The sequence below is a fragment of the Aquarana catesbeiana genome, linkage group LG11, assembly GCF_042186555.1.
Source record: "Aquarana catesbeiana isolate 2022-GZ linkage group LG11, ASM4218655v1, whole genome shotgun sequence".
Classification (NCBI taxonomy): Eukaryota; Metazoa; Chordata; class Amphibia; order Anura; family Ranidae; genus Aquarana; species Aquarana catesbeiana.
In genome coordinates, this window is record NC_133334.1 from 152,138,232 (window position 1) to 152,210,320 (window position 72,089).

The window sequence follows — 72,089 nt, forward strand, 5'->3', positions numbered from 1 at the left end:
CCACAGATCAGTCAGCCCATAAGTCTCTGCCCAAATGGACAGATCCGATGTGGACTCCCCCAGTGCGTTAAAACTATCCAACCCAGGGTTCGGTGTCATATTGAAATCCCCCATAAGCAACAAATTGTCCGTACCATAATTAGCAATAAGAGGACTCAGTTTGTGAAGTAACTTAGTCGAGGCAGGAGGAGGTATATAAACACCCACCAACAGCAGCTCCAAGCATTCCACCATTGCATGTATTATTATGTACCATCTATCGGGGTCAAGCACCAGCCCCAGAAGTCTAAATGGCAAGGACTTGCGCACTAGGATACTAATCCCCCTGGCAAAATTTGAGTAAGTTGAGTGATATAAATGACCAACCCAAGGCTTTTTCAAGCCAAGGGTCTTCCTTCCAACCAGATGGGTCTCCTGGAGAACACATACGTAGAGGATTATATGTTTTTAGGAACTGGAACACCAGTGACCACTTCACAGAGGAGTTAAGGCCCCTGGTGTTCCATGAGACAATTGTCAAAGATGCCATTCGATCGTCCAATGCATAAATTTAGGAAATTTTTCAGAGGACAAGCCCAACCCAGATGGAGCGGAGACAAACATCCCTGTTACCTCAAGAGAGTAGCCCTCAAGGGGCGGTAAAATTGTATGTCCACATGTCTGTGTCAGGTATGCATACACATAATAATCAGTAAAACAGGAACATAAACAATAATAACAGAAACAAAACATTCCCCATCCCCCCTCCCTGCCAGCCCCCCCAGAACAGTGGGTGGCATTGCTTCCCAAAAACCGCTCGGCAAACCGCCAAGCCATGGAGGTAACGTGTGCAAGAGGCTTACTGTACATATGCTTGCTGACCCATAACAACTAGGGTCGTCCAGATGATAAGTGAGATGCCGGTCTACCAGCAAGCTGGGGGTACAAAACTTAGTGCAGGTATTTGAGTGTTCCTGAGGCATACATGGGCCACTGGCTTAAAACGGTGTTCCCCTTAGATTGCAGATGGGGCAAAAGGGATGAAAAGTATAGGGGGAGACAACACCTAGTCTCCGGCAACAGGGGAGCACTAGATCATGGGACTCTGATTCTTCCAGGAAACAATTGGGCAGAAGATTCATCCTGCCATCTGTAAATACAATGTCAGCAGGGATGAAGCAGAGTCAATCATCAGAGAAAGCCAGAAAGCCACAGGTGAATGCGTAGCAAAAAATAAAAAGTTATAACTCAAGTGGAGCACAAGCTGTGGAACATATACTTGCTTTATCCCGCACGGATCGTGTCAAGCCAGGTGGACGCCTCCTCTGGGGATGTGAAAAATCTCACTCGTTCACCATCTTGATCCCGGAGTCTGGCAGGGAACAGCATGCTGTATTTCAGATTTTTGGCGCGAAGACGGGAACGCACTTGATCAAACGATTTCCTTTGACGCTGTGTCTCAATGGAGTAGTCTGGAAATATTAGTAGTTTAGCATTTTCATACTTCAGATCTCCTATTCCTCTGGCCTCTCTCAGGACAAGATCTCGGTCTCGAAAGTTGAGCAATTTAAAGATAAAAGTACGCAGGGGGGCCCCTGGCGAACCCCTGACTGTGGGGATCCTGTGGGCCCGCTCCACCACAAAATAGGGAGAAAAGGAGGTATGGGGTAGAAGAGACCTCAGCATCTGCTCCGTGAACAGGGTAGTGTCTTTGCCCTCTGCTCCCTCAAGCAGCCCTATGACACGCAGGTTATTGCGTCTGCTGCGATTCTTAGCATCTTCAGCATGCGACTCGAGGTGTTTAACTCTGACTTTTAAGGAATGAAGGTCAGCCGTGTGCTCTCTCTGTACATCCTCAGCTGCAGACACACGCTGTTCCACCTCTGTCACCCTGCCTCTGAAAGCATCAATGTCTCTCCTGATAAGGCCCAGCTCTATGTATACACTGTCCATTTTCTCAGTCAGAGCTGTTTTACAGCCATTAATTGCATCTAGGAGTGCTGTGTGTTCTGGAGGGGCTTGTGGAGCAGCAGCCTCATGACTCACCTCCTCCTCCTGGGATGCCATGATGTGAGGGACAGCTGCGGCCTTCCCTCCAATGTGGTGTGCAGTCCTGGCTTGTTTGTGGGACTGTCGGCGCACTGCTCCCCCCCCCCCCCATTTTTAGCCAGGCATGGGCAGCGGGATCCAGGGACTAAGGCTGGGTTGTTTTTTGCAGCGGATGGATGTCCTGCACCGCAGGAATGGCGGAGAAATGATCCAAACGGCGGAGCGGAGCTAAAACGCGTCCGCTCCCGTCGCCATCTTGGACACGCCCCCTAACGGCTTTTCTTTAAATTGTGTGTTTAACGCATGTTATTTTTTAGGTATTTATAGAGGGACTGTCTTGGTACGCCATATTCCTCTCTTAGCTCCTGAAATGACTTAAGATTTGTATCTTTATACAGTTGAACTAGTTGCCTCAAACCACATCTTTCCCATTCCTTGCTCCTCTCTACATTTCCCACTTCCTTTAAATGTTTGTTATCCCATATAGGGGAAAATTCTGTAAAGCCCTGACATCCTAACATCTTTTTACTTATTTCCTATGTTTTTTTAATCAACATAAAAGTGAGGGTCTTGAACAAAAAAGATTCAGCCTCCAAGGCCTCTATTAATGAGTTATGTTTTGTTCCTAAAAGCATAATTTCCCTATTCATATCTCCCCCCTCTGGGATACTACAGACCCTCAGGTGTTGCATTTGCGATGCCAAGAAATAATTCCAAGGATGTGGCACTGCTAGCCCTCCTTCCTTTTTCAGCCGCTGCATCTCTGGTGACAAGTGAGCGCTGCATCTCTGGTGGCAAGTAGCAAGCTGCATCTGGTGACAAGTGAGCACCGCATCTCTGGTGGCAAGTAGCCAGCTGCATCTTGGTGACAAGTGAGCGCTGCATCTCTGGTGGCAAGTAGCAGGCTGCATCTGGTGACAAGTGAGCGCTGCATCTCTGGTGGCAAGTATCAAGCTGCATCTTGGTGACAAGTGAACGCTGCATCTCTGGTGACAAGTAGCGCACTGCATCTTGCTGACAAGTGAGCGCTGCATCTCTGATGACAAGTAACAAGCTGCATCTGGTGACAAGTGAGCGCTGCATCTGGTGACAAGTAGCAAGCTGCATCTCTGGTGACAAGTAGCAAGCTGCATCTGGTGACAAGTGAGTGCTGCATCTCTGTTGGCAAATAGCAAGCTGCATCTGGTGACAAGTGAGGAGCTGCATCTCTGGTGGCAAGTAGCAAGCTGTATCTGGTGACAAGTGAGCGCTGCCTCTCTGGTGGCAAGTAGCAAGCTGCATCTGGTGACTGGTGAGCACTGCATCTCTGGTGGCAAGTAGCAAGCTGCATTTGGTGACAAGTGAGCACTGCATCTCTGGTGACAAGTGAGCTCTGCATCTGGTTACAAGTAGCAAGCTGCATCTGGTGACAAGTGAGTGCTGCATCTCTGCTGGCAAATAGCAAGCTGCATCTGGTGACAAGTGAGGAGCTGCATCTCTGGTGGCAAGTAGCAAGCTGCATCTGGTGACAAGTGAGCACTCCCTCTCTGGTGGCAAGTAGCAAGCTGCATCTGGTGACGGGTGAGCGCTGCATCTCTGGTGGCAAGTAGCAAGCTGCATCTTTCTTTCTCTCACCCTCTCTTTCTTCCTCCATCCCTCTCTTCCTTCTCCCTCCATCCCTCTTTCATCTCAGACTCTAACCACACCCATTTAAGCCACGCTAAGTATTTAGTTTAAACCACACCCATTCACGCGCCACATTTTTCCTCCCTCCGCTATGACACACCAACAAATGAATGCCACGGCCCCTAACTATAATAAGACTCTGCCTACAGACAAAAAAGTGTCCCTATACATTTTTTGACAATGTTGGCAACTATGGACAGGCTCCCAGTCAGATTTAGCAACAGCCCATTACAGGCAGAGACTCAAAGCCCCTTTAAGTGTAGCTCAGATAGTGAAACAGCATGTAACTTCTTCTCTGTGGTTACTGATCCCAGAACCACTTCTTCAGGCACTGCCAACCCACCTGGCTGCAGCTGCACCTTTCACCAGCCCACTCCTGGCTGTCTCTACACCAGTCCGCCCGACTGACTCTTCACCAGCCCACCCTGCTGACTCTGCCCCAGCCCACCGGGCTAACTCTCAGGAGATCTCTCATGGAAAGGCCTGAAGGCTTAAGCACACTGCTGTCTTCAAGGGAGACTAGCTACATGTGGCAGCCCACCCCCCCCTTTGTTGGTCCTGACAGTGTTGCACTACTCACTCTATCCTCTCTTGCTCTTGGCCCAAGACAGGACACCCCCTCCCAGACTAGGGGGCACCATTGTGGGCCACCAAAAGCCTCCTCAACACTGTATCTCCATCTTGCACCCAAATGCCCCTGCTGGAATGGCCCATGTCTATTTATGAGGTGAACTCAGACCCCTGCTAGCCCACTACTGGGGATTGGCTAAGGCCTCATAAATATTCAAGGCAGCTCCTCCTAACCCCCACCCTTTAGAGGTTCTAGAGGATTCTCCAAACTTCTAGACCAGGGGGAGGCATCAGAGAACTGCTAGGATGAGTTATACAGCCCCGACCCCAATAAACCCTGACCCAATTAAGACTCACTAGCGCAAATGTGAGTCAGAGTATGGTTTGCCATACATATATATATATATACACACTATATACATATTGGCTATATTGGATAAAAAAAATAACCTTATTGAAGTGTTACCACTCAGTTTGGGAAGCGCTGGCTTTTTTTGTTGTTGTTTTGATTGTAACACTTGGGATAGTGTATTTGCTAGATGCATCCCAACATCCCAAAGGGAGAGCACAGATTACCATCAGTTTATTATCTAAGCACACAATTATTGCAGCTTTTAGTAGATATCTAAAAGATGATTTAGGATACCACCAAGGATCCACTGTTCTACAGTGCTTCAGTACATGGTATTAGTGTCTGTAATGATGGAAAGTCAATTACTACTTACAAGTCTAACTTTAGTTTGATGGTTTCACGGATATTGAACTCATTCTCACTACTATAATCATTGTCGTTTCTCACCCATTCTGTTCTTCTCTCTGTCTCCTTACCACAAAGGTCCATCCACCATAAAGTGAGAAAAGGATCCTTTATAGACAAAAGTGAACCTGTTGAGTCTGTTTCATTTTTTGCCAAGGTTTTGGCAGTTGTTGAGAAAACGTATAACATTTTTACATTGATGTGACATTATCTGCTCTGTCTAATTGAGGAGTTGCATCTGTTCTGAAAGCATTATAGTAGCACATGTTTTTGAGAACTGACTTGAACATAACACAGTTTTGATGCTGATGAGAACCCTTTCCATTAGCCACAGAGTTTGCCATTCTTACTCATCATCATATCTCACATCAACAATGCATTTCAGTGAGCTTTACGCAGCTGTCACTTTTTTATTTTCTTTTTTTCTTATTTAACTTTAAAATGTTTGTTTGATAGGGATGACCTTTATGTTCGGGTCCAACATGAGTTCGTCTCGAACATTGGCTGTTCGCTCGTTCGTCGAAAACCGAACATTATGGGGCATTCGTGCCAAATTCGAGCGCCACGTAATGTCCCATAATGCACTGCACCCCACACTATATAAGGCTGCCTGCACATCGGCCCCGTGTAGTGTGTTGTTGGCGTGGACCGAGAGAGAGTTTCATTTAGATTGAGCAGGCAGGGAGGTTATTCAGTTAGCTGCAGTGTATTTAACATATACAGACAGACAGTCTCGTATATATATATATATATATATATATATATCCACTGCATCCAGTTTAGCTATATCTGACTGCAGGCCATTCCTGGTGTATTTTTTCTAATATACTTCAGGCAGGCAGGTTATTCAGTTAGCTGCAGTGTACTTAATAAATATATATAATATATATACAGCCAGTCTCATATATATATATATATATATATATATATATATATATATATATATATATATATATATATATATGTAGATATATATCCACTGCACACAGTTTAGCTATATTTGACTGCAGGCCGTTCCTGGTGTACTTATTCTAATATACTTCAGGCAGGCAGGTTATTCAGTTAGCTGCAGTGTATCTAATATATATATACAGCCAGTCTCGTGTATATATATATATATATATATATATATATATATATATATATATATATATATATATATCCACTGCATCCAGTTTAGCTATATCTGACTGCAGGCCAGTCCTGGTGTACTTTTTCTAATATACTTCAGGCAGATTATTCAGTTAGCTGCAGTGTACTGGGGAATGTGAGACTATCAATGGAGTCTGTGGACAGGCACACTCTAGGATTCATTACAAACCCTTCAGCAGCACTGAATGTGCGTTCAGAAAGAACGCTGGATGCAGGACAGGCCAGTAGCTCAGTTGCATACTGAGCTAGTTCTGGCCAGTGGTCCATCTTCAAGACCCAGTAACCCAGTGCATGCTCTGTTGGAAAGCTCTCCAAGTCTGCTCTTGCCCCTAGATATTCCTGCACCATGTAATGCAGACGCTGGCGATGGTTGTTTGAACCGATCAGACCTTGGTGCTGAGGGATGAAAAATTGTCTAAAGGCATCGGTCAGCCGGCCACCTTCTCTACTGCTCTTCTTCTGACTGAATGAAGCCTCAGCAACACGTTGTCCAGCACCAAAAAATTGTAACTTCCCAGGGTCTGCAAACCTTTCTTCAAGGCCTCCTGAAGATGTTTCATTCTCTGCTCCCTCTGCAAAGGCAGGATGAGTTCTGCAACTCTACCCTTGTAACGTCGATCAAGAAGGCTTGCCAGCCAGTAATGATCCCTCTCTTTGATACCACGAATCCTAGGGTCCTTACGCTGCATGGCCTCCCGGATTCTGCAAAGCCTGCAAAAGTTTGCAGAGGCATTCGATTCTGAGTCCTCTGGGTCACTAAGGATCACATGATCCGTAACAACCTCCTCCCAGCCACGTACAACTCCTTGGGTTTCTGGGGACTGAAAACCATCCTTTGAAGGCTGCTGCTGAGTGTTATCCTCCACGTCCATGCTGACACAATCCTCCTCCTTCACCTCCACCTCTTCTTCCTCTGTTTGGTGGGCCTGCAGGAATAATATCTGGATAAAGGGGACCGTGAAAGGTAAGGAAGTCCTGCATTGTCGCTGCTCACCATCCTCGTGGCCTCTTCAAATGGTGACCGGACAGTGCATGCATCCTTGATCAGTAGCCACTGGCATGGCGAAAAGAAGCAAAGCTCCCCTGACCCTGTCCTGGTGCCATACTCACACAGGTACTCATTGATGGCCCTCTGCTGCGTGTGCAACCGCTGCAGCATTGCCAACGTTGAGTTCCACCTGGTGGACATGTAACAAATGAGGTGGTTGGTGGACAGGTTGCATTCCCTTTGAATGTCAGCCAGCGGAGCACTGGCATTGTATGACCGGTGGAAATGACCACAGACTTTTCTGGCCTGCCTCAGGAGATCTTGTAAGCCTGGGTACTTGCTCAAGAACCGCTGCACCACCAAATTCAGGATGTGTGCCAAACATGGAACATGGGTCAAGTGTCCCTGTCGGGGGGGCAGAGAGAAGGTTGGTGCCAGTGACACATACAACCATTCCTGACTGAAGCTGGTGTGGCATCAACCACCTCTGAGCCTGCCCCTGCAGAGCTGACAGAATCTCTGCCCCAGTGTGGCTCCTGTCCCCTAAGCAGACCAGCTCATGCACTGCATGGCATCTTTTTGCCTGAGTGCTTGCGTAGCCCCTTGAACACTTACAGAGCAAATCTGCAGAAGAGGCCATAGAGGAAGAAGAGGAGGGGGTGGAGGAGCGAGCTGTGGCAGAATCACCACTAGCATTTTGGAGGCATGGTGGCGGAACAAGCTCCGACAATACTGAACCCTGTCCTGCATCCTTGCCAGCTGCCAGCAGAGTTACCCAGTGCACTGTGAAGGAAAGGTAACATCCATGCCTGCTAGACCATGAGTCTGCGGTAATATACACCTTACTGCTGACCGCCCTGTCCAACAAGACAAAAACATTGCCTTCCACATGCCGGTAGAGAGCTGGAATCGCCGTGAAAAGAAATGGTGTTTTGGAACCTGCAACTGAGGTACAGCACATTCCACAAATTCACGAAAGGGGGCAGAGTCTACCAGCTGAAAAGGCAGTAGTTGCAGTGCTAGCAATTTGGCCAACCTAGCATTCAGACACTGAGCATGTGGATGGCTGGGACCAAATTTCTTTTTACGGTTTAGCAACTGGGGTAGGGAAATTTGCCTGCTAAAATCAGATGGTGGTGTACTGCTAGTAGATTGGCTGCAAGTACTTGGGACACCTAATTCTATACCTTTATTCCTCTCAGTGCAGGTTTTCGAGAGGACTGGAGGTATAGTAGGGTTGGAGATCCCAGATGAGGAGCAAGGAGAAGTCCGTTTTTTTCTTTGATGTGGGTCTTTCAAGTGCTGTTGCCAACGGACATGTTGCCTTATGAGTTTATGTGAAATCTCCATTAATAGCTGTAATATATTGTAATTATGAATATATTTAATTTAGCTTGTATCTATGTAGGGCGGAACATATTATCTTCACAGAAATCTCTGGTAGACCAGACAAGTCGGTGCCTAGGCTTGTGTATACAAACAATGGGATCCAAACCTCATTGTTTTACACATACTCACTTCAAAGGATCCCATGCTGGGATATGCAGTGAAGGGAGGCCAACTCGTAATCAATACTTAACTTCCTGGGAAAATTCAAGTTAATCTCCTGCTCAGAATAGTCACAAGGATTTGCATTAAAGGGGGCTGACGTATAGGGATTGGAGATGTATCCAGTCCTTAACCATTAATAGGGAAGCTTACCATGCCAATGAGGCATCAGCATGTAATGATATACACCGACTAGATGGGAGGGAAACACACACTTTTATGGGAGAGCAACCATCAGAATGGAACCTTGGTGCAAAGGGTAATTATGGGAAAGGTCTGCATTTTACTTGTAACTAAATATGTTTGTAGATTAATGTTTTAAAGCGGGGGTCCACCTATCTATCATTTTTTTTTTTCATTCACAAACTTTTCTTCTCATGATTATCTACTCACATGTTCTGTGTAATAAGTCCGCCTGTGTCTGATTTCGTTGTAAAGAATAACTTATAAAATTCACTGAAGGCGGTTTCCATCTTCATTGTGGGCATTTGAAGCCCACAAGCATGTATTTCCTGGATGCTGTGAATGCTGTGCTCCCAGCATTCACAGAGATGTTGTGATGACACTGTTGCACAATGCATGCTGGGAAGCCTGAGACTAGCTCCCAGGGGACTGTGGGAGGTCTGGGAGAGGCTAGAAACACGCCTACTCCCATGGTAGGAAAACCAGGAAGTGCTAAGAAGATTAGAAAAAAAAAGGTAATTACGGCGATTTAAATTTTTTTACACAGCATGTCAGCATCTAGGCAAGGAAGAGAATGCATAGAGATAATGTTCAAAATTTGGGTGGAACCCCGCTTTAAGGAATGTTTTATTCCTTCATGTAATTCTGTTATTTTAACCTAATATTTTTTTCCTTGGTGTAGACTATAGATAGATGGTTGTGTATTAGATAGACTTTCAACTACTCACCAATAAATGTTATTGTGTTAAAGCTTTCACTCATGGTCAAAGAACTCTCATTTAACCCAAATCATATCGTTATGGCCATGCTTGATCCGTTTCAGACATAGGTTTCAAACAGCAACGGTGCGATCTGCTGCACACGTGTCCAAAAAGGCCCACACCAAGTAACTTTTCAAAATCAGCGGGGAGTCAGCAGCGCCCTGCACCTGCAGAGTTCTGCAGTGTGATGCAGTAGGGTGGCTGCCCTTAAGCTGCCCCCTAGAGGACATCCTGCCTCGATAGAGTTGTGCCTCCTCTTCCTCCTCTATTCTATCAGGCACCCAAGTAGAATCACTGACTTCATCATCCCCTCCCTCCTCATCACTAGAGCAAACTTGGCACTATGCTGCAGCTGGGGGAACATGACTGCCAGTTTCTTGTCCTGCTTGGGCACCCCCTCTCTCTAGGCTTACGTTACTCCCTTCCTCAACCTGGGAACCAACATTGAAGCCTTCAAATCGCTGCGCATCCTCCAGCAGCAAGTACCCAACACTGTGGTCGAATGACTGTGTGGAGTGACTGTGGACAAGGAGCCGGTGAAATAGGCCAATTTGGCAGCTGCATAGGAAGGAAAACTACTCTGAGCCTGGGTGACAGAGGATGAGGAGGATGAGGACAGCTTTGTTATCCACTCCACCATCTCTTCTGCATGTTCTGGCACAATAACACGGCAAGCAGCAGAAAAAAAGGACAAGTGTGCCCCACGGCCACCTGCAGAGAATGCACCATGTCCACGATCAGCACTGTTGACTGTAGACACAGAGCCTGCTTGCCCTCTTTTAGTGGCCTGTGAGCTTCTGCCTCTCCTTGGTGGCCTTCTGGACATGATGTATATTTTGTTTTGCAACACCGCACTACACTGTATTGTGTACTGTGTACACCACCAGAAAAGTAGTAGCAACTGCACTACGGCTGCACTGTATTGTAATTACAATTTTTAATCTAATATTTCACAGCAGGGCCCGTTCCTGAGTCCACCAAGAGTAACTGTGAGGGCTTACAGTGTTGTGGCACCACCACCACCAAAGGCCCAATTTTTCTGCCCCTGTTTAACAGGGGCATGCAATTACAATTTTTGTTCTAATATTTCACAGCAGGGCCCGTTCCTGCACTCAACAAGAGTATCTGTGAGGCTTTACAGTGTTGTGCCACCGCCACCACCACCGCCTAAGGCCCACTTTTTCTGCCCCTGTTTAACAGGGGCATGTAATTACAATTCTTGACATAATATTTAACAGCAGGACCCGTTCCAGCGCCCGCCAAAAGTAATGCAGAGTACACACGGTCAGATTTTCCAATGGGTAATGTTCGATGGGAGCTTGTTGTAAATTCTGACCGTGTGTAGGCTCCATCGAACATTTTCTGCCGGAATTTCTGACAAACAAATTTGAGATCTGGATCTCAAATTTTCCGACAACAAAATCCGTTCTCATAAATTCCGATTGTGTGTACACAATTCCGACGCACAAAGTTCTTAGCATGCTCTGAATCAAGTACGAGATAGAAGCGCTTGTTCTGGTAAAACTAGCGCTTGTAATGGAGATAGCACATTCGTCACGCTGCAAATTTAAAAATCTTTTAATGCAGCGCATCCTTTTCTTCTTTATAATGCTAGAATAATTAAGTTGTTTTGCTGCTGATATTCACACACAGAGTTCTGACAACCTGATTTCTTTATTATTTCTCGTGATCTCATGAAAAATTTTTGTTTTTTGTTTTTTTCGTCAGATCTCCATAATAATGTTTAGAATTTTTGTTTATAGTGTTTTTTTTTTTGTTTTTTTTTTTTAATCCAGATCTCCTATTTTTTATTTATTTCTTTATAGTGATCTCCATAATTTTTTCTTTTGTTTTGTGTCAAGTTATCACAACACCATTATTATCATGTATTTTTTAACCTCAAGGTTGGTGTTGGTGTCCCTTGTTAATTTGACATTGTATTTTTGAAATGTACCCGATTACTCACAAACAAACTGTCCTTTTTGAAATAAACCACATAGGCAAGTATTTGTGAAAAATAAATAGCCATTTATTATGGGTCATAGCAAAATAAAGAGGAAGGCAACGCTAGAGAAACTGGTGAAATTTGCGAAGCCTTTGTACCCCAGGGCAGACATCAATTATTTTACAGTCAAAATTGGTGGCCTGAGGAGTCCTTATAATAGTGAGCACAATCTGGTCCAGGACTACAAGGGATCAGGAACAGCAGCAGATGACATTTCTCTCCCCAGGCTGTGGTCTTACAACAGCCTGCGTCTTTTGTCAGATCAGACTGAACCCAGGCCATCACTTTCTTGTCTTCCTTCCACGCTTGCTTCCAGGCTGTGGCTCTGGTGTTGTAGTTGTGGCAGGAGGTGGAGGAGGAGGACCATGGTTGAACTTACAAACGTGGATTTGGCTTGTGAGTTTGCCCCTCAACCCCTTATTTAGGGCTTGTAACATAACTTCCTCACATAAGAGGCGTTGGCCCTCCTCCATTTCCTGCATTTTGCAGGCTGCCATGTAGGCATAGTCTATAATAATAATAATAATAATAATAATCTTGATTATTGGGGGGTTCTGAGGGCCGAAGTAGCCTTCCGAAATAGGCCAAGTGCTGCCTCCCCCAGGTTACTCCTCTTCCTGGGACTTTTTTTTGGAAGGCGGAGGGGAGAGACCTGAGATTCGGGCAGGCTACTGGGCCTGGCCACCTCCTGGCTGCCACTTACCCCCGCCACCTCCTGGCTGCCACTTTTCACAGCCTCCTCCTGGCTGAGACTTTGCTGTGTATGAAAAAGGGACATAGTTTTAGTTTTTGGTTCATTAATCACACACAGTTTTCAGCTCATGACTGTTGCAATTTGAATGTTAATAAATAGAAAAGACTATCATTCTGACCCCAGCATTTTTCATTCTTCTCCCAATCATTTGTGGCCACTACTGTCTATTGATATGTAAAACACTTTGTAAAATCAGAAATTACTGATCAATAATAACATCTAGTTAACATCATTAATGATTTGACTAGAAATATGTTGAACAATGCTATACCTGGCTCAAGCTGGGCTCCTCCACTTCTTCCTGGCTGGAAGACCCAGGTTGGACGTCGGAAGCCTCAACTGAGGTGGAAGGAAGCCTTGAAGGAAGACTGGAGAGTGCTGGCCTGGGTTCAGTCTGGCCTGCCAGAAAATGCAGTCTGTCATAGTACCACAGCCTGGGTACATAAATGTCATCTGCTGCAGCTCCTTATCTCTGGGAATCCTGGACCTTCTTGCGCTCCCCATTATAAGTGCTCCTCATGCCACCAATTAGGGCCTTCAAATAAGGGATGTCTGCCGTGGGGATCACCAGCTTCACAAATTCCAGCAATTGATCCAGCGCTGCCTTCCTCTTTGTTTTATTGTTATAAAAGGGGTGGTTTACCTGCCACAAACAAAGCAGCTCCCTGTACATATCAATGAATATGGGGATAAAGTCCTCATCATTGAATAGATCCATTTTCTCTGCAAGACACAATTCAAGAAAAACCCTAATGTCAGGCTAAACTCTCCTAAGCTTGTCCCAATATAGGCCTCAATCTATAAGCAGTATAGGCCACTGATGCACCAAGTTAAAATTGTACCTTCGTTCTAATGATCGGCGCTTCCAATACTGCTTCCTACTCTCACAGATCGTACGTAGGACGCACGCATATTACGCTTTATATATACTGCACATGCGTGAAACTCCGCCCGCCCCTGACGTTCTTTCTAGTCTATTCCTCGCCCCTTCTCTTTCGGCACAGTGGGAGAGCACATGGTGGAGAAAGAGCAAGTGTATGCAGAGGAGAGCAGCAACGAAGAAAGCCCGGAGCCATGAATGATTTATGGCCTCAAATATGTCCTTTGTCGAGATGGTGGAAATGGTGGACATCTTGAAGAGGGCCAACTATGATGGGAAGCATGGACCTTACCTAAACCCAAATGTGAGAAAGGCCAAGATCATGGCTAAAGTTGTGAAAAGTCTGCAGAAGAATTTTGGGGTACGACGATCCAAGTATCAACTGAGGAAACGCTGGTCAGACCTGAAATTGAGGGAGCAGGATCAGTACAAAAAGATCAGGAAACTGCTTCTAAAAAGTAAGTATTTGTTCTGTGTTTCTATTATTAGTATTAGGTTCGTGCTACTCCATATGTTTTTGTTTACTGTTGTACAGTTTAAAACGGCAACGTTCAGGCTCGTGGGCACAGTAATCGTTCGTAGTAAACATTGTTCATTCGCCCACTAATACAATGTTTTTGGCAGATACAGGTTAACTACATTTGTTCAGGCCTATGTGTATTCAAAGAAGTTTAGTACATTGTTGTCTAGATGGGTTTGTAACTAGAATGAAAATGTAAACTTGATTCAGTGTAAGGAGAGGACACTCAGCAGCTGTTTACACATCTGGATGCAGGAGCACTAGTGTGGGACAGCAGAAAAAACTTTTTAGGGTGTCCCACACAGATGCTCCAGTGGATACTAGGGGTGTCTCCATGTGTAAAAATTGTAATAAAAAGGTAAGTATTCCAGATTTAGAATGGGAAAAGAAATGTCTTCAGCTTGGAACTCTGGCCAAAAAGACAACTGTACGACACTTCCAAGCAATGTTTCAGATTCCTATTTCTGCCCTCAAATATCTGTGTGCTAAGTATACATTTTTTTATTCACATAAGGGAGAAAAGACTCAGGACATCAGAGGACACCAGGGACCCCGCACCTCCTAAAGAAGGGGAAATACCAACACCACAACCAGAGGATGTAGAGGAAGGAGAGGTTTATGAAGTGGGCGAAATAGTGACCACAACAGGTGAGTGTCTGAGACCACAGCTTTAGGTAATAGATGTATACCTGCATATTTATAATACATGGTGTGTTTTTTTTTATTTTAGTTGATCTGGATGTTGTGGAAGAAGAAACTAATTTGACAAGTGCAAATGCACACGTCCTCATCGGGGAGATCATGGTGTGCAATCAGGATTTACAGAAGATCAAGGAAGACATTAATGATGTTGAAAAAAGACTCAAAAACATCATTGATGTTTTAGGCAGAATCTAAAACACACCTAAATTCTTCCATTTGTTGCTATTTTTAAATTGGCTTTCACAGGGGTGACATCACCCCATCTGATGAAGGCAATATCAACACAGTTTGGACATACTAATGTCTGATATTGCCTTCAAATTATCAAACTTGAACTTTGTAAGTTCCTGAATTGTGTATTGTTTCATGGTTTTAAACATGCCTGTTTAACACAAAAAAGGCTATTTGTACTGTCAAAACCAGAAATGTTATTACAAAAACATGTTGGTTTGTTCAAAAACCCTTTTCTAACGCACATGTGGATGTGCACAGAGTAAAATGTTTTCTACTCAGTTTTTGGACCAAGTTAGTGTTTACAGTGACAATGGGGGTTATTTACTAAAGGGGAATCAACTTTGCACTACAAGTCCACTTTCAGTGAACTTTCAGTTCTTGATGAAGACACGTGATTCCTGTGTCGAACGCGCGTAGGGGAGGGGCCGGGACGGAGCTGACAGCACGGAGGCATTGAAGAGACGAGCATACCATACTACACGCCATATTGGCAGTCTTTTTACATTTGAAAGCCTGGAATAGAATGGTGCACTCACGCACCTGTGCAATGTGAGTACCCCATTGTGAGGAATGTATTTTTTTAAATAAATCTTTGCGTTATTACTCTATGGAGTTTTTTCTTGTTTATGGTTTGGAGTGATGCTGACTGAACCAGCTGGAGATCGGCACCTGCACTTCATTATAGAGCCATGGGATGGCTCCAAAGCGTGTTTGGACATAGTTTAGCTACTGTGTCACACGCTCTGAGGTGAGCGCATAAGCTTTTGGGGGGTCACTGGAGTGCACCGAAGCATGGTTTTGCAGTTACACACTTTGGATGAGCATGCTGGATGACACCACTGATGGACACTTGGTTATATTTTTGATATTTTACATCCATCATATATGAATTGTCATTTATTTATTTTTTTGGAAATATTGTACACTTTTACAGTTTATGTATGCACTTTGATCTCAGCGTTATTTACTATGCACGCTGCACTATATTAATTAGTTTTCCATCACGGATTGTCATTGAATTCATTGAAATGAATTATTGTTCATTATTTATTGGTATTTATTTATTTATCACTTATAGATTTATATTTGTATTATACACTTTGGATACATATTTATTATAATTTTTCTAGCGCAACGCATTTATTTATTTATTGAGGCCACATAGTTCATTGAATTTCTCCTTAAATTTGAATTTCTCCTTAAATAGTTGTGAAGAATGCAGCATGCAAGGATTACAGGGGGTCCCCGGGTTACAAACAAGTTAGGGACTTTAGGTTTGTTCTTAAGTTGAATCTGTTTGTAAGTCGGAACAGGTAAATTTTTTAAGTGTAGCTCCAGCCAAAAAATCTATTTTTAAGTTTTGTAGATAGCATAGGGAAGGGTTATCACCCCTGTAACATTTGTTTTGCTGTCTGTGCCCATGTTCAGAAGATTTCACCTCACTTTCTGTCCCAATGACAATTGGATTTTGAAAATTTGGGGTTATTAGGGAAATAAGGATTGGTGATAAAGCATCAGTGGAGTCACCTTTTTCCCATATTAACTCTTACAGGAGAGAATTTCCCTTCCTAGGGGTAGATTTAATCTCACTTCCTGTTGTCTCCCTCCGTTTGTAAGTAGGAGTCGTTTGTAAGTCGCATGTTTGTAAGTAGGGGACCCCCTGTATATGGTTACGTTTATATTCTGCCATGTTGATTGCCATAAGGAATAGGCGGAGCCGGCTGGCCATTATCCTGAAAGCGTTCTCCACCACTCTTCTGGCTCTGGCCAGCCGGTAGTTAAAAACCCTCTGGTCCGGGGTGAGGGTCCTCATGGCTTCAAAATGGTCGGTTGGTCAGAATGAACTAACAGAAAGCACTGAAAAACAGAAAGGCCTGAGAAGAGCGAGCTGAAAATCAGAAACGAGCGGACAAGAACGCACTGAAAATCAAATATGTACTATAATAATACACACTGAAAAACAAATGCGAACTGACTACACGCAGTGAAAACCAGATACGAACCCACAAGAACAAACTGAAGAGCAGTAACGATCTGAAAAGCACAAATCGTCTCTCACCAAACTTCTACTAACACGAGATTAGCAGAAGGATCCCAAAGGGGGGCGCACTGGCTATTGTTCTTCCTTTTTCTAGTGCCATCATACGTGGTGTACGTCACCGTGTTCTTAACGTTCGGAATTTCCGACAAGATTTGTGTGACCGTGTGTATGCAAGACAAGTTTGAGCCAACATCCGTAGGAAAAAAAACATGGATTTTGTTGTCGGAATGTGCGATCGTGTGTACGCGGCATAACTGTGAGGGCTTACAGTGTTCTGGTACCACCAACACCTAAGGCCCAATTTTCCGCAGAGTGTATAGGGCAGGCTGACTCCTACTTACAAACAGAGGGAGACAACAGGAAGTAAGAGGAAATCTACCCCTAGGAAGGGAAATTCTCTCCTGTATTAATATGGGAAAAAGGTGTTTCCACTGATGCTTTATCACCAGAGGCGGCTCTAGGCTTTGTGAGGCCCTAGGCAAATCTAAGACATGGGGCCCCATTCACATCCATAATGGGAAAAATAATTCAAGCGATAAAAATGAACTGTATAAATTGCATATATTAAGAGTTTTAAATTCTATGAACTATGAATTCACAGTTTATAGAATTTTCTCTTAACAATTCTTCTTTAATCAAATATATATATTACATATATATTATATATTACACGCATATTTATCCATGGGGCTTGTAGTTTTAAAACAGCTGGAGGGCCGTCTGTTTGAGACCCCTGATTTACATGAAGGTCACATGATACAAGAGACGATTAGAGGCTGCAGACATGATACAAGAGATGATCAGAGACTGCAAACATGATACAGGAGATGATCAGAGACTACAGACATAGTTCAGGAGATGATCAGAGACTGCAGACATACTACAGGAGATGGTCAGAGACTGCAGACATGATACAGGAGATGATCAGAGACTGCAGACATAGTACAGGAGATGGTCAGAGACTGCAGACATGATACAAGAGATGGTCAGAGACTGCAGACATGGTACAAGAGATGGTCAGAGACTGCACACATACTACAGGAGATGATCAGAGACTGCAGACATAGTACAGGAGATGATCAGAGACTGCAGATGTGATACAGGAGATGTTCAGAGACTGTGCAGACATGATACAGGAGATGGTCAGAGACTGCAGAGATGATACAAAAGATGGTCAGAGGCTGCAGACATGATACAAAGATCAGTGGTGGCTGGTGCTCACAATTCTTGGGGGGGGGGTGCAAACAAACTGAAAAATTCTAAAAGAAAAAAAACATCAGTTGCAGCCACTGTGCCAATCAAATGCAGCCACTGTGACCATCAAATGCAGCCACTGTGCCCATCAAATGCAGCCACTGTGCCCATCAAGTGCAGCCACCGTGTCCATCAAGTGCAGCCACCGTGTCCATCAAGTGCAGCCACTGTGTCCATCAAATGCAACCACTGTGCCCATGAAGTGCACCCACTGTGCCCATCAAATGCAGCCACTGTTCCATCAAGTGCACCCACTGTCCCCATCAAATGCAGCCACTGTCCCCATCAAATGCAGCCACAGTGCCCTCAAATGCAGCCACTGTGCCATCAATTGCAGCCACTGTGCCCATAAAATGCAGCCACTGTTCCATCAAGTGCAGCCACTGTGCCCAGCAAATGCAGCCACTGTGCTCATCAAATGCAGCCACTGTGCCCATCAAAAGCAGCCACTGTGCCCATCAAATGCAGCCACTGTGCCCATGAAGTGCAGCCACTGTGCCATCAAATGCAGCCACTGTGCCCATCAAATGGATGCCACCCCCTTTGTGACAGACAGCATCTGTTTGATTGGGGGGAGGATATGTGCTGGGGGGCTTTGGGAGGGGAGAAGATATGTTCTGGGGGGGATAGAGCTGGAATGGGATCGGGGGAATGGATGGAGCCAGAATGGGATTGGGGGATGATAGAGCTGGGATGGGATCGGGGTGGTAGATGGAGCCGGGAAAGGATTGGGGGGATGGAGGGAGCCAGGATGGGATCGAAGGGATGGAGGGAGCCGGGATGAAATGGGGGGGATGGAGGGAGCCGGGATGGGATTGGGGGATGGATGGAGCCAGGATGGTATGGGGGGATGGATGGAGCTGGGATTGGATCGGGGGATGGATGGACCCGGGATAGGGGGGTGGGATGGATGGAGCCGGGATGGGATTGGGGTGGGGTGGATGGAGCCAGGATTGGATCGGGGATGGATGGAGCTGGGATTGGATCGGGGGATGGATGGAGCCAGGATGGGATTGGGGTGGGATGGATGGAGCCAAGATGGGATAGGGGTGGGGTGGATGGAGCTGGGATGGTATGGGGGGATGGATGGAGCTGGGATTGGATCAGGGGATAGATAGAGCCGGGATTGGGGTGGGGTGGATGGAGCCAGGATGGTATGGGGGATGGATGGATATCCTCTCCCCCAAATCACTCCAAGTGAACTCTTTGCTTGTTCCCCCTCCCTCGCCCTCCTCTTCATGCCCTTCTCCCCTCCAAGACTCACTTTTAGATGACACAGACCTCAGACCAGCGCGCCTCTCTGTACATTGGTTTGACTCCTTCCCTCCTCCTCCTCCGTGCACAGGAAAAACATCACAGCACAGGAGGAGGAGGAGGGGCGGGTTCAGTTTGCTTCGCTCCGCAGTGCACTGTATGTGTCAGGCAGCTGGGGAGAGATGCCGGCTGCAATGCACAGTGGAGTGGAGCTTGCGGCGTGCGGGAGCGGAGACACCCCGCACAAGCCGCGGGCATTGAGGGAATCTGATTTGCTGGGACTCCGGATCGTGAATGCAGGGCGGTCCCGGCGAATCATCGAGGTTGCGGTATGGGCAAATTAGGCGGCCGCGAGGCCCCTTTGGGGGCAAGGCCTAAGGCGACCGCCTAATTTGCCTAATTAGAGAGCCGCCTCTGTTTATCACCAATCCTTGTTTCCCTAATAACCCAAACTTTTCAAAATCCAATTGTCATTGGGACAGAAAGTGAGGTGAAATCTTCTGAACGGGGGCACAGACAGCAAAACAAATGTTACAGAGGTGATAACTCTTCCCCATGTTATCCAAAAAGCTTAAAAATAGATTTTTTGGCTGGAGCTACACTTACAAAATGTACCTGTTCCAAATTACAAACAGATTCAACTTAAGAACAAACCTACAGTCCCTATCTTGTTTGTAACCCCGGGACCGCCTGTATACTGCAGTTCAGAGTATATAGGGCCTGGGGGCCCCACGCCTTTTTTTTAAATCTGGGTGCGGGGTTCCCCTTAATATCCATACCAGACCCAAAGGGCCTGGTAATGAGCTGGGGGGTACCCATGCCGTTTTTCTCAATGATTTTCATTATTTATATTGCCGGGACCCGACATTACATTTCAGCCCCAAGCAGTTTTCAATGACTTTTATTCCTTTAGAAATGTCATTTTGTGCAGGGACTGTTCTAAACAAGGGGAAAATGTGTCGCTTTACAGGCATACTATAGTCACCCCCTAGGCACGATATTTAAAGGAATATTTCACTTTTATTGTTTCACTTTAAGCATTATTAAAATCACTGCTCCTGAAAAAACGTCCGTTTTTAAAACTTTTTTTTCCATTGATACATGTCTCCTGGGGCAGGACCCGGGTCCCCACACTTTTTATGACAATAACTTGCATATAAGCCTTTAAAATTAGCACTTTTGATTTTTCATATTTGAGTCCCATAGACTTTGACGGTGTTCGCACACATTTTTTGCCTGTTCGCATTTTCTGCAGCGAACCGAACCGAGGGATGTTCGGCTCATTCCTACTGTTTGACCACCAGTGTACATGCCTAGTTATGAAGGTGGCACTGTCTTAGAAAAACTTCCATAATATTATGAGGATGAGAGAATTGCTGAGGGATGGGCTTCTTCCAGTCAGGCACACAATGGGTTGGTTTCCAAAGGTAATGTATGTTCAAATTGAAAGGGAACTTTCACATAACTTAGTGAATGAGGTAAAACAAAGTGAAAATTCACTTTATAAGGAATACTTAGTTATGTGCAAGGAAAATGTATAAACATATGATTAGATAATTAAACTCAGCATAGCCTCACTTCATACAGTAAGCTAAATTAATTTCCCCTTTATCGCATACCTTTAAGTATGAGGTGAAGCTGTGCTGATTTTTAAAGTTTTGACCACAAATCCTGTTTTTGCACATGAACTTGCACGTGGTTAGGTGTTCTTTGCAAAGTGGATTTTCATTTTGTTTCACCTCATGCATGCACTAAGAAAAGTGCATGCCCCACAAACATGCCCCACCCCCTTTTATTTTTTTTTCTTCGCTCTACACAGTATATAGTACATCTACATTGCTACATTTAAGATATTTTTGAGTGTTATCTAATTTCAGAAGGTAAAACATGTCACACAGCTTTTTAATGGTTGCTGATACAGCTGGAATCCCTATGATATACTGTACATAAATATATATTTGGAAATTCAACTTCACTGTGATATTAACCACTTAACGACTGATATTTGTATATACATCCTTAGTAATTGATGCTGATATCTCTGTCATGGATGCAGGTGTAGACATGATCCAGATATAATTTTTTTAGAGCTGGCGATTCCCTAAACGATAAAAGTGATCCAAGCAGCTATATAGCTGCCCAATCACTTTTACCATACTCAGCTTGATCAGATGCTTTGGAGACCAGACATATGGGGTCTATTAGACCCAAGATCTCTCCATAAAGAGGACCTGTCATGGTCTTTGCTATCACATGGGATGTTGTTCATACCTCAAGATAGAAATAAAGTTAAAAAAAAATAAATAAAGCTACAGTGTAAACAAATTAAATAAAAACAAAACTTGGAAGCTCTCCACCCCCCCTCCCCATGCTCTCATGCAAATACAAACACGCATTTAATTCCGCATGCATATGGAAATAGTGTTTAGTGTTTGTGTGTACTAAAATTCACTAAAGAGTATCTTTTCCTGAATATTTAAGTTTTAAAAATGGCTGCGCAAATATAATGTGACTTAAAACATTTCAGCAACCACCATTTTATTCTCCAGAGCCTCTAGGGGTAATTTTCTAGCAAAAAAATATATTTACATATATCTGAGAAATGTCAGAATTGGCCTGGATTTGAAATGATTAGTGTGTTTTCATTTTCACTTGAGATTGCCTTTAAAGGGGTTGTAAACCCTCATGGTTTTTCACCTTATTGCATTCTATGCAATAAGGTGAAAAACCTGCTGTAGTGCTGCAGCCCCCCCAGTGCCTCCATTTTACTTACCTGAACCCAGTTTTATTCTCCCCAGGGATGAGCACACCAGCTCTACCTGGTGTCTCGTGTCCTGATTGGATAGATTGATAGCAGCGCAGCCATTGGTTTCAATCAAATCCATTGACATGGATGCCGGGGGTGGGGCCGAGTCCGGCTTTTTGTGTGTATGGACGCAAAAGTCGGACTCAGGAGCACGCACGCATGGGTACCCCCAAGGAGAGCGCTTCTCCTACGTGGTTTCCCAATGTGGGGAGGAGCTACCAGCGCCGATGAGGGACCCCAGGAGAGAATTATCGGGGCCACTCTGTATTAAACAAACTGCACAGTGGAGGTATGAAATGTTTGTTATTTAAAAAAAAAAAAAAAAAAAAACACGAGGGTATAGTAACCCTTTAAAGTGTCAGTTTTTGTTTTGTTTTTTCAATTTATGTATAGAGCTATAGCTCCTGTCAGATTTTTTTCTTCCTGTCTGTGTTCAACAAGGAAGATATTCCTTCATTTGCTGTCCTGAGACACAACTGGAAGTGAGAGAAGATCTATCCAAAGGAAGTGAAATCCTCTCTTTGACAGCTGTCACTGGAACAAGATTCCACTGTATACCATTGACAATGCAAAATTTGGGATTTTCTCTCACTTCCAGTCCCAGTGATGATGTCCCACAACAAATAGAAGGGGAGAATGTCTCCAGGGGTAAAAGACAGCAATTTCTAACCCTTTCCTGTTTAATCCAAAATAAAAAAAAATGATGGCTTTAGTTTCACTTTAACATTAAACCTGTTTTGACATTTCAGTTAAATATGCCTAAGCCTATTTCTGACATTTGGTTTATACAAGTTAAAATCCGTATTATTTGCTGGAAAATTACTTAGAACCCCCAAACATTATATATATATTTTTTAGCAAAGAATTTTGAGAATAAAATAACGATTGTTGCAATATTTTATGTCACACGGTATTTGTACAGCAGTGTTTTAAACGCAACTTTTTGGGAAAAGGGACACTTTCATGAATTTAAAAAAAAAACGAAACAGTAAAGTTAGATCAATTTTTTTGTATAATGTGAAAGATGATGTTATAGTAAATAGTAAAAAAAAAGTTTTGATCACTTTTATTGCTGTCACAAGGAATGTAAACATCCCTTGTGACAGTAATAGGCGGTGACAGGTACTCTTTATGGAGGGATCGGGGTCTAAAAGACCTCCTATCCCTCCTTTGCACTTCAAAGTATTCAGATCGCCGATAACAGTGATTCTGAATACTGTATATTTTCTTAAATCCAGCGGAAACTTCCCTATGGGTTTCCCCATGACGTCAGAGGGGGCGGGGTCACCCGGTTATGTAAAACACTTTTTATGATAATACCATGCATATAAGCCTTTCAAAGGGCGTTCCGCGGCTTTCGAATTTGCCGCGAATACCCCAAATTGTTCGCTGTTCCGCGAACTGGCTAACAGCCGATGTTCAAGTCGAACATGAGTTCGACTCGAACTCGAAGCTCATCCCTAGCCCTAAGTATTCAGACCCTTTGCTCAGTATATAGTAGAAACACCCTTTTGATCTAATACAGCCATGAGTCTTTTGGAAAAGATGCAACAAGTTTTTCACACCTGGATTTGGGGATCTTCTGCCATTCCTCCTTGCAGATCCTCTCCAGTTCTGTCAGGTTGGATGGTAAATGTTGGTGGACAGCCATTTTTATGTCTCTCCAGAGAGGGGTTTAAGTCAGGGCTCTGGCTGGGCCATTCAAGAACAGTCACGGAGTTGTTGTGAAGCCACTCCTTCATTATTTTAGCTGTGTACTTAGGGTCATTGTCTTGTTGAAAGGTAAACCTTCGGCCCAGTCTCAGGTCCTGAGCACTCTGGAGAAGGTTTTCGTCCAGGATATCCCTGTACTTGGCCGCATTCATCTTTCCCTCGATTGCAACCAGTCGTCCTGTCCCTGCAGCTGAAAAACACCCCCACAGCTTGATGATGCCACCACCATGCTTTACTGTTGGGACTGTATTGGACAGGCGATGAGCAGTGCCTGGTTTTCTCCACACATACCGCTTAGAATTAAAGCCAAAAAGTTCTATCTTGGTCTCATCAGACCAGAGAATCTTATTTCTCACCATCTTGGAGTCCTTCAGGTGTTTTTTAGCAAACTCCATGCTTTCATGTGTCTTGAGGAAAGGCTTCCGTCGGGCCACTCTGCCATAAAGCCCCGACTGGTGGAGGGCTGCAGTGATGGTTGACTTTCTACAACTTTCTCCCATCTCCCGACTGCATCTCTGGAGCTCAGCCACAGTGATCTTTGGGTTCTTCTTTACCTCTCTCAGCAAGGCTCTTCTCCCCCGATAGCTCAGTTTGGCCGGACGGCCAGCTCTAGGAAGGGTTCTGGTCATCCCAAATGTCTTCCATTTAAGGATTATGCAGGCCACTGTGCTCTTAGGAACCTTAAGTGCAGCAGAAATTTTTTGTAACCTTGGCCAGATCTGTGCCTTGCCAATTCTGTCTCTGAGCTCTTCAGGCAGTTCCTTTGACCTGATGATTCTCATATGCTCTGACATGCACTGTGAGCTGTAAGGTTTTATATAGACAGGTGTGTGGCTTTCCTAATCAAGTCCAATCAGAATAATCAAACACAGCTGGACTCAAATGAAGGTGTAGAACAGGGGTCTCAAACTGCCGGCCCTCCAGCTGTTGCGAAACTACAAGTCCCATCATGCCTCTGCCTGTGGGAGTCATGCTTGTAACTGTCAGTCTTGCAATGCCTCATGGGACTTGTAGTTTTGCAACAGCTGGAGGGCCGCCAGTTTGAGACCCCTGGTGTAGAACCATCTCAAGGATGATCAGAAGAAATGGACAGCACCTGAGTTAAATATATGAGTGTCACAGCAAAGGGTCTGAATACTTAGGACCATGTGATATTTCAGTTTTTCTTTTTTAATAAATCTGCAAAAATGTCAACAATTCTGTGTTTTTCTGTCAATATGGGGTGCTGTGTGTACATTAATGAGAAAAAAAATGAACTTAAATGATTTTAGCAAATGGCTGCAATATAACAAAGAGTGAAAAATTTAAGGGGGTCTGAATACTTTCCGTCCCCACTGTACATGGTACTTAACCGCAGCGGCCTTCAGTTGGAGGAGGAGTCAAGAGAATCTTGTTTCCTCTATGGTCTCCTGGTTCATTGGGGAAGCTACCTGATTGGATGCTGCCTCCCCATGTGACTCTGGCAGCCATCTAGGGTCACACAGAGCTTATTTAAGGCCCTCGCTCCCAGGCTTGGTGTGTATTTTGCATGTGGGTAGTGTAGGGACAGGTCACCTGTCTGGTAGGAACAGTGACTAAAGGTAGGAAGAGGTTCTAGATGAGTAGGTAAAGGATAGGGACACGCCATCCTTCCTGGAGATCTCCCCTTTTGGGTATGGACCGGACAGGCCATATTGCGTCCCTCAAGACAGACGCTATCAGCACACCTGAGACCTGCTAAGCTATATTGATGCATGCTGTGATTGCTCCCAGTCGGGTGCCATCCCACCAGGCTTGTTGTGCATTATTGAACTTTAACATTCAGGCTCAGTTTCCACTAGTGCGACTTATCATGCGGCTTGGGACTGCAAAGTCGCATGACAAGTCGTACCCCATGATTTCAAATGAGTACCGTTCATATTTGTGCGACTTCAAAGTAGTCCCTGCACTACTTTGGTACCACTTTGATGGGACTTTGATGCAACTTTGATGTGACTTGAGGTCCCAAGAATACACAGGAATTGTTTCCAGTTGCATCAAAATTGCAGCAAGAAATTGCGGAAAAATCGCACGACTTTCAGGTCGCAATAGTGGAAACCTAGCCTAAAACAAGTTCTGTTCTCTGCAACTGGACTCTGGAGTGTTTACTGCACCACGCTGCACCTCCCCACATGCTAGCCAATTTTACACTGAGTATCATCTGCAGCCTTTTCAGTCTTGCCTGTACTTTTTGTCTGGTATATTCCAAAATATTTTTTTTATCCTTAAAAATGTCCTACTGCTGACCAATTTTGTTTTACTGTAGATGACAACTTTCAGCTCAGAGTAATTAGAGTACATCAAGCTGTTGTTACTGACAGTCTGTTCAAGAGCTGCACCTGACTGCATTGAAAAAAATTTAAAAACGCTGCACCCAAAAAGGTGCACACCCTCACCCCAAGTTATTAAAATCATCTACTGAGTCACAGATTCCCAATTCCTCTGCACTGAAGGCCCCCCCTGACATGGCATGTGGCCTCATGGTAGGCTAGCACTTTAATAAAATATTGGGCCACCTTAGCCAGTGGTACATTTTTTACAGTAATCCATGAATATGATTGGTGGTAAGCATTTTAGTTACAGTCTGGCAATCCCTGCCTATGTTTGTTTAACCAGGGCAGGGACGACCTTACAAAAAAAGCGATGCGCTGGCAGGATGTTAAAAAAAACTCCTGCAAGCAGCATCTTTGGAGTGGTGAAGGACCGCCCCTGACCATGAAAATTAATGGGCAGCGCCGCCAAACCTCCAGCAAAGCGCCGCTGCAGCAGCCCTTTGTGGGTTGTTATAACCCTTTTACGGCTGCTAATGGGGGTTAAAAGCAGCCCGCTAGCGGCCAAAAACCTCAGAAAAAACGACAGTAAAGCGCCTCTAAAAATAGCAGCGCTTTACCGCCGCCAACACCTCGGTGTGAAAGCAGCCTTAGAGACTCTCTCTACTCCTACTTACCAGGTGAGTGCTGCTAGGTTTCCTTTTTTTTTTTAAATGGGCTTCTGTTTCAGTGGGTTTTTTTTTCTTTGTTATTTGTAGGTATATTTTTTATTATTTCAAGTTGGTATTTTACCGTATGTTAATAGGGTTTATTTTAAGTTAAACTCTGGTTTAGGGGTGGTAATCTAGGGGTTTCTTTATTTTTTTAAGACTTATTATATTGACTGGGTCTTTTTTAAGTTTGGAGAGTGCAAGCATTTGCTTGTTACTGTACATCTATTCTTAAAGCTGCCTTTATTTGATATGTTTGGGCTGGAGGCTTTATATGGCAATTAATCTTTTTATATTTTTGCTTCGGGGCAAGGTGTTGAGGCCTATTACTTTCTTCTTGCACATAAAGAGTACCTATTTTGCCTGGCCATACCTGCCTGTCTTTGCTTGACCTGGACATAAACACCAGATGAAGAAAACCTTAAAGTGGAGTTCCACCCAAAAGTGGAATTTCTGCATTAAGCACTCCTCGCCCCCTTACATGCCACATTTAGCATGTAATTTTTTTTGATGGGGGAGTGGGTGCTTAGTTTTGAGTGGGACTTCCTGCTTCCACCTATGGGCTGCCTAGGTGACTCCTCCTCTCCCCCTAGGTGGCCCCTCCCTCTCGTGACAGGTCCCAGAAGATTGCCTGTCCACTGAGAGATCTCAGCGCGACTCGCAGATGCACAGTGCACGCCCGGCCTTGAAGCCGTAAGCTGTCACGGCCAGGTGTCCACACTTTCAAGGGAGGCGCCGAGGAGACGAGGGGGAGAGGAGCTGGGCTCTGTGTGGCCACATCGCTGGACCGTGGAACAGGTAAGTGTCTGTTTATTAAAAGTCAGCAGCTATACTTTTTGTAGCTGTTGACTTTTAATAAACAAAAAAAGCCTGGAACTCTGCTTTAAATAACAAATAAAAACTAAAATTAACAAAATAATAAATATAAAGATTGTAAACTAAATCCAATGGTTAACAAATGGAAAAATAAAAAACAAAACCTACTGCCTTCACATGCAGAATCTCTGCCTCTCACTTTTGGCCTATGTGACATTTTTATATAAATAGATTGCCTACATTTATTGGCAGCTATGGCAATATAGTGGAAAAATGTGTAGCACATTGGTGCATACTACTGCACAAATATCTTAAGACGTGTAAGCAATAATTGTATGTTCTATGGCCTAGAAAAAAAGGAAGAAAATAAAAAGGAAAAAATAAAATAACCTAACTTGGAGAAGGGCAAGCAGCCTATGTCTGTAGGATTCTGCACTGAATGTTTGCTGTTACCTGCCCTTGCGTTACACTGCTGTTTAATGCAGTATATGTCTGTGTATTTCCTGCACGTTTAATGCAGAATATACAGTCAGGTCCATAAATATTGGGACATCAACACAATTCTAATCTTTTTGGCTCTATACACCACCCCAATGGATTTGAAATGAAACTAACAAGGTGTGCTTTAACTGCAGACTTTCGGCTTTTTTAATTTGAGGGTATTTACATCCAAATCAGGTGAACGGTGTAGGAATTACAACAGTTTGTATGTGTGCCTCCCACTTTTTAAGGGACCAAAAGTAATGGGACAATTGGCTGCTCAGCTGTTCCATGGACAGGTGTGTGTTATTCCCTCATTATCCCATTTACAAGGAGCAGATAAAAGGTCCAGAGTTCATTTCAAGTGTGCTATTTGCATTTGGAATCTGTTGCTGTCAACTCTCAATATGAGATCCAAAGAGCTGTTACTATCAGTGAAGCAAGCCATCACTAGGCTGAAAAAACAAAACAAACCCATCAGAGAGATAGCAAAAACATTAGGTGTGGCCAAATCAACTGTTTGGAACATCCTTAAAAAGAAAGAACCCACCGGTGCGCTCAGCAACACCAAAGACCCGGAAGACCACGGAAAACAACTGTGGTGGATGACCGAAGAATTCTTTCCCTGGTGAAGAAAACACTCTTCACAACAGTTGGCCAGATCAAGAACATTCTCCAGGAGGTAGGTGTATGTGTGTCAAAGTCAACAATCAAGAGAGGACTTCATCAGAGTGAATACAGAGGGTTCACCACAAGATGTAAACCATTGGTGAGCCTCAAAAACAGGAAGGCCAGATTAGAGTTTGCCAAACAACATCTAAAAAAGCCTTCACAGTTCTGGAACAACATCCTATGGACAGATGAGACCAAGATCAACTTGTACCAGAGTGATGGGAAGAGAAGAGTATGGAGAAGGAAAGGAACTGCTCATGATCCAAAGCATACCACCTCATCAGTGAAGCATGGTGGTGGTAGTGTCTGGGCATGTATGGCTGCCAATGGAACTGGTTCTCTTGTATTTATTGATGATGTGACTGCTGACAAAAGCAGCAGGATGAATTCTGAAGTGTTTCGGGCAATATTATCTGCTCATATTCAGCAAAATGCTTCAGAACTCATTGGACGGCACTTCACAGTGCAGATAGACAATGACCCGAAGCATACTGCGAAAGCAACCAAAGAGTTTTTTAAGGGAAAGAAGTGGAATGTTATGCAATGGCCAAGTCAATCACCTGACCTGAATCCGATTGAGCAAACATTTCACTTGCTGAAGACAAAACTGAAGGGAAAATGCCCCAAGAACAAGCAGTAACTGAAGACAGTTGCAGTAGAGGCCTGGCAGAGCATCACCAGGGATGAAACCCAGCGTCTGGTGATGTCTATGAGTTCCAGACTTCAGGCTGTAATTGACTGCAAAGGATTTGCAACCGAGTATTAAAAAGTGAAAGTTTGATGGATGGTTGTTAATCTGTCCCATTACTTTTGGTCCCTTAAAAAATGTGTGAGGCACATATACAAACTGTTGTAATTCCTACACCGTTCACCTAATTTGGATGTAAATACTCTCAAATTAAAGCTGAAAGGCTGCAGTTAAAGCACATCTTGTACGTTTCATTTCAAATCCATTGTGGTGGTGTATAGAGCCAAAAAGATTAGAATTGTGTCAATGTCCCAATATTTATAGACCTGACTGTATCTGTATATTAGTGCACGTTTAATGCAGCATATTTCTGTGCATTAGTGCACGTTCAGTGCAGTATATTTGAGTGCCTTACTGCATGTTTAACGCAGAATATCTCTGTGCATTAGTGTACGTTTAAAGCAGTACATTTCAGTGCATTGGTGCACATTTAACGAAGTATATATCAGTGTGTTACTGCATATTTAACGCAGTAAGTTTCAGTGCATTATGTTTAATGCAGTATAATTCTGTGCGTTACTGCACGTTTATCGCAGTATTTTTTCTGTGCGTTAGTGTACGGTATAATGCAGTATATTTCAGTGCATTAAGTGCCGTTTAAGGCAGTATATATCTGTGCTTTATTGCACGTTTAACACAGTATATTTCAGTGCATTAGTGCACATTTAACGCAGTACATTTCAATGCGTTACTGCACGTTTAATGCAATACATTTCAGTGTGTTACTGCACGTTTAACGCAGTGTATTTCAGTGCGTTAATGCATGTTTAACGTAGTATATTTTTGTGCGTTACTGCACATTTAACACAGTACATTTCAGTGCATTACTGCACATTTAATGCAGTATATTTCAGTGTGTTACATTTAACGCTGTATATTTCAGTGCATTAGTGCACATTTAACACAGTACATTTCTTTTCGTTACTGCACGTTTTACGCAGTATATTTCTGTGAGTTAGTGCACATTTTTAACGCAGTATATTTCTGTGAATTAGTGCATGTTTAACACAGTGTATTTCAGTGTGTTACTGCACGTTTAACGCAGTATATTTCTGTGCTTAACTGCACGTTTAACGCAGTATATTTCAGTGTGTCAGTGCAGTTTTACTGTAATATATTGTAGTGTGTCAGTGGAGTGTGTCTGTGTAGTGAGTACTCAGGTTAAAGTGCACCAAACAACACTTTCCATTGATTAAAGTGCATCCACGTACACATTTCTACATCTTTATTACATTTTGGTAATAAGCATCCCCAAACAAGGAGAGGCAGGCTTTCCCATGGCACTGTGAGAGGGCCAGCAGTGTATGTGTCCACAGGCAAAGGTAGACGTGGTCAGTCCTTAGGCAGGGCATCATTTCCTCTGTTTAGTGATGTTTCCCATGCTATCCAGCCACAGCATGCAGAGAAGGTGGTGGCCTGGCTTACTAAACCATCCTCATACTCCTCATCCTCCGTCACCCAGGCAGAGACTAGTGCACAGTCCACTACAACTGCCAGAGTGGCTAAATCTGTGTCCTTGTTCACAGCTATTCCTGCCATAGTCCCATCATCAGGCATGGATGAGTCTGCTGAGTATTTGAACACACAATCAGCCACCTGCTCCTTGAAGATGCACAGCCATTACTTGATTCAGATGTTGGTTCTGAGGTTGAGGAAGGTAGCAACATGAGCATATAGAGAGGGGAGAACACTGGTATACAAATTAGCAGTCATGTTCCCCCAGCCGCAGCGTATTGCCAAGTTGTCTCCAGTGGTAAGGAGGATGGAGGAGATGATGATTGGGTCCTGGATAGAACAGAGGAAGAAAGTGATGGCGAGGCACAACCCCAATAAGGTAGCCATCATGGAAGAGTAGAGAGGAGCCACCCTATTTCATTCCATTGTGGATCTGCCAATAGCACGCCATCAGCTGTAGACTATAGCCGGCAAATTTCTCTGCCCCATCTGAAGCAGCGGGGAAAAAAATAGTCACTGCCACTCGCATGCCCAGTATCTAAATGCAAGCTTGTCAAAGCTGCTGGCTTTACAACTTCTGTCTTTCCATCTGGTGGATTCTGTCCCCTTCCATGAATTTGCAGAATTTGCTGTACCACAATGGCAGGTTCCCAGTTGCTATTTCTTTTCATGTAAGGCCATTCCAGCTCTGTACCATCACATGGAAGGCAATGATGTGGCATTATTGGGCAAGGCAGTCAGCCGCAAGGTCCACATTCCTGCTGACACGTGGTCCAGCAAGCATTGTCAGGGATGATATATTTCCTTCACAGCACACGGGATAACTCTGCTTGCAACTCTTCTCATGTAAGGCCATTCCAGCTCTGTACCATCACGTGGAAGGCAATGATGTGGCATTATTGGGCAAGGCAGTCAGCCGCAAGGTCCACGTTACTGCTGACACGTCGTCCAGCAAGCATTGTCAGGGATGATTTCGTTCACAGCACACGGGATAACTCTGCTGGTAACTTGTAAGCGTGAAGAAAAAGGACAGGGCTCAGAAGTGGTTCACACCATGCCAGCTGGAGCCAGGAATGGTGGTGTGGGATAATGGCACAAACCTCCTGTTCTGCCTTTTGACAGGGAAATTTGACACTTGTGCCAAGCCTGGCACATGTCCTCAATTTGGTGGTGCAGCGTTTCCTAAATAGGTACCCAGGGTTGGAAGATCTACTAAAGCAGGCCAGAAGAGTCTGTAGCCATTCCAGGCAGTCATACACAGCAAGTGCTCAGTTGGCTGAAATTCAGCAGGAATTCCACCTGCCCGTAAACCACCTGATTTGTGACATGCCCACCAGGTGGAACTCCCTACACCAAAGGTTGGCTGAAATTCAGCAGGAATTCCACCTGCCCGTAAACCACCTGATTTGTGACATGCCCACCAGGTGGAACTCCCCACACCAATGGCTTTTGATAAAGGATGCATGCACTCTACTGTCACCATTTGAGTAGGCCACAATGATGGTGAGCCGTAATAATGCATGCATCTAAATGGCCTTATGGGCAGGGCACTCGAGGCAGCGCAGCGGGAGGAAGAGGAGGACTTCCTTTTCTCTCAAGGCCCGCTTTATGCAGTCACCATTCTTCCTATGCCACAGAACACACAAGAGGAGAGAGAGAGGAGGATTCTTGCAGTTTTGGAGGCATTAAAGCAGAGGAAGACATACGTCACACCTTAAAAGTTGGTTTTCCATTCCCAGAACCCTTGGGAGTAGTATGTGGCTGGGAGGAGACAGTTCCAGATACTGTAATCCTGTGACCCCGAGGGGTCTGCTTCTCATGCCAATGCAAATTTGCGGTGCATGGGCTCCCTCATGCTTCAAAGCCTGCAGAACGACCCAAGAATGCGTGGCATCAAGGAGAAGGATCACTATTGGTTGGCAACCCTTCTTGACCACCAAAAGTGACATATATCTTATAATAGGGTATGTGCTCACCTCAATATATGTCACCTCACAATTAAGTTTTTGGGCTTCCTTTCTTAATCTATCTGGGTGACCCCGGGACACTACTTGAAAGGACCAGATGCCCCTACAAGAGAAGTGATCAGGATAGGACCATATTTCTACCATCCTTCACAGCAGATTATACCCATGGTCTCTATAAAGGCTGCCATGCCTCTAAATGGCTAAACGTGATTACCCCATTACCCTCAGGTAAGGGGCCACTGCCCACCAATGTGCACGTTGTTGCATGAAGATTAACCACCATTGTCACCCATGTTCAGCACGGAAGTGATTACACGTTTTATGGACTTTGATTAATTGTTTTTTGCCGTACGAAGCACTGCACCTGATAATACTTTGCACGCAAGATTTGCATGCATATTAATGAACTTTCAAGCACTTAGCCTCATTTAACCTTCACTGTATGCACTTTTAACACTTTGGTTATATATGCACTTGTGAATGTGTTAATTTATATTTAATTAAGCCAGTTGGCGACTGGCGATAGTTTGAGCCAGCTGCTATATTTATTTATGCTATATTTATTCACTTATATATTTATGTTTGCTACCATGATGTTTAAGCACTGATCACTTTGCACGCTATATTTATTAGCACTTATCGTGTATCTATATTACGATTATTTGATCATACACACCATCAGCATATAATTATACAACTGTCACATTAGGTTATTTTTCCACTGCTCTGTTACAGTTGCAAAGATTAAATTTGGGTGTACTATAAGGTACTCACTAGTACAGAGCCAATATACGCCTATCTCATTGGGATTAGCGCAGCACCACATTCTATTCCATTTCTTTTTAACCGGGGACAGGCTGTACCCCATTCGGTGTAGGCTGCTTTTCCTTGTTTTATTGAGATTGGGTTTCCCTCCTCCTTTCTCCCTAACCCCGTTCACGATAGCGCAGGAATACCCCATAATTATTTTATATCAAGGAGAAGGATCACTATTGGTTGGCAACCCTTCTTGACCACCAAAAGTGACATATATCTTGAAATAGGGTATGTGCTCACCTCAATATATGTGACCTCACAATTAAGTTTGATAATGCTTTTTAGTCTCCCAGGACTAATCGGATGATTTGCCTTCTTCCAATCCATCTATGTATGTCTTCAAATGGCGTTTTTATCCGGTATAAGAAAAAGAGAAGGTGCTCCACATAGTGCTTAAACTGTTTAAAAACTTGACTTTATTAAAATTGTAGTGATTACACTCACATGAAAAAGGTGCTCCAGTGCACCAACTATATACAGCCATTTTTTTCCTTGTCAAAAGAAGTTTATTGAGTATACAATGTTATAAAGATACATAAAGTAAGTTTACAAGGATCTATAAAGTAAGCTCATTGTTTTACAGTAGGGTTTATATAGGTAAATATCATGAAATTTCAAATATTAAACATTGGGTTCACGTAAACCTAAATTAAAGATATATATCATTTCTTTAGTTACTTTTGTAGGTATTTAAATGATTTATACCTACTATACATATTGTTTACAAGTAGAGTGTATATAGGTCAAATAAATTCTGATAATGAGCTTTAATCGTAAGGTGGAGAAAAGGAAAGAGAAAGAAGAAAAAGGGTTGAAAGGTAGAGGTATGGTCCACAAGGTTGTCCCGCTCGTCAGTTTATTATTCTTTTTAGTTCTCTTTGAAGCCTTAGAATGGGTGTCTCTGTAAGTCATTTAATCTGTTACCATGGCAACAGGACAGAGTCATTGAAATTTGACAGGAACTGTTGTTTTATCCAAGGATGCCAAAGTTTTTCAAATTTTGGAATTTGATTTTGATCGATGGCTACCATCTTAGCATGGGACATTGTATTATTCATTCTGTGAATTGTTTCTGCTAGTACCAATGTAGGAGATTTCCATGCCTTGGCCACTGTTTGTTTTGCAGCCGTTATTAGTTGGATCATAAGTTTGAATTGAGAGAGTGTTAACCATTCCGGTTTTAGATTAAGTAAAGTTAAATATGGATCTGGTTGTATTATTTTTTTAAATATTTTAGATGCAATCACGAAGACTTCCTTCCAGAAGGTTTGGATTACTGGGCATGTCCACCATATGTGTAAATATGTGCCTATTTCTGGGCATCCTCGAAAACAAAGAGTTGAGGTATTAGGTGAATATTTTGCCACTCTAGCGGGTACAAGGTACCAGCGAGTTAGGACTTTATAATTTGTCTCCAGTGCCAAGATGTTGGGTGAAGATGACTTAGATGTGAGCCATATATTAGACCAGTCCGTGTCTTCTAAAGTTCGTCCCAGGTCCTCCTCCCACCTCTGAACGTAAGAGGGTCTATTAAGATTTGCTACTCCATATAATTGATTATAAAGTGATGAAATTGTACCTTTAGCAAATGGATCTTTTGTACAGATTGATTCAAAAATGGATAATTGGGATAATGGTGTATCCCCCTTTAGCAATGGTGTATAGAAATTTTTGATTTGGAGATATCTAAATATCTCAGAGTTTGGTAGATCATATTTTTCTCTAAGCGATGGAAATGAAAGGAATGATTTAGATGCTATGAAGTCATTTAGTGTCCGAATGCCTGATGTTGTCCAAGCTTTAAAAGAATTATGTAGATCCATGCCGGATAAAAGGCCGGATTTCTGATAAAAGAAAGGAGAGGATTGTGTGGAGATTGTAACTGATATTTGGTTTTTAGTTTATCCCAGAGAGATAAGAAGTGTTTAGTTATGGGATTATGAATTTTAAAGCGGTCTTTAGGATCAAGCCATAATAAATTTGATATTAATAGAGGGTCATTTTCTGAAGCCTCTATAAATACCCATAATGGGATTTCCCGTTTTGCATGGTATTTGGACAGACTGGCCAAATGTGCTGCTCTGTAGTAGTTAGTAAAATTAGGGTATCCCAGGCCTCCTTTATTTTTGGGAAGATGTAGTGTGTGTATAGGTATACGTGGTTTAGAAGAGCCCCATATAAACGAAGTTGCTCTTTTTTGTACTATTCTCAAAAAATAGGAAGGAATTGGAATAGGGAGGACTCTGAATAGATAAAGCAATTTGGGTAGAATAGTCATTTTGATTGCATTAATCTTCCCTATCCAGGATAAAGGAAATTGCGACCATTGTTTTATTAGATTTGTGATCTGTCTTAATACAGGAGGATAATTGGTTGAGAATAAGTCAGAATGAGATGCTGTTAAATGAATTCCAAGATATGGGATTGATTTTTCTGCCCATGTGAATGGGAGTGCAGCCCTAGCCGGGATCAATTCCATGTTTGTGAGTGAAATATTAAGCACTAGGCATTTCTTAGGATTAATCATAAGGCCGGATAGGGCTGCAAATCCATCAAGAGCTGGTATTAAGTTAGGACCAGAGACCTGTGGTGATGATAGAAAAAGTAATATATCGTCTGCAAATATACATAATTTGTGTGTAATACCTCCTACTTCAATGCCAGTTATAGTTTGGTTTGTTCTGATGTATTGGGCCATGGGTTCGAGTATAAGGGCAAATAATAAGGGAGATAATGGGCAACCCTGTCGGGAACCTCTTTCGATATTAAAGGCTTCAGATTTGTATCCAGCATATTTTATATAGGCTTTGGGTTTATTATATAATGCTTTGATCCATGTTAAAAAGTGGGGTCCAAAACCCCATTTTTGTAATGAATATTGCATATATTGCCAGGATACTGTGTCAAATGCCCTCTTAATATCGAGAGATAGAAAACATAAAGGGATTTTCCGTTTTTTAGCAATATGTGCCAATAACACTGCCCTGCGTATATTATCGCCTGCCTGTCTATTTGGCATGAAGCCTACTTGATCTCTATGTATTAATTTTCCTATAATGCTATTGAGGCGTTTTGCTATTATTTTTGCTAATAATTTAATATCGAGGTTTAACAGAGAGATAGGCCGATAATTCACACAGGAAGTATCATCAGAAAGGGGTTTTGGGATCATACAAACAATTGCCATTAGTGTTTTTTGCCGAAAAGAATGTCCATCTAGAAGTTTGTTAAAAGTTTCAGTGAGAATGGGAGAGAGTATTTCTGAGAATGTTTTATAGTATAAAGCCGAGTAGCCATCTGGGCCTGGTCTTTTGTTAAGTTTTAGGTCTTTTATGGCGTTAGCAACTTCATCTATAGTTATAGGCTCATCCAAACTGCTTTTTTGATTCTGAGATAACTCAGGTAAGGTTATTTTTGAGAAGAAGGATTCAGCTTCTGTAGGATTAAATTCATTGTTTGTCTTGTATAAAGTTGCGAGATGTGAGTGAAATTTATGGACTATTTTAACTGGATTACAAGTGTAAACATTTTTTGATAATTTCAAACGTATTGGTTTGAAAGATTTGTTAGTTGAATTTAATGCCCGAGCCAAATATGTACCTGGTTTGTTTGTATTCATGTAGAAATTGTGTTTGGAGCGTTTGAGGGATTTATCAACTGACTCAGTGAGAAATAGATCGTATTCCAATCTAGATTTTTCCAGATGAGATTTTGTACTCTGAGATGGATTATCTTGAAATGATATGTAGGCTGCATTAAAATTGAGTTCTAGTTTTTTTGCTAGATTTTTGCGTTCCCGTTTAAATAGTGCCATTTGTCTTTGTATTGTACCACGCAAGACAGGCTTATGGGCTTCCCACAGTGTTATTGGGGAGATGTCTGTTGTATTATTAATTGATATGTATTCCTTTAAAGCTTGTTCAATGGCCATCTGATGTAGTGGGTGTTTGAGCATTATGTCCGGTAAGTACCACGTTGGGTCATGCGCTTTTGGTATGGCTGAGGCTATAGTAGTGTATACTGCATTATGGTCAGACCACGGAATCGGAATTATATCTGATGCAATAATTTCTGGTATCATTCCTATTGTTAGAAAAATATGATCTATTCTGGTGAAGGTTTGATGAGGGTACGAGAAATAAGTGAATTTCTTTTTCATTGGGTTACTTTCTCTCCATGAATCTACCAGATTGTATTTGGAAAGAAGTTGAGAAAAAGGTAATCTAGAGGTTATTTTGGATGGTGTAAAAGGTGATTTATCTAGAAATGGGAGGAGGACCTGGTTCGAATCCCCACACATTATCACTGTTCCTATTTTGTGTGTATTAATCACTTGTAATATATGTGAGAGGAATGGTGTAGGTTGTTTGTTAGGAGCGTAGTAGGAAATCACCGTGATTGCTGTATCCATTATATAACCCATGAGTATCAGGTATCTACCTTCTGGGTCTTTAATTTCTGATGATAAGGTGAATGGTGTGGATCGGTGAAATGCAATTAGAGTTCCCCTTTGCTTGGTACAGGCAGAAGCCGTGTAAATTTGTTGATAAAAAGGAGAAATATATTTTGGAGTAGAATCTTTGGTGAAGTGTGTTTCTTGGAGGCATACTATGTGAGCCTTCTTGTTATGGAAAGTACGGAAGGCTTTGGTCCTTTTTTGAGGGACATTTATTCCCTGAACATTCAGGGAAAGTATATTCAGTGGTGCCATGGCAATAGATCAAATAGTTTTGACTTACTTTTTGTTATGCAGAGCTGACTGCGCAGATCAACCTGTGTGGACTGAAGAGATGAATAGATAGAAAAGAAACCAGTGAATTCTGGAGTAAAGAGTAAACAAAAAACATATGAGATTAGATGATACATTGTATAAATTATTTTTTGCAAGTAATCACAATTTACCCGTGAAAGAGAATAAATATCTCTCTCAGGGGAATAAGTGCCTTCGTCACACTCCCACATAATATGGTTGGGAGAATGAGGAGGGCTAATGGGGGTACACGGATCTTCCGCTTACAGGAGAGAAGTGCTATGTCAAAAGACATCAAAATGATGTTTCATTAATTGGAGTGCAGAATATAGTTTTTGTTGAAATTATTTATTCCAGGGTGGTTGTATATGGTTAGTCTTGCCCTAGGCTAAATAATTCAGTTAGAAAGGTACTGTTAATAACTTTGGTATTGATGAAGATAGTTTGAATTATTTTGGGATTTTAACCCTTTTAGGGTAAACAATTACATATTTTATTCATATGTAACTGTTTAGATATGTTAACTCATAAAATTGAGGTTGTATTGCTTCAGATTAGAATAAACAAAAACATAATTCTAGGAACTAGTTAGGTAATAATATATTTGTTTTAAGAAAAGAAAGAAAAAGCTTCCATTACTTCTGGATTATTGAACACATTTGTCCTAAAAAGTAATAAATCTATTGTTATTACCTGATAATATATAACTGAACAAGAATTTCCTTATTTCACTTATATGTTCTAAGGCTATATGAATCAGAAGTAATAAGAAATATAACTGGAATGTAACATGATCCCACACAGTGTGTGACTATCAGAATGCAGTTACATTCAGTTATAAATATAGGTTTTTTATAGAGAACCATCTCTTAGTATAATAAATGAAGAGATATCAGGAATTAGGATGTCAGTCCATTGAATCTTCTTGGTCCATGGATCATGTGGCATAACGGCCTCTTTTGTGAGAATGATGATTCCCATTTTGTTCTGAAATTTTCTGGGTGCTGCCTGAAGGTGAAGATGACGCCATTCTTCAGCGTGTGGGAGTGTTGCTGCTTGTGGGTTCTGTCAGATTTAATTTTAAAAGGGTTTGTTGTAGTTCATCTGCTGATCTGCTTCTGTAAATTGTACCTTGGTAGTTAAATCTGACTGAAAAGGGGAAGCCCCATTGATACATAATGTTGTGGCGTTGCAGTTCCATTAGTTGGGGTTTCATGGATCGTCTTTTAGTAATAGTAAGTTGGGATAGGTCAGCAAAAATTTGATAATTGTGTCCTTGAAAATTAAGTTCCTTTTTTTCTCTTGCAGCACTTAGTATTTGTTCTTTCGTTCTGTAATAATGAAATTTTGTGATTATATCACGTGGGGGTCCATCTTTCTTTTTGGCTGTGAGGGCTCTGTGTACTCTATCCAGTTCTAAACGTTCAATAGGGATATCTGGCTTTAGTTCTTGTAATAGAGCAGTAATAGTAGATTGCAGGTCTGTCACAGTTTCAGGTATTCCCCTTATGCGCAAGTTTGAACGTCTGGCTCTATTTTCGTAATCTTCGAGCTTAGTTTGAAGTATTAAATTCTCTTTTTTTAATTGTTCCAATTCTGTTATATTTTCTTGGGTTGTAATTTCAATTTCATCCATTTTTATTTCTAAGGCTGCGGTGCGGTTTCCCAGCTCTCTTATTTCTTTGGTTAGGCTTTTTGTTATTTGCTCTGAGGTTTGTTTTAAAGCCTTATGAAGCATCTTTTCAAATTGTAATAATATTACTGGGGATACTGAGGAGGCTTGTGGAGAAGTTTGTGAGAGGATTTGTTCTGTATCTGACTCAAATGGAGAGTCTTGCTGTGACATTTTCTGTCTGTGAGAGCGCCCTGATGCTGTATCTTGTGAGGTGACTGGAGCTGCTTCAGCTGCAGTGAGTGCCTGTGAGCTCTTTGTGAGGTGATTTTTATTTCTGCCACGGTTTCCTCCCAGTACCATATTTCCTGCCCAAACTTTCACAGTTTGTTCCCTGGGGCAAAAAAGGTTCAAATGGATACCTTTTGAGCCTGCAGGCTCCGCTTTGTCCTTCTCTTCTCTCCTCAGCGGTGTGGAGCTCTAACAATGCATGTCTGCTCCGCTAGGCTCCACTTCCTGCCCTCATACAGCCATTTTTTAATCCAAAACATTGCAACAACAGCCCCATGCTGACTCCAATGAGTAACTAAGCGTCTCGTTAACAATATGCACCCCTCCCCTACGCGTTACCTCACAGGGTCACGTGACTTTATTGTGAGGTCACATATATTGAGGTGAGGACATACCGTATGGGGGAGCACTAGGATGAAAATTTTGGCACTTATTTGAATAAGAAGATTTAAAGAAGTCACACAAGATTATACAGTATATGAACTGAAGCACTTTATTATTATTATTTATTGATATTAATCAACGCATTCAGATTTTTTCTTCACATATCAAGGCTTTATATGTTTATGCACTGTATAGCACACTGCTTTCAAGATATAGGTCACATTTTTATAGTAAAATCACAGACACTGTAAATTGCAGTTTGATGCTTAAAAAGAACCACTTTATTCAGCGCAGCTGATTTAATCTGTTGAAGTTTTTTCACATTTATATTGAGAGTGTGTTACCAGATGGCTGCTGTATCTGTCGATCATACATTAGCTGCTCACAAGATTACTGTTCAATACCTCTTTGACCACTGTTACAAGGGGAAAGTCCCAGAACGCACCCCGTCTCCACAGCGGGTGTAGAAGATAAAATCTCTTGAGGACACCTTAAAGAGGAGTTTATCTAACGCTTTTCCCAACTCTGGTAGGTTACAGTGTCGTGGAAAACGTAGTTTTGAGGCTTTTGTTGCTCAAGAGAGGAGCGGTGGAGAATGGGGCCGCCTAAGTGATGCATTTCACAATTTTTTTAGTCCCTGCCACCCAGGGCTGTCAGCTTCCACATCCCATTGGCAGCGTCTGCATCATATGGTGGACGATTATCTAGGGGCAAAAACAGAGATGGAGAGCTTTCCAGTTGATGATCCACTGGGTTACTGGGTCATGAGAATAGACCGCTGGCCAAAATTTGCCCAGTATGCAACTGAGCTGCTGGGCTGCCCTGCATCCAGCATGCTTTCCGAACAGTCATTCAGTACTGCTGGATAGGGATGAGCCTTATGTTCGACTCAAACATCGGGTGTTCGCCCGCTCGGCGAAAAATGAACATTATGGGGCGTTCTCGACAAATTTGAGCGCCGCGTAATGCCCCATAATGCACTGCGAGATCGCAGTGCATTGCTGTATGATGATTGGCCAAAGCATGCACCATGACCTGCATGCTTTGGCCAATCCCAGGGCCCTCAGCTAAGAGAGCCATAATTGGCCAAAGGCAGGGTGCCTTTGGCTAATTATGGCTCAGGGGAACTAAGTCCACACCCCACACTACATAAGGCTGTCTGCACGTCGGCCCTGTGTAGTGTGTTGTTGGCGTGGATGGAGAGAGAGTGTGATTTAGATTAAGCAGGCAGGCAGGTTATTCAGTTAGCTCCAGTGTATTTAATATATATATATATATATATATATATATATATATATACACACACAGTCAGTCTCGTATATATATATATACTCTGCATCCAGTGTAGCTATATCTGACTGCAGGCCATTCCTGGTGTATTTTTTCTAATATACTTCAGGCAGGTTATTCAGTTAGCTGCAGTGTATTATATATATATATATATATATATATATATATATATATATATATATACACACACACAGTCAGTCAGTGCATCCTGTGTAGCCAAGGCCATTCATGGTGTACTTTTTATAATATACTCCAGGCAGGCGGGTTATTCAGTTAGCTGCAGTGTAATATATATATATATATATATATATATATATATATATATATATATATATATATATATATATATATATATATATGTATATATATATATATATATATATATATATATACACTGCATCCAGTGTAGCCTATATCTGACTTCAGACCATTCCTCCATTCCTGGTGTACTTTTTATAATATACTTCAGATGGTGTACACCATCTGTGCACCCATAGTGCAGTTGCTACTACTTTTCTGGTGGTGTACACAGTACGCAATACAGTGCACCCATAGTTGTTATTACACTTCTGTTGGTGTACACAGTACCGTGCACCCATAGTGCAGTTGCTACTACTTTTCTGGTGGTATACACAGTACACAATACAGTCCACCCATAGTTGCTATTAGACTTCTGGTGATGTACACAGTACCATGCACCCATAGTGCAGTTGCTACTACTTTTCTGGCTGTGTACACAGTACACAATACAATGTACCCATAGTTGTTATTACACTTCTGTTGGTGTACACAGTACCGTGCACCCATAATGCAGTTGCTACTACTTTTCTGGTGGTGTACACAGAACACAATACAGTGCACCCATAATTGCTATTAGACTTCTGGTGGTGTACACAATACCGTGCACCCCTAGTGCAGTTGCTACTACTTTTTTGGTGGTGTACACAATACACAATACAGTGTAGTGTGGTTTTGCTAAACAAAATTTACAGCATGTCCGGAAGGCCACTAAGGAAAGGCAGATGCTCACAGGCCACTAAAAGAGGGCAAGCAGGGTCTGTGTCTACAGTCGACAGTGCTGGTCGTGGACACAGTGCATCCTCAGCACATGACCGTGGGGCACGCTTGTCCTTTTTTCTGCAGCTGGCCGTGTTATTTAACCACAACATGCAGAAGAATTGGTGATATGGATAACAAAGCCGTCCTCATCCTCCTCATCCTCTGTCACCCAGGCTCAGAGTAGTTTGCCTGCCAATGCAGCTGCCAAAGCAGCCCATTCCATGGGCTCCATGTCAACAGTCACTCCTTCCCTAGCCCCACCATCATGCACGGAGGAGTCCCCCGAACTATTCGACCACAGTGTCGAGTACATGCTGCAGGAGGATGCGCAGCAATTTAAAGGCTGCGATGATGGTACCCAGGATGAGGAAGGGAGTAACGTTAGCCTAGAGAGAGGGGATGCCCAAGAAGGACAAGAAACTGGCAGTGTTCCCCCAGCTGCAGCATACTGCCAAGTTTGCTCTAGTGACGAGGAAGGAGGGAATCATGAAGTCACTGACTCTACTTGGGTGCCTGATAGAAGAGGAGGAGGCACATCTCCAACGAGGCAGGATGCCCTCCAGGGAGCAGCTTAAGAGCAGCCACCCTATTGCATCACACCGCAGAGCTAAGCAGGTGCAGGGCGCTGCTGACTCCCCTCATATTTTGAAAAGTTCTTTGGTGTGGGCTTTTTTGAGACATGTGCAGCAGATCGCACCGTTGCTGTTTGCAACATATGTCTGAAGCATATCAAGCATGGCTAAAAAAAGCAGCTGCTTGGGCACCACATGCTTGACCAGACATATGACGACCTCCCATGCAGTCCATTGGCAACAGCACTTAAAAGACCCACATCAAAGAACAAGACCTCTCCTTGCTCCTCATCAGCTGGGATCTTCAACCCCACTATGCCTCCAGTCCTCTCAGAAACCATCACTGAGAGGAATGAAGGTATAGAAATAGGTGTCCCAAGTACTTGCGGCCAATCTGCTAGCGGTACACCAACATCCAATTTTAGCAGGCAAATTTCCCTACCCCAGTTGCTAAACTGTCAAAAGAAATTTGGTCCCAGACATCCACATGCTCAGCGTCTAAATGCTAGCTTGGCCAAATTGCTAGCACTGCAACTGCTGCCTTTCCAGCTGATAGACTCTGCCCCTTTTGTGAATTTGTGGAATGTGCGGTACCTCATAGGCAGGTTCCCAAATGCCATTTCTTTTCACGTAAGGCCATTCCGGCTCTCTACCAGCATGTGGAAGACAATGTCTTGGTCTCGTTGGACAGGGCGATCAGCAGTAAGGTGCATATTACCGCTGACTCATGGTCCAGCAGGCATGGACAGGGACATTACCTTTCTTTCACAGCACACTGGGTAACTCTGCTGGCAGCTGGGCGGGATGCAGGACAGTCACAGAAAGAGCGGTGAAGAAAGGTGGCCGGCTGACGGATGCCTTCAGACAATTCTTTAGTCCTCAGCACCAAGGTCTGATCGGTTCCAGCAACCATCGCCAGTGTCTGAATTACATGGTGCAGGAATATCTAGGGGCAAGATCAAACTTGGAGACCTTTCCAACAGAACATCCACTGGGTTATTGGGTCTTGAGGATGGACCACTGGCCAGAGCTTGCTCAATATGCAATTGAGCTACTGGCCTGTCCTGAATCCAGCAATCTTTCTGAACACACATTCAATGCTGCTGGAGGCTTTGTAACTGATCACAGAGTGCGCCTGTCCAAAGACTCTGTTGATCGTCTCACATTCATAAAAATTAATCAGTCTTGGATCACCAGCTACCAAGCACCTGCTGCTGATGTAACCAATTGATTTTTCTATGGATGTGGGATCCCTTGAAGACTGCCTATGCTGAGTGACTATCCTGTTATGCTGAGTGACTATCCGATTCCTCCTCAATGTTCATGTTGATAGCTTCTAAGAACATTTTTGTTTCAGGGCACCACCAGTGCCTAAGGCCCAATTTTTCTGCCCCTGTTTAACAGGGGTGTATAATTAAAATTTTTGCTGTAATATTTTGCAGCAGGGCTCGTTCTTGCGCACAACTAGAGTATCTGTGATGGGTTGCAGTGTTGTGGCACCACCACCAGTGCCTAAGGCCCAATTTTTCTGCCCCTGTTTAACAGTGGCATGTAATTGCAATTCTTGATATAATATTTCACAGCGGGGCCCGTTCCTGCACCCACCAAGAGTAACTGTGAGGGCTTACAGTGTTGTGGCACCACCACCAAAGGCCCAATTTTTCTGACCCTGTTTAACAGGGGCATGTAATTACAATTCTTGATATAATATTTCACAGCAGGGTCCGTTCCAGCACCCACCAAGAGTAACTGTGAGGTCTTACAGTGTTCTGGTACCACCAACACCTAAGGCCCAATTTTCCGCTGTGTATAGGGCAGGCCGTATAGTGTATATATATGTATATATATTCCCTATTTTCAAACATCCAACTTACAAACAACTCCTACTTACAAATGGAGGGGGACAACAGGAAGTGAGAGGAAATCTACCCCATGGAAATTCTCTCCTGTAAGAGTTAATATGGGGAAAAGGTGTCTCCACTGATGCTTTATCACCAATCATTGATTCCCTAATAACCCCAAATTTTCTAAATCCAATTGTCATTGGGACAGAAAGTGAGGTGAAATCTTCTGCAGGGGTGCACAAACAGCAAAACAAATGTTACAGGGGTGATAGGGTAAAATAGATTTTTTGGATGGAGCTACACTTAAAAAATGTAACTGTTCCAAATTACAAACAGATTCAACTTAAGAACAAACCTACTGTCTCTATCTTGTTTGTAACCCGGGGACTGCCTGTATACTGCTGTTCAGAGTATATAGGGCCTGGGGGCCCCACGCCTTTTTTTTTAAATTTGGGTGCGGTGTTCCCCTTCATATACATACCAGACCCAAAGGGCCTGGTAATGGGCTGGGGGGGGAACCCATGACGTTTTTCTCAATGATTTTCATCCATATTGCTAGGACCTGACAATACATTACAGCTGCAAGCAGTTTTAAATTACTTTTTTTCCTTTAGAAATGTCATTTTGCTGCAGGGACTGTTCTAAACATGGGAAAAATGCGCCGCTTTACAGGCATACTATAGTCACCCACCAGGCATGATATTTACAGGAATATTTCACTTTTATTGTTTCACTTTAAGCAGTATTAAAATCACTGCTCCCGAAAAAAACGGACATTTTTAAAACTTTTTTTTGCTTTGATACATGTTTGATACATGTTTGGGGACCCGGGTCTTGGAGCAGGACCCGGTCCCCAAACACTTTTTATGACAATAACTTGCATATTAGCCTTTAAAATTAGCACTTTTGATTTTTCACGTTCAGGTCCCATAGACTTTAACGGTGTTCGCGTTAACTTTTTGTCAGTCGCATGTTCTGCCGCCAACCGAACCGGGGGGTGTTCGGCTCATCCCTACTGCTGGAGGTTTTGTTACTGATGATAGAACGGACTCTGTGGACCGTCTGACATTTATCAAAATCAATCCGTCCTGGATTACTAGCGGCTACGTAGCCCCTGATGCCAATGTCGCTGATTAAGTACTTTTGGGATGTGGAATCTCTACAAGACTTCTAGACTGCCTAGCGTTGTGGATGTTAATTTCATGTTTAATAATTTTTTGCTGTAGGTTTCATGAGCACAATTAACACCCAAAGACCAATTTTTCTGCACCTGTTTGACGGGTGCATATCATTTAAATTTTTGACAGCAAGGCCAATTCTTGCTTTCATCAAGAGTACCTCTTTAGGGTGTAAAGGCACCTCCGACACCCAAAGACCAATTTTTCCGCACCTGTTACTTCTATCCAAAGTCTGCGGAAGAGACACCAGAATTAATCCAAAAAAATCTCTAATCTTTTTTCCCAGTGCACTACATTGTGGCCTCAACATACAGACTGGCTCCTCAAGCAGTTGTTTACAAACCATAGAAAGCTTGCAGGGAAAATGTCATTTTTTTGGCTTTATAAATGCAATTATTGCTGCACCAGCTTCTATACAATATACAGATGTGCCACTTTACAGGTAGACTAAGGGGACACCTCAGCCACTATATTGAAAGGAATTTTTCATTTTTATTGTTTTTTTCGAATTTTTTTTTTTTTTGCTTTCGCTTTATGCATCAGTAAATCACTGCTCATTTAAAAATTACATTTTTTATAAACTTTTTTTTTCATTGATGCAGTACCCAGACTCCCATAATCATTGTATGCCCAATTACTTGCATATAAGCCTTCAAAATGGGCACTTTTGATTTTTACAGTTCGGATCCATAGACTTTAATGGGGTTCGTTATTCAGTTCCAAACTTTTGCGATGTTCTAAAGTTCTAGTGCGAACAGAACAGGGGGTCGTTCGGCCCATCCCCAATCAGGAAGCTCCCCCTGAGAAATGCCATGCAACTCTTACTAAAGTGCATACATGTAGACAGGAACATCAACAGCACAATGCTAGAGTGCATGCATGTAGACAGGAACTTTATTGTGCTGAGACAGTGAATAACCAGTCTGGGCTCCTCCTTTTGATGCTCTAGTTACATTGACTCTACAATGAAGCTCTTCATGAAGGATCCTGTTCATATTGTCTCTAAACACCACAATAAAAATTTACAGTGTGATATTATTCCAGATTAAGAAGTTCATTGTGTTAGCATAGCTTAGTTGAGTAGTAGAACAGAGCTGGTAAGTCTGGTGTGGAGTCTTAACATAAAAAATGTTTCTGGTGTAGCAATATTGTCAGACACTTTGGATGTTTGCCTCTTCAGACTATTAAAATATCAAGCACACGTGTGGTACCTGAAAGCTGAGCCTCTACAAGGTGAGATTGTGGGACCATAGTAAGTGTCTCTGGCAGTGCCTCTACTCAATGGGACCTTGAGGAATGCAAACTGGACTTTCAATTGAGATAACTTTGTCCCTGGGCATAGTACTCACATTTGCTGTACTCCTTGCAACAATGAAAATCTAAGGTCATTGAATGTAATTTTAAATGTTTCTTTCAACAGAACAGGGGTTGAGATAACACACTGCTCTCGAAGATAGCAGTCTCTGCTTGGAGCCCATAATTCTTCTGCCCACAGCAGAAATGGGTGGTATCCAATAGAACAGAGGTTTTGGTATTTTCTCTTTACCAGGTACTGACTGCAGCTATGGACCAGTGGAGATGTGGGTGTTACTCCATTGTTCCTAGCGATAGCTTCTTATTTTAGTAGAATCTGCATGGGTGAGGACCACCTAAAGTAACACAATGTAGTAAATAGTGGCCCAAAAGTCCAAGGCCCTCAGCCTGGGCAAGCGCTCAGCACCTCTAACCCAGGTACCAACCTACAGGCAAAGACCTTTCCAGAAGGGTGCCCAGGAGATTTGTTGAGGCTAGGCCCAATCCACAGACAGCAAGATCATCATAATGTATCCCTGACACAATACTCTGGATCCCTCAACAGAGTCTGGCAGATGATACATTATAGGAAACCACTGTGTACACCCTGCTGACAAAATCAATGCACTACAGCATAAAAGGTGCAGGTTTAATAAGGATCTAAGAAACAAATGCCTATACTGCTACACATAAGAAGTGACCGCAAAGGAACCTACAGGCAATCTGCAGCAATGCAATACAACACAGGATGAAATTGGTGAAAATTGTATTTATTTAAAAAAAAATAATTAAATTGTTTATTACACACAATGGGGTTTATTTACTAATGCTAGAGAGTACAAAATTGGGCACTGACCCTTATTTTGCTTCAATGTTCTTTATTTAAAATGTTATTTTTTTTCCCTGAAACTTCCCTCCTAAAATGAAGGTGCATGTTATACGCCTGTGTGTGTTATATGCCGATAAATACAGTAATTGAACAAGCTGAGGTTAGAAGCTGGGTTTAAATCACCTTCAACAAAAATTTGCAAAGAATTAATGTGTTTCAGATATGAGCAAGTACTAAAATGCCAGTAACACACTTTAAAATGTTCCCTTTAAGGCAGTTCATGTTTTTACTACAATTGCCTAGTAACCCAATATACTTGTCTTTGGAACATTTATATATGCATTACCTATGTTACCCTCTTAAGTTATATACATTACTTTGTAGTTGAGATCATATAAATAAAGAAAAAAATAATAAGAAGAAGTATAATATCTCTTCAGGTATACCTGCTTCTGCAACTAGTCAATTATACTGTGCATTAGTAACATTAATAAATTAATGTTTTATTATATCCCTAGATGAGATTACCATTATGTCTGAACACATTAGTCATGTCACCAGATTGTTACCTAAACTGGAATTATCAGTGAAATCTAAGATTGTAGCTACTGGTTCTGGGTGGGAGTGGTCTGAGAAGATGCATCTACTATTAAGTTGGTTTTACATTTTTTTGGCATGTTTATGTGCGTTGTGTTAAGGCAGCTTATTCATGCAAAAACGTTTTTTACGCACCTGCACTTTTTTCAATGCAGTGCACTAAAATGCATAGAGTGTTCACACTGTAAAGTAATCATAAACATGTAGCCCTTATAGAGCAAAAACATAATGCCCCAATCTTCTTTATTTTTAAACATAAAGACAGTGTTATTAGAACTCTTATCTGCTTCGCCTGCAATATGAGTTCACCTGAGGACATTCTGTTGCCATGGAAGATAATGAACAATCACCAAAAGCTTAGACCCCACAGTATTACATAGGTCAGGTCCAATTCATAAATCCTGTACAGAACTGTCATTGTCATGAACCACAGGTAAGTATGACTTCAGAATCACAACCCACTCACCCTGTACCCACTACATATAAAGGTATAGCAACAGAGAATGAACTTGACTCTAGATGTGTGCTTGCCTCTAATTAGACTGACTCCATGCACTTGTGAATGCACTCTAATGCAATCCAGCATCCAGAATGTCAAAAGCAAAAAAGGCTCAATAGTGTGAATACCACTCAGACAGAGCTTATACTATACACACAACTGACCTTAGTAAATATTCAACCTAATTTTATTTTTAAAAAACAGTTTGGAAACAACTCCAATAATGAACGATTGTTTGTTAGTCACCATTAGATTTTTTTAAAAACTGCACCAATGGCATATGAAAAGAATTTAAAAAAAGGCAAGAATGCAAGAGAAAGCAAAAAAACTAAAGCAGTGTTTAGCTTCTATAATCCACCTTGCCTGACATGTTTCATCCTAACATGATTTGTAAGTTGGCTAAGATGCATAGGCATTGTGATTTGTTGTGTGTGTGTGATGATGTACTATAGAATGGCATTGCACCACAACAAACATAGGCCAGTATATTCATTTCCATTGCAGTAGCATGCAGTAAAATATACAATTTACCATGTGTTATTACAATTTATAAATTTGAGTTCACTACTGTAAAAATGATAGTGATGTACAAGTAACAATCCTGGCACAAGCTTTAGCAGTGCTCCTTATGTGAAATATGAGTATATTAAATAGCTAACAAAACTACAAAGCAAAGGAGAATTAAACCATTCACATTTGATATACAATCTCTTAATTAAACCAATTTAACTATCTAAAATAGAAAACCATATTAGAATTTGAAAAGATTAATTTTATACATCTGCCTACTTCAGTGCCTTTGCATGGGAATAAAACAAGACATGGATAAGTGGTCAACTCCCCTTTCGGTCATTAATCTAGCCACACAATATTCATAAATTCAATTTGAAAACAGGCAGAATCCTTTTCTTTTATTGGTTTCTGTGTTATTAAATGAGGCTGTTCCTAGCTAATATACTTCCAGTCCTAAAATGCCGCTTGGAGCTGTTATTCAAATCAAATAACATGCCCCTTTAACTGATGCCTGGGACCAATAACTGCCACTCTGTGATACATCTCCTTGCTACTGTCACAAATATTAAAGGCGGCAATAATGCTGATAATCTGTCATAACTAAGTTGATTTCTAAATAACTCAGATCCGTCATCCTATATGTGGAAGCAAAATGCAGCTTTACAGCCTGGAGCAATTGCGTTAACTCGCCTCTGTTATTATTGTCAAGTGACTGAGTGAGCCGAAATCTCAGGTTATTGTCTGGCGAGGGTGCTATCCAAAAAAAAAAAAAAGACTTTCTATCTAAAATGTGTTTAGTGTTATTAATTATGGTCTGAAGCAGTAATTCTGTTATGATAATGACATAACCATTGCTCCTGCTTTGAAAGGCCCATCCATTGTTCTGTGTGTATATCAAAATCACTTGTTTTGTTGTCATTGAATATATCCACTTCTAATGCTTTTAACAATTCAAGATTTATATATTATAATTCATATGGTGATATTTTCAATATCCCAAGCTGGAAAAGAAATAATACACAAATATTTATATGCAGACTGCATTTTCAAATTGCCTGAAATGAGCATTTCTAAAATGTTTTGTATGGATTGCACTCTGTTCTCACAATGTAGGTCATGGTCCAAAAGTTAGATAATTTAGCATTTAATGTGCATCCAATGCTTTTTAAATTAGTTGTCATAGATACTGCATATACTGTAGAGATAGATAGATAGATAGATAGATAGATAGATAGATAGATAGATAGATAGATAGATAGATAGATAGATAGATAGATAGATAGATAGATAGATAGATAGATAGATAGATAGATAAGACAGACCCATATCTCCTTTTTACTATATTTAAAACCCAACAAGCAGAAATGAAATTGAAATAGTGCATTGTGCATCAGTGTCAGTTTCCTCTATGAGCCAAGCTAACTTCCTGCTCTGGAGACCAGGCATTTTCCCTGCTCATTTTCTTTTTGGGCACTGGTCCCCTGCCCCTGTGCATTCTCCTTCTTCTGGAACCTATGAGAGAGGACCTGGCCCTGAAAGTGTCTTTTCCTCCACCAATAGGAGACCATAAGTAGGATTCCAGGAAGTAAACAGAAGAAGAGCTAAGGATTGTCACATGAGCATGGTTTAAAGGGTAACTCAATTTTCGTGGGGAAAGAAATAGCAAATAAAGAAAAAATAATACAGCGTATACAATTGTGACACAAGTCATATTGTAAATGAATGTTATTAAAAATTACCTTTCCTTTTTAATCTGCAGCTCTGTATTTTTCTGAAAATGCAATGCAATACAGCTACTTGGAGGTGTTCTGTACACAGAATATGCACAGAACACCCCCCAGATGTGCCATTTCCTGCTTGTGTGATCGGCTCACTGATTTTTCCAGAAGTCTGCCCTAAGTTACAAGTCAGATTTCAGGCATCCCCTGCAACAAAAATTTAATTTTTGGTGAGATACTTCCAATAGGAAATCAAGTCTAAAGGGATGCAGGCCCAGCAGCTTTCCTTTTTAGAGTCCTGCAGGTGCACAGATGATTGATAACTATGAAAGTACTCCCATTAGACTAATTTTCTCACATGGACACAGACAAACACACAGTGATTTCTTCAACATAACAAAAGGTAGAAATCTGCAACAAAGTTTGGTAAAATCCTTGCAATATACATAGATTACCCAGAGGGGAATGTCAACAGACGTGGAGTTGCTCTTTAACCACTTGCCGACCGCCTCACGTCTATATACGTGAGCAGAGCGGCACGGGCAGGCAAAATCACGTACCTGGTACGTGATTGCCTTCCCGCGGGCGGGGGGTCCGATCGGACCCCCCCCGGTGCCATCGGCGGTCGGCATTTGGTTGGGAGCGATGAGAGACGAGGGGGAGACCATCCGATCGTGGCCCCCCCTCGCGATCGCTCCCAACCAATGAGAAACATCCCCTGCCTCTGTATAGTACACAGAGGCAGAGGATGTGATGTCATCTCTCCTCGGCTCGGCAGTTTCCGTTCCAGCGCAGAGGAGAGAAGACATGTAAGTGCACCAACACTCACACACAACACAGTAGAACATGCCAGGCACACTAAACACCCCGGATCGCCCCCCGATCCCCCCCCCCCCAGTCACAAACTGACACCAAGCAGGTTTTTTTTTTTTTTTTTTTTTTTTCCTGATTACTGCATAGTGTCAGTTTGTGACAGTTAGCAGTGGTAGGACAGTTAGTATTAGCCCCCTGTAGGTCTAGGGTACCCCCCTAACCCCCCCTAATAAAGTTTTAACCCCTTGATCACCCCGTCACCAGTGTCGCTAAGCGATCATTTTTCTGATCGCTGTATTAGTGTCACTGGTGACGCTAGTTAGGAACGTAAATATTTAGGTTCGCTGTCAGCGTTTTATAGCGACAGGGACCCCCATATACTACCTAATAAATGTTTTAACCCCTTGATGGCCCCCTAGTTAACCCTTTCACCACTGATCACCATATAACCGTTACGGGTGACGCTGGTTAGTTTGTTTATTTTTTATAGTGTCAGGGCACCCACCGTTTATTACCGAATAAAGGTTTAGCCCCCTGATTGCCCGGCGGTGATATGCGTCGCCCCAGGCAGCGTCAGATTAGCGCCAGTACCGCGAACACCCACGCACGCACCGTACACGCACCGTACACCTCCCTTAGTGGTATAGTATCTGAACGCATCAATATCTGATCCGATCAGATCTATACTAGCGTCCCCAGCAGTTTAGGGTTCCCAAAAACGCAGTGTTAGCGGGATCAGCCCAGATACCTGCTAGCACCTGCGTTTTTCCCCTCCGCCCGGCCCGGCCCAGCCCACCCAAGTGCAGTATCGATCGATCACTGTCACTTACAAAACACTAAACGCATAACTGCAGCGTTCGCAGAGTCAGGCCTGATCCCTGCGATCGCTAACAGTTTTTTTGGTAGCATTTTGGTGAACTGGCAAGCACCAGCCCCAGGCAGCGTCAGATTAGCGCCAGTACCGCTAACACCCACACACGCAGCATACACCTCCCTTAGTGGTATAGTATCTGATCGGATCAATATCTGATCCGATCAGATCTATACTAGCGTCCCCAGCAGTTTAGGGTTCCCAAAAACGCAGTGTTAGTGGGATCAGCCCAGATACCTGCTAGCACCTGCGTTGTTTTGCCCCTCCGCCCGGCCCAGCCCAGCCCACCCAAGTGCAGTATCGATCGATCACTGTCACTTTTTTTTGTAGCGTTTTGGTGAACTGGCAAGCACCAGCGGCCTAGTACACCCCGGTCGTGGTCATACCAGCACTGCAGTAACACTTGGTGACGTGGCGAGTCCCATAAGTGCAGTTCAAGCTGGTGAGGTGGCAAGCACAAGTAGTGTCCCGCTGCCACCAAAAAGACAAACACAGGCCTGTCGTGCCCATAATGCCCTTCCTGCTGCATTCGCCAATCCTAATTGGGAACCCACCGCTTCTGCAGCGCCCGTACTTCCCCCATTCACATCCCCAACCAAATGCAGTCGGCTGCATGAGAGGCATTTTCTTTATGTCCTCCCGCGTACCCCTACCCAACGAACCCCCCCAAAAAAGATGTTGTGTCTGCAGCAAGCGCGGATATAGGCATGACACCCGCTATTATTGTCCCTCCTGTCCTGACAATCCTGGTTTTTGCATTGGTGAATGTTTTGAACGCTACCATTCACTAGTTGAGTATTAGCGTAGGGTACAGCATTGCACAGACTAGGCACACTTTCACAGGGTCTCCCAAGATGCCATCGCATTTTGAGAGACCCGAACCTGGAACCGGTTACAGTTATAAAAGTTAGTTACAAAAAAAAGTGTAAAAAAAAAAAAAAAAACACAAACAAAAATAAAAAAAAATAGTTGTCGTTTCATTGTTCTCTCTCTCTCTCTATTCTCTCTCTATTGTTCTGCTCTTTTTTACTGTATTCTGTTCTGCAATGTTTTATTGTTATTATGTTTTATCATGTTTGCTTTTCAGGTATGCAATTTTTTATACTTTACCGTTTACTGTGCTTTATTGTTAACCATTTTTTTGTCTTCAGGTACGCCATTCACGACTTTGAGTGGTTATACCAGAATGATGCCTGCAGGTTTAGGTATCATCTTGGTATCATTCTTTTTAGCCAGCGGTCGGCTTTCATGTAAAAGCAATCCTAGCGGCTAATTAGCCTCTAGACTGCTTTTACAAGCAGTGGGAGGGAATGCCCCCCCCCACCGTCTTCCGTGTTTTTCTCTGGCTCTCCTGTCTCAACAGGGAACCTGAGAATGCAGCAGGTGATTCAGCCAGCTGACCATAGAGCTGATCAGAGACCAGAGTGGCTCCAAACATCTCTATGGCCTAAGAAACCGGAAGTTACGAGCCGGATGTAAACAGCGCCATTGGGAAATTGGGGAAGCATTTTATCACACCGATCTTGGTGTGGTCAGATGCTTTGAGGGCAGAGGAGAGATCTAGGGTCTAATAGACCCCAATTTTTTCAAAAAAGAGTACTTGTCACTACCTATTGCTATCATAGGGGATATTTACATTCCCTGAGATAACAATAAAAATGATTTAAAAAAAAAATGAAAGGAACAGTTTAAAAATAAGATAAAAAAGCAAAAAAATAATAAAGAAAAAAAAAAAAAAAAAAAAAAAAAGCACCCCTGTCCCCCCTGCTCTCGTTCTAAGGCGAACGCAAGCGTCGGTCTGGCATCAAATGTAAACAGCAATTGCACCATGCATGTGAGGTATCACCGCGAAGGTCAGATCGAGGGCAGTAATTTTTGCAGTAGACCTCCTCTGTAAATCTAAAGTGGTAACCTGTAAAGGCTTTTAAAGGCTTTTAAAAATGTATTAATTTTGTTGCCACTGCACGTTTGTGCGCAATTTTAAAGCATGTCATGTTTGGTATCCATGTACTCGGCCTAAGATCATCTTTTTTATTTCATCAAACATTTGGGCAATACAGTGTGTTTTAGTGCATTAAAATTTAAAAAAGTGTGTTTTTTCCACAAAAAATGCGTTTGAAAAATCGCTGCGCAATTACTGTGTGAAAAAAAAAAATGAAACACCCACCATTTTAATCTGTAGGGCATTTGCTTTAAAATAATATATAATGTTTGGGGGTTCAAAGTAATTTTCTTGCAAAAAAAAATAATTTTTTCATGTAATCAAAAAGTGTCAGAAAGGGCTTTGTCTTCAAGTGGTTAGAAGAGTGGGTGATGTGTGACATAAGCTTCTAAATGTTGTGCATAAAATGCCAGGACAGTTCAAAACCCCCCCAAATGACCCCATTTTGGAAAGTAGACACCCCAAGCTATTTGCTGAGAGTCATGTCGAGTCCATGGAATATTTTATATTGTGACACAAGTTGCGGGAAAGAGACAAATTTTTTTTTTTTTTTTTGCACAAAGTTGTCACTAAATGTTATATTGCTCAAACATGCCATGGGGATTTGTGAAATTACACCCCAAAATAAATTCTGTTGCTTCTCCTGAGTACGGGGATACCACATGTGTGAGACTTTTTGGGAGCCTAGCCGCGCACGGGACCCCGAAAACCAAGCACCGCCTTCAGGCTTTCTAAGGCCGTAAATTTTTGATTTCACTCTTCACTGCCTATCACAGTTTCAGAGGCCATGGAATGCCCAGGTGGCACAAACCCCCCCCAAATGACCCAATTTTGGAAAGTAGACACCCCAAGCTATTTGCTGAGAGGTATAGTGAGTATTTTGCAGACCTCACTTTTTGTCACAAAGTTTTGAAAATTGAAAAAAGAAAAAAAAAAAATTTTTTTTCTGGTCTTTCTTCATTTTCAAAAACAAATGAGAGCTGCAAAATACTCACCATGCCTCTCAGCAAATAGCTTGGGGTGTCTACTTTCCAAAATGGGGTCATTTGGGGGGGGGTTTGTGCCATCTTGGCATTTTATGGCCTTCAAAACTGTGATAGGTAGTGAGGAGTGAAATCAAAAATGTATGCCCTTAGAAATCCTGAAGGTGGTGCTGGGTTTTCGGGGCCCCGTACGCGGCTAGGCTCCCAAAAAGTGCCACACATGTGGTATCCCCGTACTCAGGAGAAGCAGCTGAATGTATTTTGGGGTGCAATTCCACATATGCCCATGGCCTGTGTGAGCAATATATCATTTAGTGACAACTTTTTGTAAATTTTTTTTTTTTTTTTTGTCATTATTCAATTACTTGGGACAAAAAAAATAAATATTCAATGGGCTCAACATGCCTCTCAGCAATTTCCTTGGGGTGTCTACTTTCCAAAATGGGGTCATTTAGGGGGGGTTGTACTGCCCTGCCATTTTAGCACCTCAAGAAATGACATAGGCAGTCATAAACTAAAAGCTGTGTAAATTCCAGAAAATGTACCCTAGTTTGTAGACGCTATAACTTTTGCGCAAACCAATAAATATACGCTTATTGACATTTTTTTTACCAAAGACATGTGGCCGAATACATTTTGGCCTAAATGTATGACTAAAATTTAGTTTATTGGATTTTTTTTATAACAAAAAGTAGAAAATATCATTTTTTTTCAAAATTTTCAGTCTTTTTCTGTTTATAGCGCAAATAATAAAAACGGCAGAGGTGATCAAATACCATCAAAAGAAAGCTCTATTTGTGGGAAGAAAAGGACGCAAATTTCGTTTGGGTACAGCATTGCATGACCGCGCAATTAGCAGTTAAAGCGACGCAGTGCCGAATTGTAAAAAGTGCTCTGGTCAGGAAGGGGGTAAATCCTTCCGGGGCTGAAGTGGTTAAGTTAACTGACATGGTAATGCTAATATCCTGGAGTTGAGCTTTATGAATTCAGATAAATCAATTCCATTGTGGAGCTCACTATAGTACCCTGTCTATAAAGAGTCAGCAACTCCAGTCCATTCTCCAATGACCATCAATTGTTCCTGTAAACATAAAAGCAGCGCTAATTGTGTCTGTAATATAATGAAAGTATGTATGCTCAGATAAAATTGGTAAGGGTGAAATAATAGTTTAGTCATTCGATCATTTTAAAGTGATTCTAAAGGATTTTTTTTTTCCAAACTTCTTTTATTGAGTAAAAGGAAAGCAAGATTACAATAACATCAGATAGGTGTGCTACATTTACAGAAACACGATCAGATCTTGTCAGAAAAAAATAAAAATAAAATATGAAAAAAAAAATAAAATAAAAATTATAGGTGACAAGTATGATGTTAAAAACAATAATAGGTTGCAACAATAACAATAACAGTGGGTGAGGTTTCAGTGGTTCCAACAGGGGAGGGTAATTGGTTATATGTGCAGGTCGTCAGGGCCGTCTTGTATTTGTACCCTCCCCCTTTCTCTCAGTGCGCCTTATTCAAGTTCCTCACAGGAGATACTGAGAGGGGGAGGAGTGGAGCCAGCCTGCATTGGAGGAAGGAGTTCAGCCTAGCCTAAGGTAAGTTAGCTGAACAACATGCAGTCCTGTTGGTGGCTTATCTTAGTGGGCAGGAGGAGGGGGAGAGAGAGGGAGAGGATGGGCTCTGTGTAACAGGCTCCTGTCTCATGCTGTTACACTAGATCGTTTTTGTGTGTGGCTGTGAACTGCTCTGCTTCTAAAGGGAGCACGTTTTCTGAGATCTCCCCCCAATCTCTATTACACCTCCTTGTCCCTACCCATTACCTGCTCACCAGGCACAGCCTCCTCTCCTGCATGACCACCTCATGTGTCAGGCTGTGGCACTACAAATCCCAGCATGCCAGGAGAGGGGAGGCAGCAGTAATATCACAGATCAGGCTGGTTTTGTAGATGAAAAGTGCTGGTGTTGTATAGTGTGTGTTTTATAAAACGTATGATCATTATATATTTGATTATTGTGCTTGATGGTCTTAAGGTGTTTATTATTCATATTTTTTTTAGTAAGTAGTGAGCAAATTTAGTGTGGAAGCGCACTGGAGTATTTTTATTTGTTTATAATGGAAAGAGAGTAGTGGAGCGATGGGGGAGGTGGATGGACAGAGAGATGGAAAGAGTGAGGAGTGAGTTAGGGTCCTTTCACACGTTCAGGTCTGTCTGTCAGTTTTTTAGGCCGACCTGATCAGATGCTCCATTCACCTCTATGGAGCGACAGAAGTCAGCGGTGACCTGTCCACTGGCATCCAATCCGCTAATCCGGACGGATGCAAACCCTATTGTCCATCCCTCTGGCAAATGGGATGAAAACGGACAGGCAGATCTGTTTTCATCCGATCCCCCATAGAGGAGAGGGGAGCTCTGACAGGTCTGTCTCTCCACAGTGAGCAGAGATGGACCTGTCATCTGTCAGGTCAGCGGAGCGATCCCTGCTGAGCAAGCGGAGTCCGTGAAAATGGACGTGTGTGTGAAAGAGCCCTAAAGAATGGAGGTATAGACTGGGTGACAGAGAGATGGATGATAGGATAGAGCAAGGCATGGAGGGATGTGAGTGAGACAGAGAAATGGAATGATGAAGCAAATGATGGAGGGATGGAGTTATGGAAACAAAGAGGGAGAGACAGAATACTAGAGGGATGAAAGTGATGAAGGATAGAAAAGGTGGAGGGATATAAGGCACAAGGAGTTGTGGAAAGATAAAAGAAGAGAGGGATAGAGTAACAGAGGGATGGAAGTGATGGAGGGTGAAGAGGTTGGAGGGACCTGCAACAGAGGGAGGGATGGAGACAGGAGGTCTTTAGAATTGGGGACATACATTCTTGTGATCCTGGTTGCTAACTGGGATTGGGTTGCGTTTGGTGAGCGGTAGTGCAGGCTTGTGGGGGCCCGAGTGCATTACTTTGCCCAGGGACCCACAATGCTATTAAGATGGCCCTGCAGGGTGTATGGTGTTCAGATTATATATGTTGCTACCATCACTCCGTTCCTTTCCTAAATATTTTTTTAAATAACAAGCAAGTTATACTTACCTGCTCTGTGCAATGTTTTTTCACAGAGCAGCCCCATTCATCCTCTTCTGGGGTCCCTCGCTAGCACTCTCCACTTCTCCACCCTGCTGAGAGCTCATCATAGCAAGTCACTTGCAGAATTCTAACTGCTAGCCTACTAATATATTTTATGGGAGTAATCCCATGAATATACAGAGAAACAAATACATTTCTTATAGGTTAGTCTGGTTTGATCAAACATCCCCATACAATAAATCAATTTTCTTGGCAATAATTTGTATTTCAGTTGATATAAGAAAATAATTCATTCAGAACTTTTTCAGTACTAAAATGAATAAGGATTTTTATAACCTCAGGAGCACATATTGTATAGCTTACTTATTTATAAAATTTGGGTACGAAAGCATTTTCCATGTACAGTGATACCAGTGCAATTGGTTGCTGTGGTTTTAAATATGTGCAAGTGTTGTGAAAAATACACAATGTGCTATTCCTTCATTTAGACAGCAGAGGGCACCTGGAATCCATTTACCACTTCAGTATCAAAATCCAAAAAAAGTGTCAGTGTTTAGTTTGTTCCTGAGGTACAGTTATTAAAAGAGATTGATATAAATTAATAATAAAGGCAGGATTTTCATTCGCTTTTCACTTAATTTATTAAGCTGCAGTATTACATATGTCATCATTGAGGCATAGCATAATGCAAATATATTTTAAAAACACACAAAAAAAAGGTGCCCGAACAAAAAGAAGATGATCTGAGATTTTCTTATCTTTGCTTGAAAATGAGACTGAAAGGCTGCAGAAGTTTGAGTTTTACTAAAAAAAAATGAAAGGCTTCCAGTATAGTGAAATGAGACTACAAGAGACAAGTTGCACTCAGTTGATTGAGTTTTGTCGAAGCAAATTAAGAGGTATCAAACATGTTGAAGTGCAGAGTAAAAGAAATGGACCTGTAGATAGTGTACTACAGATGTGTTGGTCCAACATTTTACAGATATTGCACCCACTGATACAACATCTAGGATACAACTGATAAATAGAGATGGGCCGAACACCCCTCGGTTTGGTTCGAGCCAAAACTCTCAAATAGCGCAAAAGTTTGGACCTGAACAATGAACCCCATTGAAGTTTATGGAAAATGAACAGTCCTAATTTTGAAGGCTTATATGCAAATTATTGGCCGTAAAAATGGTATGGGAGCCCAGGTACTGCCCTGGGGGAAATGTACCAATGTAAAAATAAAAAACTTTAAAAAAAATCAAAACAATTTTGAAAAAAAAAACAATATTTACTTTTTGCGATTAATAAATATCCCCAAAAAAAAAAAAAAGTAAACAAACAAATTTCTTCATCAGTTTAGACCAATATGTATTCTTCTACATATTTTTGGTTAAAAAAAATCACAATAAGCCTATATTGATTGATTTGCACAAAAGTGTCTACAAAATAGGGGGTAGATTTATGGCATTTTAATTATTCTATTTCATTTTTACTAGTAATGGCGGTGATCAGCAATTTTTAGCAGGACTGCGACATTGCAGCGGACAGATTGGACACTTTTTTGGGACCAGTGACACTTATACAGCGATCAGTGCTATAAAAATGGATTCCTGGCCGTTTCTCCAGAGACTCTTCCCAAGGATGCATCCACATCATCCGTCCAGCCCTCCAACGCTTTGGACAGGGCTGCAAGGGCCAAGGCTGGTTTACAGGCCATACCTGCTGTAATATAAATGCGTTTGAGATCAGTATCGATCTTCCTTTCCAAGCCATCCCTCAAAGAAACGGTGTCCTCCAGTGGGAGTGTGACATGCCTCACTAACCCAACTAGGGCTGCGTCAATGAGAGGAGCTGACTCTAGATGCTTCACATCCTCGCACTTGAATTTAATTTTTGTTATTTTAGTAAGTAGCAAATTTTTTCTCTCAACGCCACCCCATTCATCTGTAATAATCTCACTGAGTTCACCCTGAAAGGGGAAGTTTTCTTGTGGTGTTTGAAATACTTCCTCTGCTTTGAGGGTGCTTCCACTGGCTCTTCCCTCCTCAAAGCTTCCTTGACTGCTTTGACCAGCTGTGGTACTAGGGAAAAATCAAAACCCCCACCAGGACCATCCACCTCCACCTCACTGTCCGAGGCTTCACTTAAGGAATGACTATCATGAGAGGGACCCGGAGCCTCATTGTCGCCCCCCGCAGGGACTGATGCTGTATCAATAGGAGGAATGATGGTACGACCGGAGTCCGTTCTGCTCAGGGATTCCTGAACCACCTTTCTGACCAGTGCTACCACTTGTTGGTCTCCACCTTCTCTTTCCCCCACAGCTTGGGTATAACATGGCTGACAGAGGGATTTACCCTCGGGAGCCTGAGCCCCACATCCCCAGCAAGCTTTCTTATCAGAGCAGCTGGAATGGTGGTGAGATTGGTGCCCAGACATAGTTTTAGGCTCTTCCCTGTGATGTCCAGACCTAGGTGATGATCTATGGCTTCTGGAACTCGAAGAGTGGCGGTGTTGTGACCTAGGATGGTCTTTATCGTCGCATGCTGCATGATGGTGTTCAGACCTAGAAGGGCTGAGAGGGATAGAAAACATAACACGCTCCTGGTGAATAACCCCAAACAAACGGGCCGGATAACCAAAAGAAAAGAAACTTTCGCTTTCTTTTTTTAAATAACCCTACCTGCCGTGTAAGGGTTGGCCACAGGGGGGAATGACACATTCATGGCAGAAGGTAACAGGGCTGTAATGTAATAAAACAGACCATCAACAAAAAATATAGAGCAGGCAGCAGCAGTTAAGCCTGCAACAAAATTGTAGGGAAATAGACAGGGAGAGGATAAGTAGTTGAAAGGAGGACCAAACCATGGTATTCATATGCCAAATAATCTTTAATTATACAAAAATTTACTTAGTGAAAAACCACCCTTTAAGTACCATAAAATATTTTAAAATATATCAAAGAGACAACGTTGTCACTTTAAAATAATTGACACACAGGACGCAGCTGCAATAGTGTGGAGTAACCGCATCAAACACGGAGCACATGCATTCCCATATATCAAAGACGGAATGGTTTATAAGTGGGTTTATCTAGAACACCGAGCACTTGTCCCATTCGGGCTGTTTGTATGCTACATGTGTCATTGATTCCCAACAGCGATACCGACTGATTGATGGACAGATCGTCCAGGGCTTTAACGATACAGAGGGAATTAATGCACCACTGGATAACACGTTTGCCTATTGCTAAATTGATATATCACATTTGTTGAGTGGATAAAGACCTTGGAAGATATCACGTACAGCACAGCAATTAAATGTCACTAAATTGGTATCCCAGTTAAATTAGTCCGGTGGAATAGAGCATTATAGCAATAAAACCCATAGTGAATAATGTCCTCCTTGAATATATCCCGAGTAGCCAGAAAATAAATGAGGGATATAGTGTCCTAATAGCCCAAACTCATTAGAGTAGAGTACAGGTCACAGTCCTCACGAACTTGAACAAGATTCCTTGAGAGAGGCACCGGCGGTGTCACGATCTCACGTCTCCAGTGTATGTTCTTGTATAATGTTCCTGTTCTTGTCCAGTGTATTAGAGCCGCGCTCTGTATTGCCTTGGCTCAGCGGCATACAACGTGCAGCTTGGCATCCTGTGGTCTCTGCTCACATCAATGCATTTCACAAACCTTTACCTTTGCTTCATTAGGATGTTGAGACACTGACCAGACGTCTGTTTTGAAGCCTGGAGAATCCCCAATTACAGAGTGTCATGTCTGGAAGTGCCTCAGTGGAGACATCTAGTGGACATTTAGTAGATAGCAAGGAAAGGATTCCTAAACACAATGGGGGTTATTTACAAAAGGCAAATCCACTTTGCACTACAAGTGTGCTGCAAGTGCACTTTCAAGTGCACTGAAAGTGCACTTGGAAGTGCAGTCGCTGTAGATCCAAGGGGGAAATGCAAGTGTAGCACCCTCTACCAATAGGTAGGTGCTAGTGTAGGATTTTTGTTGGTTTAGTCTGTCAGCACAGGTAAATTTAGGCAGGCCTATGCTTTGAGCTAGGCCTGTCTGTTTTGATCTGGGGGCAGGGAGCTGTTAGTGTAGCAGTGGATGTGGCCACCTGTGCTCTAGTTCTGAGGCGCCTCCCCTGCTTCCAGGGAGAATGTTCTGGAAGAGGGGCAGGGCCTGGAACTGGAGTGGCAGACAGCTCATGTGGGAGCCCTGACCAATCCCCAACTGGTATTGGCAGGGCGCGGGCGTCCTATATAAACTGAGGTAACATGCCACTGGGGGGAGTTTGTCAGCCGGGTGAAGTGGAGAATGGAATACTAGACAGAAGTAGGGGGTGGGGTGCGCCGATCGTGGAGGAAGCCCGGGGAGATCTGTGAGGGAACTTTGCCTTTACACGTTCATTGGCAATGTCCTCATTATTACACGGTTAGTGATGAGAAACTCCTGGAGCAGAGGGGCAGGGGAAGCTGTAGTTCTCCATCAAGGACTCAGGGTAGAAAAAGGTCGGGCAGCCCATATACCCCTTTCCCCCAACCAAGTTCTACCAGTGCCGGGACAAGGTCATCCAGTGCCCAGGGTGAAGTTGGCAAACTGCGCCCCCCGCATGAGCCCGAAACAGGCAGCGATATATGGGTTAGTCTCGGTGCCTGTAGCTGCCGCCCAGTCACAGTATATGTACTGCAGTGGGTTTGCAGGGGTTAATTATTAATGGTATTTGTAATATGAAGCAAGAAGGGGGTTAATGTACTTTCACTGGTCACTGATGCATTAGTTACCAGTAGCAGTTAATTAACCCCATTGTGCTGCATTAGTGGTACCAGTGTCAGTGTTTATAAACCCCTTCAAGCAGCAGCATACATTAACACTGACACTACTAATGCAGCACAATGGGGTTAATTAACTGCTACTGGTAACTAATGCATCAGTGACCAGTGAAAGTACATTAACCCCCTTCTTGCTGCATATTACAAATACCATTCATAATTGATTACCCCCCCCTTTCAGCTCCCCTCCCCCCTCAGAGTTAACTAATTAATCGGCATATGCCTGCTTACTTGTTCGATATACAGCGTGGTTGGTTCCTCCTCGAGGTCACGCTCAGTGCACCAGCAGCTCTCTATGGTCCTCTTCATCCCGCCTTCCAGCTGGCTCAGTGACATCATGCCTTGGACTAGGAAGCACCTGTTGGGTGGAGATTACTCTGTGGCTCCGCCTGACAGAGAAGTGAAGAAGTGGTTCTAGGCTTGTGCTGGGTGCAGGAGCGCACCGGGCACATCGTTGCAGGCAGCTCTGGCTCTAACGTATTGTAGAGTGGCTGGCGGTAATCGGTCACAGTGTCACAAGGTTTTAGCAGCACACTACGGACACTTAACCTGCACCCCCCTTCCTCCAGGAAATTGTGCCGCCCAGGGCATCTGCCCCTTCCGCCCCTGCTTTGTACCGGCCCTAAGTTGTACCCCCCAATAAACTAAAACAAAACACAGCAAATGACTTTTCATTGTCTCTGCAAGTGATGTATGGAGTCTGGCAGCAGGGTGATATGGTGAATGTTTGTTACCAGTGGCAACTACACCGCTACACAAGGAAAATAAAAAACAGCATTTTAGCTTGCACATGATTGGATGATAAAATCAGCAGAGCTTCACCTCATTTCAGATCTACCCCTCAGATTTACAGCTACTGCACTTCCAAGTGCGCTGCAAGTGCACTTTCAAGTGCACTTGCAGTGCACTTGTAGTGCAAAGTGGATTTGCCTTTCGTAAATAACCCCCAATGTTTCCGTGCTTTTTGACTTATCAGTTGTTATTAAGAACAGTGAGAAACCAAATACCGTACCTGATTGTGTCAATCGATTGTCATTGAGACAGAAAGCTATCAGGGAATACAGCGAGAAATAGAGGAACGTGATGAGTGGAAGAGAGAAAGAGGAAAAAAAATTCTCTGTACGAGACGAGACAGGCTACAGAGACTGCCAGAGGCTTACGAGCTCGCCGCTCGTCGGATACGAAATGCTGTTTTTAAAATTGTGATGTGAGTACCCTATTTTCTTTCATAAATAAAAGTGATTTGATTAAACGGTATCACACTATTGGGACCCTTCCTGCTTTTCATATACTCCCCGCCCTGCACCACACCTGAGGGATTACATCCCAGATCCAGGACCGTGAGGGACGCGCTGGAGCCCCTAGGTGGACACCCCAAAGGCTTATTGATCATATGCGCATGCACTATCACCTTAAGGTAAGGGGCCATTACCCACCTGTGTGTTTGCACATGAAGACACTTGTGATGTTACCTACGCTGAGCACGTTTATTACAACGGCCGCATGCTAAACCGTTGCTCACATATTTCAGTTTATGAAGGACTCTTTGTGTATAGCACTGTTTGCACTTTAATGTTTGGGACATTTATTATTCCCTACCCACTTGGATGGGTGTTTTTTGCACATTTGTCACCTATTGATAAGGGGTTTAGACCCATACGATTGTCATTGTCCATTGCACATTCATTTCACATTGTCACCTTCTTCAGCGTCATTTGCACAGAGTTATACCATTCCTCTTTATTTATATTTGCCTACCTGATGTTTCTATCACTTTATTGTTAGGTGTATCTAATTACGTAGAGTCTTCAATGATTTTTATTCACTTATTATTTTGATTATTATTTATATTATTTTGATTAGGTTTTTATTTTGTCACTTGCTGTCACCCATTTTGGTTTTACTTATTTTGATTTTTTCTTATGATATTAATATTTGACACTGGGATTTTATATTCACCTTTTTACACATGGTTGATTAGTGTGGATCAGCGCTGCATCACTTATTTTTATGCTTTTTACTCTGAAGGTTAGGTGTGTACCCGAATCGGTGCTAGTAGCTTTTCCCGTCTTAGCCGTCCTCCATATATGATAGCGCAGGAATAATCTTATTCTTTTTAGTCTACTGCTAAAATTACTGCCCTCGATCTGACCTTCGTGGTGATACCTCACATGCATGGTGCAATTGCTGTTTACATTTGACGCCAGACCAACGCTTGCGTTCACCTTTGCGCGAGAGCAGGGGGGGACAGGGGTGCTTTTTTTTTTTTTTTTTTTTTTCTTTAATTTTTTTTTTGCTTTTTTATCTTATTTTTAAACTGTTCCTTTCCTTTATCATTTTTATTGTTATGTCAGGGAATGTAAATATCCCGGTGTGGATATAAAAAAAATTTGTGAAAGCAACCGCGCTGTCTTAAACAAAAAAAAGTAGCTGCCAGCACATCAGATAGTCTGTGAAAAAGTAAATCAAATAAGATAGTATAGTGCAGCGCTATTGCAATGAAAAAAACAGTGAAGTTAACCCAACGGGAAATTGGGGTGTATATATAAGTGCAAATACAGTAAAATTATTAAACCACTATATTGTTGAAGTGTAGATCAACAGTTATAGTGTATATAAAGTGCATATAGTCCATGTATGACCTCAAAATGGTGACTATAAATGAGTGTGAACTGGTTGTCTGTAGATAATCCACCACCGTAAGGAAAGAGGCTTACCAGACAGGTTGAACCCAACAAGACGTATGCCTGATGAGTCAACCAAGCTTTTGGTGTAACACACCCAAGGAGGTACAGCAACCACGATTTCCAATCTAGACCGAATCAGATGTGGATCCGTGACGATTATGACATCAGTGAGTATCCACCATATGAATAGCAACCGGAATTCATGAGCAGTTCCTCTCAGTGTGACATATAGCAAAAGGAGAAAAAATTGGGCCACATAGTATGATTCCGTTTAGATGTAAAACATTTATTAAAAATGCTAAAATGGTCACTCACATTTGAGAAGAAATTAAATGCATGGACAAAATCAAAGCAACGCAGTGGCATCAGCAGAGCCCACCCCGACGTTTCGGCCTAATAAGGCACCCTCTGTAAATATCCCCTATGATAGCAATAGGTAGTGACAGGTACTCTTTTTTGAAAATAAATGGGGTTTATTAGACCCTAGATCTCTCCTCTGCCCTCAAAGCATCTGACCACACCAAGATCAGTGTGATAAAATGCTTTCCCAATGGCGCTGTTTACATCTGGCGAAATCTAAGTCATGAAATGCTCGTAGCTTCCAGTTTCTTAGGCCATAGAGATGATTGGAGCCATTCTGGTCTCTGATCAGCTCTATGATCAGCTGGCCGAATCACCGGCTGCATTCTCGGGTTCCCTGTTGGGACAGGAGAGCCAGAGAAAAACATGGAAGACGGTGGGAGGGGGGACATTTCCTCCCACTGCTTGTAAAAGCAGTCTAGAGGGTAATTGGCCACTAGGATTGCTTTTAAATGAAAGCTGACCGCTGGCTGAAAAGAATGATACCAAGATGATACCTAAACCTGCAGGCATCATTCTGGTATAACCACTCAAAGTCCAGCAACATACCAGTATCTTGCTGGTCCTTGTTGGGCATATATTGTAATCTTTTTTTTCATGCAGCCTGTGGGCTGAACGAAAAAAAAAGAGATTGATTGGTGGGTATGCCCACCATTAGAATACCTCCCTTCATCCACCCACTTCTAATGATGGGCCAACATGCACCATTTATATATGCCGAAGCATGGGGGCATCCGCCCCAAAAGTTAGAAGCAAATCGCTCCTCCGCCCCTGCTGCCCCCATGCTTCGGCATATATCACCTCCGACGGCGCTGGAGTCACGGCTTTAGGTATCATGGGAGCAAACGCTGTTGCTGTCAAGATAAATAAATCTGCGCTCCAGCTGAATGGTGTACTTGAAGACAAAAAAATGGTTAACAATAAAACACAGTAAACAGTAAAGTATAAAAAATTGCATACCTAAAAAGCAAACATGATAAAACATAATAACAATAGAACATTGCAGAATAGAATACAGTAAAAAAGAGCAGAACAATAGAGAGAGAATAGAGAGAGAGAGAACAATAAAATGACAACTAACGACAAGTAGTGTCCCGCTAGTATAGATCTGATCAGATCAGATATTGATCCGTTCAGATACTATACCACTAAGGGAGGTGTATGCTGTGTGCGTGGGTGTTAACGGTACTGGCGCTAACCTGACGCTGCCTGGGGTGACACAGACCCTATCTGACCCTAAAACCTAACTTATATCACCGTCGGGCGATCAGGGGGCTAAGCCTTTATTAGGTAATAAACGTCGGGTGCCCTGACACTATCAAAAATAAACTAACTAACCAGCGTCACCCGTAACAGTTATACGGTGATCACTGGTGAAAAGGTTAACTAGGGGTCAATCAAGGTTAAAACCTTTATTAGGTAGTATATGGGGGTCCCTGAAGCTATAAAACGCTGATGGCGAACCTATATATTTACCTCCCTAACTAGCGTCACCAGTGACACTAATACAGCGATCAGAAAAACGATTGCTTAGTGACACTGGCGACGGGGGGTGATCAAGGGGTTAAAACTTTATTGGGGGGGTTAGGGGGGTACCCTAGACCTAAAGGGGGCTACCACTAACTGCCCTACTACTTCTAACTGTCACAAACTGACACCATGCAGTAATCAGAAAAAAACTGCTATTGGTGTCACTGTGACGGGGGGGTGATTAGGGGGTGATCAGGGGGTGATCGGGGGTTGATGGGGGGTGTAACGTGTGCCTGGTGTGTTTTACTGTAAGTGTATGTGTTGTGCACTTACTCAGATGTCTTCTCTCCTCGGCGCCGGAACGGAAAATACAGAGCCGAGGAGAGATGACATCACTTCCTCTGCCGCTGTTTACTATACAGCAGCAGAGGAAGATTCTCATTCGTTGGGAGCGATCGTGAGGGGGTGGCCACGAATGAGTGGTCTCCCCCTCAGCCTGGATCACTCCCCTAATGATGCCGACTGCCTCGGGCACCAGGGGGGGGGCGCAATGCGCCCCCCGCCCGCGAGAGGCAGATCACGTACCAGATACGTGATTTTGCCTGCCCGTGCCATTCTGCCGCAGTATATCTGCATTAGGCGGTCAGCAAGTGGTTAAGATTATTTGGCTTATGAATAACATGGTTTGGTCCTCCTTTCGGCTACTTAACCTTTCCCTGTCTGTTTCCCTACAATTTTATTGAACTTATAGCTAAGGTGTGGAGTAGGGATGAGCCGAACACCCCCCTGTTCGGTTCGCACCAGAACATGCGAACAGGAAAAAAGTTCGTTCGAACATGCGAACACCGTTAAAGTCTATGGGACACGAACATGAATAATCAAAAGTGCTAATTTTAAAGGCTTATATGCAAGTTATTGTCATAAAAAGTGTTTGGGGACCTGGGTCCTGCCCCAGGGGACATGGATCAATGCAAAAAAAAGTTTTAAAAACGGCCGTTTTTTCAGGAGCAGTGATTTTAATAATGCTTAAAGTCAAACAATAAAAGTGTAATATCCCTTTAAATTTCGTACCTGGGGGGTGTCTATAGTATGCCTGTAAAGGGGCGCATGTTTCCTGTGTTTAGAACAGTCTGACAGCAAAATGACATTTTGAAGGAAAAAACTCATTTAAAACTACCCACGGCTATTGCATTGCCGACAATACACATAGAAGTTCATTGATAAAAACGGCATGGGAATTCCCCAAAGGGGAACCCCGAACCAAAATTAAAAAAAAAAAATGACGTGGGAGTCCCCCTAAATTCCATACCAGGCCCTTCAGGTCTGGTATGGATATTAAGGGGAACCCCGGCCAAAATTTAAAAAAAAAAATGACGTGGGGTTCCCCCTAAATTCCATACCAGACCCTTCAGGTCTGGTATGGATTTTAAGGGGAACCCCGCGCCAAAAAAAAAAAAAAAACGGCGTGGGTCCCCCAAAAATCCATACCAGACCCTTATCCGAGCACGCAACCTGGCAGGCCGCAGGAAAAGAGGTGGGGACGAGAGTGCGGCCCCCCCTCCCTCCTGAACCGTACCAGGCCACATGCCCTCAACATTGGGAGGGTGCTTTGGGGTAGCCCCCCAAAACACCTTGTCCCCATGTTGATGAGGACAAGGGCCTCATCCCCACAACCCTGGCCGGTGGTTGTGGGGGTCTGCGGGCGGGGGGCTTATCGGAATCTGGAAGCCCCCTTTAACAAGGTGACCCCCAGATCCCGGCCCCCCCCCTGTGTGAAATGGTAAGGGGGTACATATGTACCCCTACCATTTCACGAAAAAAGTGTCAAAAATGTTAAAAATGACAAGAGACAGTTTTTGACAATTCCTTTATTTAAATGCTTCTTCTTTCTTCTATCTTCCTTCATCTTCTGGTTCTTCTGGCTCTTCTGGTTCTTCCTCCGGCGTTCTCGTCCAGCATCTCCTCCGCGGCGTCTTCTGTCTTCTTCTCCTCGGGCCGCTCCGCACCCATGGCATGGGGGGGAGGCTCCCGCTCTTCTCTTCTTCTTTTCTTCTCTTCTTCTCTTCTTCATTTTCTTCTCCGGGCCGCTCCGCAATCCATGCTGGCATGGAGGGAGGCTCCCGCTGTGTGACGGCGCTCCTCGTCTGACAGTTCTTAAATAACGGGGGGGCGGGGCCACCCGGTGACCCCGCCCCCCTCTGACGCACGGTGACTTGACGGGACTTCCCTGTGGCATTCCCCGTGACGTCACAGGGAAGTCCCGTCAAGTCACCGTGCGTCAGAGGGGGGCGGGGTCACCGGGTGGCCCCGCCCCCCCGTTATTTAAGAACTGTCAGACGAGGAGCGCCGTCACACAGCGGGAGCCTCCCTCCATGCCAGCATGGATTGCGGAGCGGCCCGGAGAAGAAAATGAAGAAGAGAAGAAGAGAAGAAAAGAAGAAGAGAAGAGCGGGAGCCTCCCCCCCATGCCATGGGTGCGGAGCGGCCCGAGGAGAAGAAGATAGAAGACGCCGCGGAGGAGATGCTGGACGAGAACGCCGGAGGAAGAACCAGAAGAGCCAGAAGAACCAGAAGAACCAGAAGATGAAGGAAGATAGAAGAAAGAAGAAGCATTTAAATAAAGGAATTGTCAAAAACTGTCTCTTGTCATTTTTAACATTTTTGACACTTTTTTCGTGAAATGGTAGGGGTACTTATGTACCCCCTTACCATTTCACACAGGGGGGGGGCCGGGATCTGGGGGTCACCTTGTTAAAGGGGGCTTCCAGATTCCGATAAGCCCCCCGCCCGCAGACCCCCACAACCACCGGCCAGGGTTGTGGGGATGAGGCCCTTGTCCTCATCAACATGGGGACAAGG